The following is a 72,089-nucleotide window of genomic DNA, read 5'->3' on the forward strand; positions in this document are numbered from 1 at the left end:
GAGGGCCCCTTTGGGTCCAAAGCGAACAATATCTACACGATTGGGAGCTGGTCGTTACAATACAAGCATTTTGTTAAGACTCTACTCTATGGAGGAGATTCCTTATGCTAATATGGTGGGTTGCATTATGTATGTAATGGTTTACACAAGACTAGATATAGCCTATGTTGTTAGTGTTGTTAGTTGATTTATGGCCAACCCAGGGAAGGCACATTGGCATGCTCTTAAGTGGATCTTAAGGTACATAAGGGGTTCTCTAAGTATAGGATTGTCCTATCAAGGTGAAGCTAAAATGGGAGATATTATTACAAGATTTGTTGACTCAGATTATGCAGGAAGCATCTACGTAAGGAAATCTTTATTTTGCTATATTTTTACTATCTTTGGAAGCCTGGTTAGCTAGAAAGCAAGTTTCCAAAAGGTAGTTGCTTTGTCTACAATAGAGGTTGAGTTCATAGCAGCCATTGAAATAGTCAAGGAGGCGTTATGATTACAATTGTATTAGAATTGGGATACAAGAAAGAAATTGTGATTGTGTTTTACGACAATCAAAGTGTTATCTACCTTGTAAGGAATCCAATGTTTCATGAATGTTCAAAGCACATTGATGTTAAACTTCATTTTATAAGGAAAGTGGTCTCAACTGGAGGTGTCAAGGTTGATAAGATAGCTATAGAAGAAAATCCTACTAATGCATTGACAAAAAGCTTGCCTGTTGCCAAATTTGAGCTTTGCTTGAATTTTGTAAACATCTTTAAAAGTTGAGTTGTAGTGATGAAGCAGATCTCTTAATGCTTTCGACTACTGCAAAACCAAGGTGGAGAAATGTTAAAGTTGGTTTTGATTAGTTGGTTAGATGCTGGCATGTCAAGTTAGTTTAAAAGATTTCAGTTGGAGAACAAATCTTGGTCTATCTATCAATATTCTATTTTGATAGTTATTTCAGATCAAGGGATAGTCTTTTTTGGGAAGCTACCTGATATAAAGGACTACAACAATAGTCTCTTTGGATTTTAAGGAGAAGATATACATGAATGTTTTGGGGTTTCTTTCTATTAGAAATTTTAAGCTAATCCAACCTATGGTAATCACCCTAGAGGGGGGGGGGGGGGGGGGGTGAATAGGGTGATGGTCTCTTTTTCGCAAATTTAAACAAGTGAATTAAGAGACAATTATATGCAAGTATATAATAAGCAATATATAGACAATTGCATATAAATTAAAGAGTAGGGAAGAGAGAATGCAAACATAAGAGTTTATGGTGGTTCGGCGCAACATGGCCTACATCCACTCTCCTCTAGCTTCAATCCCGAGCTTGGGGTTCTACTAATTCAAGGCTTCCAAACCAAGCCTTCAAGCAATACAATTGGATTATGGTTTCAATTCACTCTCTTGGACTTTTGGCTCCAAGCACCCTTTACACTTCTCAAGAGATATCCCTCTCTTGAACAACTTCCTCTCAAGGATTTACAAATAAAAGATTTCACAAATCCTAGCACGAGAACTTTAAGATCAAATGATACAAGAAAAATTAGGATTGAATGGTACACTAAAGATATGCAAGTTTGAAATAATAGTGCACTCAAAAATACTCTTCCAAGGCTCAAATATAATCAAGAAAGATTTGGGAAGGTTAAGCTTTGAAAACAATGAAGATTGGAGCCTTTTTATAGAAGAGAAAAACCAAACTAGCCATTTGGGGGTTCGACCGGTCGAGCTAAGGTTCGACCGGTCGAGCTAAGGGTCGACCGGTTGACTAGCCGTCAGCATTAAATGCTTGGCAGGTGACCGTTGGCCTCAACCGGACCTCGACCGGGAAGAGAAGGCCACTAGGAGAGAGAAACTTTTTGGCCTCCCTCAACCGGTCCTCGACTGGACGAGCACAATCGGTCGACCGGTTCCTCAACCGGTTGAGCCATTTTTTGGCTCAACACCCAACCTTTTTCAACTTAAAACCTTTTAAAACAAGTTTGAGGAATATTTAACACAAGGTTTTAGTTGAAAATATGAAATCATCCAATTCTTAAGATATTTAAAACAAAATAACTCTTGGATGATTTTGGTGCATAAGTAAAGAAAGTAATGCATGAAAATCCTAGTGCACCAACAACCTTACAAAGAGATCTTATGAAGTTCGGGTCTTGAAAAACACTTCTCTTTGAGGTGGTCTTCTTCTTCATGATTTCTCCTTGGCTTGATTTGTCTTTGTGATTGTCACTTTGGAAATCATCTTACCTAATCACACTTAAAATATAGTAATTAGTTCTAAACCTTGTTTTGTTATCATCAAAATCAAGATTAACCAAACCTTGGTTTCACACTTTCATTGAGAAAGGCTTTTGTATTATAGAAAGTCAATGAAAGAAGAAAGAAAACTTGTTCAAGTTTTTGGGTTTCCAAAATTGAGTTTTTTCTTGAACTCTATTGTATTTTGTAATCTTGAAAGTATCTAATGAGAATGTCTCAACTTGAGATGTTGCTTCCATGGATGTAGGTTATAAAACCGAACCATGTAAACTTGTGTGTCGTGTTTTTTTTTTTTCTATTCAAGTTATATTTCAACAACATTGTTATTGTTGGTTTTCTCTTGTGTTTTGTTCCTGATCACTAGAATAACGTTTTAAGATTTAAATTGAGGAAATCTATGAGAAATGGTCTTTGACTACCCAATCCATTATCTAAATGATTAGTTTGTTCTTTCTTTTGTCATCTCTTCATCTTGGTAATTTATTCCCATTGTTATTTTATAGGAAAAAGAAGAAGAATTGAAAAGCTTATCCACCACCACCAAGGTCATTTAAGTAACCTATTTTGTATTATACTTTCAACTTCAATTTTTCCTTTTTAAATATTAAATTGAAATTTTTATTTCTCTTTTTTATGCACTTCAATAATTTTTTTTTCTCAAAATTTTTCCTCATAATATTATTGTTATGATTATAGAATTGTTTTAATTCATATATTTATCATGGTTTTTTTATTATTTAAAAAGTCATCTTTATTTTATTTTAAACTTTATTTATTTTTTTTTTTGTAAATTTTTTTCTATGAAAATCATATTCACTAGTAAGGATAAAAGAATTATTGTCTTATTTTGTTTATTTTTTGTTTTTTTTACCTTTCTTTTCATTTTTCTTTTGCTTTTTTAAATGGGTTTTGTACTTTTATTACTTTTTTTTTAATAAAATGATTATATGTCTATTGACTGTTTTTTTTCAAGTGATATAATGTTAAGTTTTTAGGGAAAAGTGTATTTTGACTCACTAATATGAAAATATATGAAAAAAAAATCTCAAATTTTTTAAATTAATATTATCTTCATCTATTTAAAAAACATGCATTTTTAATAAGTCATATAATTATTTCCTAAAATGCCCATTTTACTTAGTCATGTCATTAACAACCATTTACAACTAGACTCTTCCATGTAAATATTTCCCTTCATTTTAGATATGTTTTATTATTATTATTTGAGATTTTTTTTTTTCTCGGGAAACAAACACCTCATAGGAAAAGTTGAGACTTTTTTTTTTCCTCCATAAACAAACATCCAATAGTAAAAGTGAGATAGTTTGAAGAGTGTAAACATTATAAATAGTGAAACTCTAGTGGACTGTAGATGAGTTTGAATTTTGTTGAGAATAAGGTTTATAGTTTTTTCCATGTTTCTTTAGGATTTTTTGCATTTGGGCAAGTAGAGGTTAATTTCAAGGACTCTGATTATTTGAACATTTTCTTTGTTTTTGGCTTCATATTCAATTCAAGATATGGAAATAAAGATAAAATGTAATATATTATTGTTTTTAAAATTTTCTCATGTAAAATTCCTGATGTGATTATTAAGGGCCAAGAATATTCGAAAAGAAAAAGAAAATTTGAATCTTAGCATGCTATGTAACATTCCCCTTTATTTATTACCCTAATAATTTATTGTCACTCTAGCAATTTGTACAAGTTGTTTTCTGGTTCTTGTCTTGGGTTTGCACTTTTTCTATGTTGACATTTTCTCATGGTTAGTAAAAATTAAGGTAAGATATTGGTAGTCATCCTGTAATTCCATATTGATGAAAAATGAAGGTAAGATAATGATTAATGTCATCACTAATAATAATAATAATAATAATAATAATAATAATAATAAATATATTTAAAAGGAAGGGAAATATTTACATGAAGGAGTTTAGTTATCAATTGGTATTAATGACATGACAAATAAAAAAGGTATTTTAGGGAATAATTATATGGCTCATTAAAAAGTGCATTTGTTTCAAAGAATAATTATATGATTCATTAAAAAGCGCATGTATTTTAAGTTATTTTTAAATAGATGAAAATAATATTACTTTTGAAAATTTGGGATTCATTTTTTCCATATATTTTTGTTAGAAAAATTAGGCTAATCCAACCTATAGTAATCACCCTAGAAGGGGGGGGGGGGGGGGCGGTGAATAGGGTGATGGTCTCTTTTTGTAAATTTAAATTATATGAATGCAAGAGATAATTATATGCAAATATATCATAAAACAATATAAAAATAATTGCATATGAAGTAAAAGAGTAGGGAAGAGAGAATGCAAACACAATATTTTTATAGTGATTCGGTGCAACTCGACCTACATCCAATCTCCTCTAGTTTCCATCCCAAGCTTGAGATTCCACTAATTTAAGACTTTCAAACCAAGCTTTCAAGCAATATAATTGGATTATGGTTCCAATCCACTATCTTGGACTTTTGACTCCAAGCTCAAGTGATACCCCACACTTGAGAATCCCTAAGTGATTCCTCACACTTAGATTCTTCCTCTCAAAGATTTACAAATGAAGATAATAAAAGATCTCAAGAAATCCTAGTACAAAACTTTAAGGCTCAAATGATACAAGAAAACTAGGATTGAATGTTGCACTAATGATATGCAAGTTTTAGAATAATGGTGCACTCAAAACACTTTCCCAAGGCTCAAATATATTCAAGAAATGTTTAGGAAGGTTAAGTTTATGAAACAATAAGGATTGGGGCATTTTTATAAAGGAAAAAAGGTTAAACTAGCCGTTGGGGGTTCGATCAGTCGAGCTGGGGGTTGATCAATTGACTAGCTATTAGCATTTAATGCTTGGCAGGTGACTGTTGGACCTTGACCGCCCCTTGACCGGACCTCAACCGATTGAGGTGGGGGTCGACCGATTGAGATGGGGGTCGACCAATTGAGGTTCAACCTTGATTGGTTGAACAACCGTTTCGGAAGAGAGAGAATGTTTTTTTTGCATCCCTTGACCGGTTGAGTTGGGGATCGATCGGTTCCTCATCCGGTTTAACCAGTTGAGCCATTTTGCCTCAACAACTAACTTTTTCAACTTAAAACCTTTTAAACAAGTTTGGAAAACATTTGACATAAGGTTTTAGTTGAAAACATGAAATCGTCCAATTTTAAAGGATTTAAAATGAAAAAACTCTTGGATGATTTTGGTGCATAAGTAAGGAATGTAATACATGAAAATCTTAGTGCACCAACAACCTTACAAAGAGATCTTATGAAGCTTGGATTTTGAAAAACACTTTTCTCTAATGTCTTCTTCTTCTTCATGGTTTCTCTTTGGTTTGATTTGTCTTTGTGATTGTCACTTTGGAAATCGTCTTGCCTAAACACACTTGAAAATATAATCATTAGTTCTAAACCTTATTTTGTTATCATCAAAACCAAAATTAACCAAACCTTGGTTTCACAATTTTTATATTAATGAGTCAAAACCCAGTTTTTCCCAAGTTTTTATCCTTCAACTCTCAATATTTATTTTATATTTTTTTCTTCAAATTATCTTTATTATGTTATCCAAATTAAAAACAATGCTCATTTTTTTTTTGAAATTATCTTTATTTATGTTATTGAAATATGATAGTGTGGACCCTGTATTTCGGCTCATGCGTTTTCCACTCGATGGCGAGCTCGATTTTTATTTTGAAAAATTATGATTTTTATTTATTAAGAAAATGACTTGGAGTCGCCACTTATTTTTGTTTTATTTTTAAAAAGGTAAACAAAATAAGAAAGAAAACCCTAAGTGTGACTCCTTATTTGGAAAATGTGGTTTATGAAAAATCGGGTTAGGTTCGGGGGTTAAGTTATTTATCGGGAAGGTACGGTAAAGATCGTAGCACCCCTCTAAGTCCCTAAAGTCGGGTCTCTACTAATAAAATGTAGCAATCATGGCAATTGATGAGGGAATCAATGAATACTCAGAGTGATCATGCACATGTAAGAATCAAAACATGCATATAGAAAGACCAGAATGGGAATAGATGCGTACTTGGGCGATGAGCCACAATGCACTATCAAGAAGTGAGGTTAGTGCACAATTAAGGAATAATTTCGAGCATGTCATAGAGCAGAATAAAATCAATCATGCATGGCAATTAAATCAATCAATCAATCAATCAATCAATTATAAAATCACTTATGTGGGGCCCCCACCAAAGCTCGTTTGTTTTTGCATGAATTAATTCCATAAATTCCATTATTCGGAATTACGGAATTCATTCTTGCTTATATAAAATCAAGAGAGATAGAAGATTATTTGAAAACCAGAGTGGAATTAAAACTATTCGAGAGAAAATTGGAATTTTGAAATTTATTTGAAAATTGGAGTCTCGAGTATTATTTGAAAATCGGAGTCTTGCGAATTAAATTTAAGAATTGGAATCTTGGAAGTTAAATTTGAAAGGAATTGGAACTTTGGAAATTAAATTTAAGAATTGGAATTTTGGAAAATTATTTAAAAATGGAAGTTTTAAAAATAAATAAATAAATAAAATGATAATAATAGTAATAATAACGAAAATAGTAATGATTGAATAAATAAATATGAAAATTGAAATTTTGGAAATTAGAAGTTAAATTTGGAAATCAAAATTCTAAAGGGTTATTTAAATATAGAACCTTAAAAATAAATAAATAAATAATAATAATAATAATAATAATAATAATGATTAAATAAATAAATGTGAAAATTGGAATTTTGGAAATTAGAAATTAAATTTGAAAATTAGAATTTTAAAGAATTATTTAAAGATTGAATTTTAAAAATAAATAATAAGTAAAATAATAATTATAACGAAAATAATAATGATTAAATAAATAAATGTGAAAATTGAAATTTTTGAAATTGGAAATTAAATTTGGAAGTTGGGATTTTGAAAAATTGTTAAAGATGGAATTTTAAAATAAATAAATAAAATAATAATAACAAAAATAATAATGATTAAATAAATAAATGTGAAAATTAGAATTTTGGAAAATTATTGGAAAATTGGAAATTTAAAATTTTAATTTGGAAATTGGAATCTTGAAAAAAATATTTTGAAAATGGAATTTTGAAAAATTAAATTTTGAAAGTTATTTGGAGATGGAAGTTTGTTTTGGAAAATTAAACTTTGATACAACAACAACAACAACAACAACAACAATAATAATAATAATAATAATAATAAAATGAAGAATTAAAATGGGAATGTGGGGTGTACGTGCATGATTGGAAGAGTGGAGAAAATAGTGGGAGAGAGAAAGAATGAATAAAGAAATAAATAGTTGGTTTGGTGGTGAAATAGGTGGATGCTATCAAACCCATTATTTTCTTGCTTTAATAGGTGGGCAACTGGCATTGTCAACTCATCAACAGAACCCTTTTTTCATTTTTATTATACCCTGTGCTTTCGTCCTCAAAACAAGTGAACGACAATACAACAAATGCTGCATATCACCAGCTCGCGTTCTAGTCTTTGAGAAAAATGAGTAGCACCAGTCTTCATTTCCTCGCGCAAGTTGCCTCCGTTCATTCTTGCTGTTTATATCTTTGATCAACATTTTTTTTTTCTTTTCAATGATTTCTGGTTTCTGATTCTTAAAAAAAAAGATAACTTTCTCTCACTAAAGCTTCACTTCACGTCTTTCTCTCACTAAGACTCTACACAAACCCATAAAAATTTCGCCCCTTCAAAATGATCAAAGACTCAACTTTCTCCCACTAAGTCTTCTGACCCTCTAAAAAAAAACTTCTAAGCACCGAGCATCAAGTGTAAGTCCATATTCGAATTCAACATCAAATTTAAACCGAAAACAATAGGAGAACAAACCAGGTTGAAGTTTATAATCAATCTAAGATCAGTAAGATAACATATAATCTCTTATAATCACATCCAAATAACAAATGAAAACCGAAAAAATACCCAAAAAAAATGAGACGGAACTGAATATTAATTAAAAGAAATAAGATTCATGGCAACCCTATTTGGAAAAGCTTCAAGACAACCTCTCTGTAGTTTTTTTTTTCCAACTCTCCTCCCAGTGCTCTGCCCTGTCCCCCAGCCCTCTATCTCCAAAAAAGTGAAGACCCGTCCCCCAACTCCCCCCCCAGCTTTTCTTTTTATTTTCTCTCTGAAAAACCCTGTTCCAACCATCATCCATCTGCTCCCCTACTACCACCACAACAAGTCACGTCTCAACCACCACATCTATGCATGCTCGGCTCCTCCAAAAACTGGCCCCCTACTCCTCCCAGATGCTGCCAGCTCTCCCGGGTTTGAGAAAGAAAAGAAAAGAAAACTTGGTCCACCCGAGGGGTCTACAGATAGCATATGTTCATTTTTCACTATTACTTTTTTTATTTTTTTTACTTTAAATAAAAATTTTAAATTTTAATTAATTTTATCATCAATATTATTTACTAATTCAAAGTCATTTTATTAAACGTTATTTCATTATCATTTTGTAATAAACTCATATCGGAAACTTTACTCAAGATGTCGTTGAATTTAGTAAGTATTATCATTTGACCATGTTTTTTGAAATTTATTTTTAAAAACTGCTTTTTATTTTTTAACTTAAAAATAGTTTTTAAAAACAAGTTTCAAAAAACATAGTCAAACAAACCCATATTTTCATTTTATTTTAAAAAATTAGTGAAAACAACTCTGTTTGTTCTCTAAATCTTGTCATGAAAAAATAAACAGAAAGTTTAAAAACAATTTTTAAAATACAAATAAACTTACTTTGATTGGAAAAAAAAATTCAAAAACTTAAAATAAAGTTAGAGTCAGTGTTGGTAATATGATTTTAAAATAATTTTTTTTAAAAAAAATTTCTAATATTGTTTTACCATTATTTTCCGAAAACAATTTTTAAAAACAAAGTAAAATAGAAATTTTTTTTTTTTAAAAAATAAAAAATTGCAAGTTTAAAATACAAATAAACTTGTTTATTTGTTTTTAAACAACCATGTTGTTTTTTTTTAATTATTTTTAGAAGAATTTTACACATTTTAAAATTTTTATGTTTTATATTATTTTTCTTTCTTTAATTCTCATATTTTATATTTGATTAATTTTAAATTGGGAAATATAATTTTTGAATTTTAATTTTTTTTTCCTTTTGATTTCAATTTCTCTTTTCTTTTATTTTTCTTACATGGTTAAATTTTTTATTTAAATTAAAAAAAATCAATTTATTCTATAAGCTTCACCATAAATAAATAAAATAAAAATATATAGAGATCACATTATTTTCCGTTACATTTTTTTTTTTAAAATTGACATTTAAAATTGTTATTTTCAATTATATTGTTTACCCAATTGACACATAAAAGATTGTTTTGACCGTTCGTTAATTATTAATTTATGAATTTTTTTTCTTGTTTTCTCTCTATTCTTATATAAAATAATATTTTCTATATATTATGTCATTACCATTTTATTTGAGACACAGCCAACCTCTTTATTCTAGTAGGGGCAGTTTCGTCCAACCATATTACAACGGCTCATTTTTTTCATGAGCCGTTGTCGAATTGAAAAGAAAACCCTAATTTTTTTCTCTATATAAATCCTTCAAATCTTCTTAGCCCTTCATTCAAATCTCTCTCAAGCGACCATACAGCGATCTTGCGGAAATCCTCTCTCGTTCATTCATATTCATGATTTTCAGTCTATTTTCAGTCTAACAGTTCTCAATTTTGCAGGATCCGATTAGTTTCTTGTTATTCATTCTTTGTTCTTGTTTATTTCTATTTTCTGTTTTGCTCTAACAATATGGATGCAGGATCTTTGACCTCTTCGAACAAATACCAGTCTAAATGCCCGGACCAAAGAAGGACTGTCAGAGAAAATGTAAGAAAGTCGTACCATCTTTTAGAGTTTGGTTGGGTTCTTTTCCTTCAGTTCGAATTTTTATGTCCTGTTCTTGAATTGATTTCTGAAGACAGGTTTTGTTTTGATTTAAGAGCGAAATCTGGGTTCTATTTTCCCCCGAATTTAACTTCTGAATCTGGGTTTTGGTTTTAGGATAATTTCTAGTGGGTTTGCTTGGAAAACATAGATCTGTTTCTTAAATCGACATCTGAAGTGGGAGCCTTGTTTTGATTTAGATTTTTGAAATATGGGTTTTTTTTTTTTTCTGATTAAACTTGCATGGTTGGGTCATTTTTCTGATTAAAAGTTTCTTTCCTATTTCCCAGTTGGATAGATTCATACCCAACCGGTCAGCAATGGACTTCGATTACGCTCATTACATGCTAACCGAAGGAAGAAAAGGTAAAGAGAACCCAGCTGCTAGCTCTCCATCCAAGGAGGCTTACAGGAAGCAAATGGCCGAGACCTTAAACATCAACAGGACCCGGATCCTTGCCTTCAAGAACAAGCCCCCTACTCCAGTCGAATTGATTCCACAGGAGTTCTACTCTGCAAGTATTCCTCAGCAATCCAAAGCCTCAAAGCCTCGCAGACATATTCCTCAGGTTGGTATTTTTTTCAAACCCTCCATCGCTAATCTTGATGCTTGCAAGTAGGGGTAGTTTCATTTCCTAAATTTGACTGGTTGTTTTTTTGGTTTCTGTCAATTAATTTGTCTATGTTGTTTTTTGGGTGTTCTTATGATGCTATATTTTGGATTAAATGTATCAGACTTCTGAGAGAACATTGGATGCTCCTGACCTGGTGGATGACTATTACTTGAACTTACTGGACTGGGGTAGCAGCAACGTTCTGGCTATTGCTCTTGGAGGCACTGTATATCTATGGGATGCTTCAGATGGTTCTACCTCAGAACTTGTTACGCTTGAAGACGAAAGCGGCCCTGTCACAAGTGTCAGTTGGGCTCCTGATGGAAGACATATTGCCATTGGCTTGAACAACTCTGATGTTCAGCTATGGGATTCAACAGCCAACCGTCTGGTATGAATTTCAACTTTGAATTGAACTTTGAATCTTCGTTGTACTTCTGGTTTTTCCCCTGTTTCTGATGACCTTCTGTATGATTTCTTATTTCTTGGTGTTCTCATTTCTGCAGCTGAGAACTCTGAAAGGTGGCCACGCATCAAGGGTGGGCTCCCTAGCTTGGAACAATCACGTCCTTACAACTGGAGGAATGGATGGTAAAATCATAAATAACGATGTGAGAGTAAGATCACATATTGTTGAGACCTACAGAGGACACCGGCAAGAAGTATGCGGACTGAAATGGTCGGCCTCGGGGCAGCAGCTAGCCAGTGGAGGCAATGACAATTTGCTATACGTCTGGGACAGGTCCTCGGCATCGTCAAATTCGCCTACACAGTGGCTTCACAGGATGGAAGACCACACAGCTGCAGTGAAAGCACTTGCATGGTGTCCCTTCCAGGGCAATTTGCTGGCCTCTGGCGGAGGTGGTGGTGATCGGTGCATCAAGTTCTGGAACACTCACACGGGTGCCTGCCTGAACTCGGTGGACACTGGCTCACAGGTCTGTGCTCTGCTTTGGAACAAGAACGAGCGTGAGCTCCTTAGCTCTCACGGTTTTACACAGAATCAACTCACTCTGTGGAAGTACCCATCGATGGTGAAAATGGCAGAGCTTACTGGTCATACATCCCGAGTCCTTTTCATGGCTCAGGTACTAATATAAAAATTCCCTTCCATCTTCTTGTTGGTGATTTTCGTAGTAGCCAATCTGCGGGTTCTGATTTTTCCTTGTTCTCTTTTACCAGAGCCCAGATGGCTGCACAGTGGCATCTGCCGCAGGAGACGAGACACTGAGATTTTGGAATGTTTTTGGGACCCCAGAAGTGGCGGCTAAGCCTGCCCCAAAAGCACACCCTGAGCCATTTGCTCATTTGAACCGGATCCGTTAAGGTGGGGCAGTGAATGGGGAAACCCACTCAAAGGTAAAAAATAGTCTCTCATGAAGTTCTCCGAGACTTGAAGAAGAAAGACGATTCTGATATTTCCTTGAATTTGTGAATGGGAAACCCACTCAAAAGGTAAAAGGTAAAAAAAAAATAATACTATTTTCTCTCATGAAGTTCTCCAAGACTTGAAGAAGAAAGACAATTCTGATATTTCCACCATTTTTCTTGCAGACGAATGGTGGGGGATGCATTGAGAGTTTTGATTATATATGTATATACTTTTGTCGAAAAGTATGAAGGATTAATCCGGTTGTACTATTCAGATATTTTTCATAGTGAAAGCTCTCCATCATCTTCGCCCGTGGATGTAGTCACTCGGTGACGAACCACGTATATCTGTGTCTTCTTCTTCTTCGAAATCTTGTGATTATCTTGACAAAATGACCCCTGTTTGGAAGCAAAGAAAGAGATATAAATCCCAAAATAAGGAAAATCAGGAAGGAAATTTCCCCTTGATTAGGCGATTTTTTTTTTTGAAAATTTTCTTTTCATACCACCAAACTGATGCGAATTTTTTGGACCTAAAAAATTATTTTCTGTTTTAATCTTATAGACAAATTTTAAAAACACATGTACAAGTTTTTGGGCAATAAAATCGAGTTTTGGGTCAAAATAATCTTTTCATAGAAAAAAATATGAGGCACCTTATTAGAGTTTTGGACCAAAATAACCTCCAATTATTAAAAATAAATAAATAAATAACGTTTAGCCTTTTTATAAAACTTATATTTTTTATTCAAATTATCATGTATTTTTCGGTTGAATCGATTTGAGGCCATTTTTGACCTGAATCTCGGAAGGTTGGTTTGGCCCACAAAACCTAATCCCAAACATGAGGGGGCGCTCACATCCTACTTTTCACTCCACGTTAATCTGGTACGGGGCCTACGTGTTACCAAATCCGTGGGACTCATGGTCAATGAATCTAAGATCCGCCAATTACATTTATCTGCGACAAAATTTTCAAATTCATTTCCCCACTAGTAATTGGCCACGTCATCAATGTTAAAAAATCTTGGCCTTTATTAAAATGCTCTTCGTATCTGCAGCCGCAGAGAATTCCCCCCTCTATCTTCTTATCTCCTCCTACAAGGCTCGGCAAGGGAGCTTGAGGATTTCAGAATTGGCGAGGCACTGGGATTGAGGTTTTGAATAATCAATACAACGCCGTTATACCCTGGTGCAGTGGGGGCCCATCCATGGGACAGGTCTTGGACAAATTTCAAGGTATTATTTCTGTGAAGATTTGGATTTTTTCGTCTGTTTGTTACCCGAGTAACTGGAGGAAAAGAAAAGAAGGAACACACTAGTAAAACCTTGTTTGTATTTATTCATTTGCTTGGTTCCCGAGCAAATGCGGGGGGGAGTAATATTTTTGCCTTCTGGATACAGTTAGAATTTCAGTTCTGTGGAATTTGGAAAATATTGCTCTTGCTGTGGAGTTACGTTTTTTTTTGGAATTGGGATCTATTTTATTATACAAATCCGATTCGAGATCCATTAATATGTAAGGCTCTTAGCGTAACTCGGGAAAACGAGAGACAGGTAAGGAAAAGAAGGGAAAATGTTGAGAATTGCTTGAGAGAGGGGAACTCAATGTTCGAGTAATTTTCTGATTTTTTTTTTTTTTTTCTTTTCTCTCATTCTTTCAAGATCCAAAATGGGGCTAATCGTCAATTCTATGGTTCTTTTCTTTTTCTCCACTAAGTTCCTTTACTTTCTCTTCCCTTGCACCGATTTTATACGTTATCTGATAGTTGTTTGATTGTTCCTAAGTAGGTTCTTCTAAATCTGCACTTTAATGAACAATATTCCTGCCCCTTTGATCTTTACATTAGGTTGTTGTTTGGTATTTGGGAAAAATAGATCCTGGAAGCTATTGAAAATCTTTGGTACTAATATTATTGCAGCACAAGAGCATAGCCTTTTTGTTGATAAAACATCCATTGGCTTCTTCAGAGTGATGGAAAATGGCTGCCTTTTGGGACATGATTTCTTAGGAATAGGCTCAATTTTCCTGCTTTATTTACCCTGACTTATGTATAAATTTCAATTTTATCTTCCCCCAACTTCAATCACAATTATATGCAATCTATTTCAGGAGGGTGGACCCATTTCTCTTCCTGATTTCATTTTCAGTTGGAATGACCAAACTTGCAACATGTTTTGGAATTATTCATTCCTCCTTGCTAAGAATACTGACTATGCTATCGCAATATCATCGATATATTTGAAGTTTTTGAGTGCCTGCTGATACAAGCAATGTCTGGTATCCTTTTTTGATGATGAGGATAGGAATGATAGTTTGCTTGCCAAATTAATGGTAATCACAGTATTGGTTTTAGGCTCTGTTGTCTGACCCAAATCAGTCAAATATGGAGAAGTCTCTTTGATGCATTTGTACAAATCTTGGTACCATAATATTGAGATTAGCTTATCTGTGATCAAATGTTGTTTTCAAACACCTTAGTTTATATTATCCATTGGAGGATATGTTACTCATATGGTACTCTTCTGTAGGATGACTGCTAGCCAACTGGCAAGCTATGTCTTGTGGTTCTTCTAAGGGGGAAATACCTACGAACCATATTCTGAATGAGATCATGGACTGTAAAATTCTTAACCTTTCCTATTTCCCTCTACGGACATAAAGCTGCATTCATGGTCCTTTGGAATGGTTTAGTTATAGTATTCTTTGGCCCCAATGTGAAATGTCTTGGAAAATGTGAAGAATTCGTGAAAATTAAAATAAAGATAGCAAATATGCTTTAGAAATATGAAACAATTTCGATAGCATTTCTATGGTTGAGATCCAAATGGAGTAATCAGTTAGGCCCAACTCCTAAATATTGTTTTAAACAACTCAACTGTTATTTATTTATTTTTTGAACGACTTTATTGAATTATTGTCTAATGTCTTGAAGGGTGGTAGTTAACACTTCCATCAAAAATGCCTCAAAGCATCGTGCAGCTTCCTGGATATTTCAAAATTTTCCATCAGTGGGCAAGTTCCTGGGCATTTGAGGAAGTTCCATCATCTTTCTTTATTTCCTCTTAAAAATAGAGAAAAAAAAAACAGATCTTTCTGATTCCTTTTTGCTTATATGTTTTTTTAATGATATTGAGAACTAAAAATCCTTCCCCAACTATTTAGCTCAGGTTTTATGGAACTAAATATGATACATCAAGGTTTGGGATTATTTAATGACTGGATCTCAACTCTCTTTGTGCCTTGATACATTCTTGGAAGGCCTATTGTTTGCTGGGGAGTGGCTTCCTTCAACCTTAGATGATAATTTTTGGCAGTTAAGATCACTTACCTATTGGTTACATTTGAAAATCATGCTACCAGTTAGTAGCATTTCACAATTCCTTGTATGATATATGGATCAGATGAAGAGGGTAGAAGCGCATTCTGTTCTGGTTAATGCACTTATCATTTAAAAAGTTGGCCATCTAAGAAAACTAGGTTAATTTCCTAGTAAGGAGATAATAATCTCATTTAAAAATACTTGTACATAGCCGTGATATACACTGTTCCACTACCAAAGTTGGGTTCCTTTCATGCCCCTAGTATGAGGGTATCACTGATATAAAAAACACCTAAAGGCAATCTTTTACAAGTACTATGCCTAACACAGCATCCCAACAATCTCAAAAGACCAGGAAGCTGCTCCAAGTAACATGGCTAAAATTGCAGCCTGGGGTTTGTGTCATGATGCAGAACATAATGTAACCTCAGCAAAGGTTGAAAACAAAGATTGTCCCATGTCCATATCTAGTTTCTGTTATCTTTAATCTTCTTTACTTGGTTCATGTCTGATATGGAGGACATGATGATCCTGGAGTTTCTACAAGTACAGATTTTTAGGATTGGAAACAGCTAGATTTGAGCCACTTTAAATATTATACTTACATGTACATACATTATATCACATTGGTTCATTAATTTCATATCTTTGATAATCATCCACTTGTTTTAGTATTTAGCATTCTTATTCAGAAGTGCAATGCTCTGCACAGGGAAGGAATGGAGGCAAAGACAGATAAGAAAGATTACTGATAAGGTGTTTGATCATATAAAAAATGATGATGGAAGGGCTAATTTGACATTTGAAGATCTATATATTGCTGTCCTACTTGTGTACAAGTGAGAGGCTTGTCTATTCATTTACTTTGGCTCTACTTCTATTGACTTTTAGAAAGCCAAAAGCTTTTTTTTAGCTCAAGAAGAGCTTTGCTACCTGTTGAGCTTAATTTTGTTAAAAGAGCTTTTGGCTTAAAACAAGGTTAATATGAACGTGTGCATGCACAAACAAAAATTCTAAACCTGTATTTTAGCTAATGCAAGAAGCTATTTCTGTTTAATGAAGCTTCTGCAATGCTATTAGTATTTTTTAATTCTATAAAGTTTTATTCCTCATTTCTCTTATTCTTTAGCTTTTTAAAGTTGCATTATTAACCTAAAGTTAATTTTCTGGTTGTAGTGATATGAATAAGAAGTTGCCTGGGCCTCATTTTGATCCCCCCTCCAAAGAGCTTGTCAGAGAGAAAATTCAGGTACTCGATTGATAATCCTATAGACTGATGAAACCCACTAATATTTTGGCATGGCTTTTATTGCAAAGTGATGTAATTACTCTTTCTTGAAAATTTGTTTGGTTGAATATATTCTTAGGAGTATGATATCAATGGAAAAAAGTTGATTCTTGAGATTGTGAAAAGAAAAGTAATTTAGGGAGGAAGATGAGACTTGGAATATAAGAGATATGCACTTCTTGGTCTTCTCTCAGTATTCTCCAAGAGGCCTTAAGGATTCCACTTCAAGAAATAGAAGGAATCCACCTTGTAACAAAATAACGATTGTAATTGAATTTTCTTTGACTCAAAATTTCTGCCTTCATGGAAAACGAGAATAAATAAACAACAGTGCTCTTGTTCTAAGAAATTCCACTTATAAAACAACAGTTCTCTTGTTCCAATGTGAAATGTATTCAATATGCCTTCTGTAGAAAAGAGATTGAAGAATAAAAGGTTGAAAAATTCTTCTTAAAAATTGTATAGAGACATGTACACACACACACACATATATATATATATATATATACACACAAAAATCCTAGAACCCAAGTTCGGGACTTTCCCAACTCAATTACAATAAAATCCCTTTGATTATGGGATTGCTTGCCTAATTCTCTATTCAGAATCACAATTTTCCTAATTTCAATCTTCCACTCCCCCTCAAGTTGGTGAATAAATGTTTTTCATTCCCAGTTTGGATATGCTTGCTTGAAATTTTGTACCGTTTAAATCTTTTGTGAGTATATTTGCAAGTTGGCGGTCAGTAGATATATAAGGGTATAAATCAATCCACTGTCTAGTTTCTCTTTGATAAAATGCCTGTTAATTTTTGTATTTCGTTCGATCGTGTTGCACTGGATTATGTGCAATACTGATTGTAGATTTATTGTCATAGTAAAGTCCCATTGGCCTATCCCATTTTATCTTCAACCATAGTAGTTCACAGACTCCTTTGGTCATTGCTCGGAATTCTGCTTCTGTGTTGGACCTTGCTACCAAACTCTGTTTCTTGCTTCTCCATATCACCATATTCCCACCAAGAAAGGTGCAATGCCCTCATGTTGAAAGTATGGAGTTAAGACTTGATTATTATTATTATTATTTTTTGATAAGTATAATTTGATTTTAGAGTTAAGACTTGATTGAAATAGTCTTTGGCATTATCGGATCAAAACCTCTTGATAGTGACACCAAATTGGTTTTCTACCATGTTATGAAAATTTGGAAGAACAAAACTCACATAAAATTTGTGTTTAAGTACGAAAATCCAAGAGACCCTTGTGGAATCATCGATAAAAGATATGAACCAATATGCACTAGATATATTAGAGATAGGGGAAGGACCTCAAATATCACTGTGAATTAAATGAAAATGTTCTGAACTTCTTTTATTAGATGGGAAAGGGTGAACGCGTGTGTTTTAGCAAGTTCACATACATCACAATAGAAGCTCTCAACATTTAATTTATTGAATAGGGAAGGAAACAAAAGCTTAAGAGTTTGAAATGATAAATGTCCAAGCCTATGATGATGAAGCCAAATTTTTTTTTCATTTAAAAGATGGTGCTTTGAAAGGGAAAATACAGATGACTCACTTGGTATCTCAAGGTAGTATAGCCTGTTCTGTTCCTTAGCAAGTCCAATCCTCTTTCCCAAGTCTTGGTCTTGAAATACACAATAAGTAAGAAAAAATGTCACAATGCAACCCAAATCTTGTGTAAGCTTTTGTATAGAAACAAGATTAGTGGACAACTTTGGAACATGGAGCACATTTCTGAGTATGAGTGTAGGACTAATTTGGACATCTCCTATACCCGCGATAGAGATTAAGGAACCATCTGCTATGGCTATTTTCCTACTACTTGGACAAGGGTTATAGTTTTTAAATTGGTGTGACGAAATGGGTCATGTGATTTGTGGCACCTGAATCCATAACCCATGATTTGACAAAGATTTCATCCGAGACTTTTAATCCAATGGAAATAGGAAACTTACCTGAAAGTGCTAGTGAGTAGGTGCTTGAAGGTTTCTCAAGAGTTCCCAACAAAACTCTTATTTTTTCAATCTCCTCCTGATTGAATCTGCCCTGTTCCAGGGATTTTTCTTCATCTGGCTGAGTAGAGGACAAGTTTGCTTGCCCATTATTCCTCTATTGTCCTCCATTGTAACCCCACTCTTTGCTAGATGTAGTTGGGGTTTACCGTGAAGTTTCCAACATTTTTCTTGTGTATGTCTAGGTTTTTGACAGTGAGTGCACCATAAGTTGTCCTTGTTATCACGGTTTGAAGCCTTTGACTGATCAATCCTTTTGTTATTCGCAATGCTAGCCTTATGATCATTGCCTTTGTTAGCAACCATAGCTGAGCCTTCCATATTCTAAGGTTCAAGCATGCCACTCTTTGCTAGATGTAGTTGGGGCTTACCATGAAGTTTCCAACATTTTTCTTGTGTATGTCTAGGTTTTTGATAGTGAGTGCACCATAAAAAGGAGAAGAAAAAAAATTGTGAAGACAATGAAAATTAGATTTGAACTCAATAAATTCTTTCTCCAATCCTTCTACATTTTTTTTTGTTTTTATATAAGAGTGAAGAATTAGAAAATATAGATCTATCTAGGAAAATTTTCAAAATATAGTTCTCTAAAATAAGTTTGAGAATTGTTATTAAAAACAATTAACAATTGTTTTTAGGCATAAAATTTTGTTTGATATCTCAAATATGAAAAGTAATTTTTTTGACTTGTTTTTATGATAGTACTTCACACTTATGTACAGTACAAAAGTTTTTTAAAATTATTCTCTATATTTTTAATTATTACTTAAAATACTGTACAAAAAATAATTGAAATTAACTAAAATTTGTTTTAAAAAACTATCTGTTTTAAGAACAAAGTTACCAAAAATTGTTGTTAAGTTTGTTAAACATGTTCTTTTAAGAATAGTTTCCAAATACGCCCAATAGTTTTTGCTGCAGTTCATTTTTCTTCGTCTATCCACAGCAAACCAAATAAGAGAATTAGGATTCCTTAATATTTCTTCCATCATCGTTTTCCTGGGACTTTCTGAGATCTACATGGAGCCTTAGGGTGGGTAGGGAGGCATTTTTTAAAGTAAAGTGTAGCAGCCTTGTTGTGAACTGGAGCTAAACCACAGCTTTTCATTGTCTAGTGATGATGATTTTGTCACTAATGACAGCCAAGAGTGCATAATGAATACCCATGACACTACCTGTAGTGTCCGGTCTTTACACGAGTGTGAACCCCTCCTGTTTTATGATTTGATGATTCCAAATTGAAGGAAAAAACAATTGAGTGAACAGTGTTTTTTCTTCCCTTTGGCTTCTATGATTCATCAACAAAAGGATAAATAAGTAGATTGTTTTGTTTGCAGGAGTGTGATATCAACTTGGATGGAGAAATTGATCGTGTAGAATTTGGGGCATTTATTCAGAAGCTAACAGTTGACACATTCATCACGGTTAGTCAGGGGTTACTTATTACTTTGGTTGTGGCACCAACAGTTGCAGTCACGACAAAGAGGGCAACTGAGGGCGTTCCAGGAGTGGGGAAGGTGGTGCAGCGGTTACCCAATTCAGTTTATGCATCCCTCATCACTCTTGCAATTGTGCTGTTCCAGAGATCAAGCTACGAGGTGGTGTAGATTGGTTTGTTTCTTTTTAGTTGAATTGTATGTTTGTGTGTAAGATGACTGATGTTTGTTTCCAGTTAAAATTTATATTGCATACCAGATACTTGCACCCTGGTAGTTGTGTATACAAGCTTTTATAATGATGTAATTCTCTGTGGCTGTGTGCTATTCACGAATAAATGCTTCCGGTATTACTATTATTATTATTATTATTATTATTATTATTATCATATTTGGTGGAGCATAATATGGGCTCAAATGGGAAGTGCTCGCTTTTAGAAAAATGTGCAACTTAATATGTTAGCTTTGGTTATAACACCCAAGAGATACCACAGATACTGTTATTTGTGCCTCCCAAGTTCGGGTATGAGGTTGATTGAATGATGAGAAAACCTGGAAATACAAAGTCACCAGGCATTTGAGGGCAATTATTAAACTGATTTTGCTCAAAAATTGCTTGTTCATCCATATCCATCGTTTTAATAAGAAAGTCTGATAAGACATTGTATATGTTGACATTGCCAGGACAACTGAGCAGTCAGAATTAGAGAATGCACAACCAGGATTCAAATAAGCACAACCACATCAAGGGCAAGAAAGCTTCCCATACAGCAATAGACAGACTGATCCTTGGATTGGAAACTATTCTAAAACACTCAGCTCTTCCCCTGTTGATCACCCAAGTCCACCAGACCTGCAAGCTGGTAAATCGTTGTACTGGAAAATAAGAATCATTTACACTGGCTCTATTTTCATTCATCTAAACACCTGGTGAGAGTGTAGCCCACATGATATTTCCAGAGGTGAAATGGCTGGTTGGTGATATTATGGTGAATTCAGCTTTTGTAGCTTAGCTTTGGCCGAATTAAGTTGCTCTGTCCAAAGAATTAAGTGAAAAGCATCGTTATAATTTATACATGGAAAAAGAATGTAGGAGGTGCAGGTGGAGTTTCTTACTCTGTTCAGAAGCTGTAGCTTTCTGGATGGTCGTGCGGAAGAAGAGATTCCCATTTTTCTGGTACACATTCTGTGATCAACAAAAGGGAAAATAAAACAATAAATAAATAAAAAAAGAAGTTATTTTCCATGGAACAGCAATCCTCTGGATCTACACTACTATTAGAAGTCAATAGCTGTAAATTGTAAAAAGGTTGTCCAAATAAAAACACCCCCATAAAAATAATGAAAATCCTAGAAAACTAATAACCAGGGCTCATCAAACTAAAAAACTTGATAAGCATGGTCAGTCCTATAAAATTAGAATCCTTTTCCATTCAAAGCAGGATGGTAGAATTACTAATGTCCATCACCTAGGAACAAGAACATGCACAAGATCAAATAGAAAACAAAGGCATTACTCAAAATGACTCAGGAAAGCAACCCTCTATTGTTGGGTAGGGCCTAAGAGATACCCAAAATAACCATCCAAGAAAACGATGCATGGGGCTCAAGGGTGTTAAGTCCCCTCGGTTTGGGGGACTTTTCTTTATCTACTTGCTTATGATAGGTGAGATAAGAATGAATATATTAATAATGGCGCCAAGTGAAAAAGTGGTGAAAATCTATGCATACATGCTATATCCAAGTCATGCTAAAATGAGAAAAAAAATTAAAAGGAAAAACAACCAAACCCTTTTAATTACCCCCACTCCAAAGCTATCTAAAAAAGTTGATAAAAGAAAGACTAACATTCCCCACCCCTTTCTAAGCCACAAGAATAAAGCCTTTAGAAACAAGTTATGCACAACCAAAACTGACATCTCCACTCCTTCAAAAGTTCTCCTGTTGTGCTCTTTCTATATGGACCAAGATCAATGCAAAGGGTCTCAAGCTCCCAGGCAACTTGCAGTTACCACAAATGAATAAGCTACCCCAGCTAAGCAGTGTCTCTCTGACTGAGGGGAAAGAATTCAAGACACCCCAATGGGTAGAAAACCATAGACCACAAATTTAAAAACCTGCTTACAAAGAACAAGGACATGCCATACATACTACAGGGGCAACACCAAATAATCATATCCTGACCTCTCTTCATTAGCTGATTGATTCTAAAGATCTTTTGCCCAGTCACCTCCCAAACCAAAAAGAAAGACATCACCCTGGATGGCACCCAATGTTTCAAAATCTCTTTAGCTGAGAAGGTTGAGAAATCGCCAGAGTCAATGATTTGTGGCATCCACAATGCCACTTACCACAGAGTTCAGCAACTCCAACAAGCAATCACTGGAGCCACCTCCTAGTCTACAATGGCACCATATGAGCCTAGGATTCCAAAAACTACACTATGAGTCTCGTTAAGAAACCATAGAGTTAGACTAAACAATGTGTGAGGAAGATCTATTTCAGGGCTTTCAGCACACTGAGATATTGATGGTGGTGATATTTAGTTTCATTTTCCTCTTTTAAGGTGCAACTATTATACTCCCTGTTTCCTTGGGCTGCACCTCTTTTCTGGAACCTTTAGTTCTCTTGGTGTATTTCCTAAAAAATTCCTCCTAAATCTAGGAGATTAGGATTCAGAAGTACCAACTTCCACCTTGTTATTGGCCTCTGGTGTCTGTCCACTCTCTGCTATGGCAAACAACGTATGAAAAGTATTCAACCATCCAACACTTAGCTCTCTTATCACAACAGATAACATGTTTTTGCTTGTCACAGCCGCTTAATTCTGTGGGATCTATAAAGAGGTCTAGGTCATGGATATAGCAACATCCTTAATGATTAACCTAACTTTGATGTCAATTACAGGGTCTTTGGGCCTTACCACAGCTTTTTTCTTCTTAACCAAATGAAAAACCTATGAACACAGCTTAGACTTAGAAGAGAGCCCAATGCGGAAAATGCAATCAATGAAACTAGAGTCTTGCTTTTTTCCACCCACTTTGTCCTTATTGTGTCTCATGCTTTCACTTAATTACACAAAATTACACAACCTGTGCACATTATTTTTTATCAGGACTCATGAAATTCTATGCAAGCCCAAGTTAGGTTTTCAATTCAAGAATTCTATGAACAAGTCATTTGGGGATTCCTATAAATGAAATTCAAGAAAACCCAAGTTCTATTTTTTCAATTTGAAGCATTTTTAACACCCGGGTTCTGTCTTTTCCTCTTTCTTACCTATCTATTAAAAAAAGGAAAAATACAAGTCTCTTCTATTTGAAGATTTTCAACATCTTCTTGAAGAAGCAATCATAATAAGAAAAATCTTCTGGTGTTCGTCGACAACAACAAATTAAGAAAAAAAATTGAAATGGGTACTTATCAGAACTGCATAATAGGCTTACCCTGGAGGTGGGAAGATTACTGAGCTCTCCAATAGCAATCTCATGGCTTCTTATCTGAAAAATGCCGATAACAATCATCCTCATCATTTATCATCTATCTTTATATATAGAGAGATAAGATAGTAAGGAAAAATGAAAAACAGAGAGAATCATGCCTGCTTGAGGAAGTGGAGTTTGGGATCTGAAGCAGTGGGCGAGGAGACTGCGGGAGAAGGCGATGAAGCAGAAGCCGCCTCCATTGGCATAGAACGAGGATGAGAGTTGGGCTCCCAAAGCCCACGTCCCCTTCAAAATTGATGGAAAAAAATGGTAGGGGTAAAAGCGTATTTTCACTTGTCAGCAACGTTAAGGCTTATCGGGCGATACCTAACTAAAAATCCTGATACAAGGGTATATTAGACGGGATGATACTATTTGAGAGTAAATATCCACATGCTTATCATATGCTCTAACTAATAATCCTAACAAGAAACTTATATTAAAGGATTTATATGATATTGCTTTAAAAAACGTTTAGAAATTAAATTGTAATTTCCTCATTATTATTATTATTATTATTATTATATATTCATTAATTTTTTTATGTCCTTTAAATATATCAAATTATATCAACCATCATTTTCGTATTTGTTTTGGTATATATGTTATTTCTTTTAATAAAACAATTTGAATATGTGTATTATTACTTGTTTTAACATTTTCTAAAGTTTATTTTAATATATTTACAAGTTTTGATTAATTTTCGTTTCATTGAATAAATAAAAAATAATAAATACACACATACTTTTATGCTAGGCTAATTTTGTTTTGAAAAATTTTGGTATTAATTGACTTAATTTTTATATTTCAAATTATTTTTGAAATTAATAAACTCTTTAAAAAGTCAACATTGAATAAATTAATTGATAAGTATAAGGGCCATCTATAATGAAATTACATTAGTTGGAATATAAGTCGAAACATCTTCCAATTGGGTGCAACTATTAGTAAAGCAATCATACTTCCTTCAACTAATGTATTTATTACAATTTTTTCTACATAATTATTGCAATTGGAATACTATTATTACTCCAAATAAATCAATTTCCTTTTTTTTTTAAAAAAAAAAAAAGAGTCAAAGATTTTTCTTATTCCTATATAATTTTCATGTATATGAATGTTTGGAAAGTGTTTTAATTCTATTTTTAAGTCAATTGGAAAGTCATTGATAATTTCCTAATAAAAAATATTTTTATAAGGGAGTTACCTCTTATTTAAAAGGAAACATCCTATTGTGAAATATTTTGTTACAAATAGGCATCTTTGACAATTATACAATTAGTTTTATTTATGGAATCTTGTTATTTAAGAAAAAAATATAAGAAGAGATTTTGACCAAAAAAAGTGAGTCTCTTTTTTGGGTATATTGGGATTTGAGAGTTCTAGGGTTGTACTCTCCTTGAATAATAATGAAAGCTCTTCTTTATCTTTGCCTGTGGATGTAGCCTTTAGGTCAAATCACATAACTTGTGTGCTTTGTGTGTTTTTTTGTCCTTGTTCTCTTATTCTTTTGTCCCAATTATTATTCTTTGTCATGATTTTTCACAACAAATTGGTATCAAAGTACAGGTTATTAGACCTAGAATGGAAACAAAGTTTAAGGTTGAAAAGTTTGATGGAAGAAATGATTTAGGTTTATGACGTGTTAAAATGCGTGCCTCATTAGTTCAACAGGGATTGTCCAAAGCATTGAAAGGCAAAAAGGTTCAACCAACAATTATGTCTAATGAAAAGAAGGATGAACTTTATGAAGAAAGTGTAGTGTTATTCTATTGTACTTGGGTAATAAGGTACTTCATGAGGCTATAGAAGAGAATACGATTGTCAAGTTATGGTTGAAGTTGGAAAGTCTATATATAACAAGGTCTATTACAAATGGATTGTATTTGAAGAAGTGATTGTTCACTCTCTCCCACTACAAGAAATAGAATAATTAACGACAAAATTTTTAGATTGGGAAAAAAAATTGTCCCTAAATGTATCAATTAGCAACGAAATTAAAAAATTGTCTCAATATTTTTATATACATAGTTTTAGAGACGAAAAATGTATCTTTTTGTTTCCAATTATATTAATATGCAAACTTTCAAAAAAAATAAGTTGTTCATAATCAATTTTGCGACGAAAGTAGAAATTTAGGGATGATTTTTTTTTTTGTTGCAAGATATATATTTTGGCGATGAAATAATTTATTTAATGTTTTGTTACTAAAAATGTTATAGAGATTTAGAGACAAAAATATAGCTTTTGTCGCCAAATATACTGATATGAAGACATTCACATAAGTAAGTTATTCATAAAAAATTTGGCTATGAAAGTAGACATTTAAGGATGATTTTTTTTTTCAAGATATATATTTTGACGATGAAATATTTTGTTGAATTTTTTGTTAGTAAAAAATGATATAGAAATTTAGACACAAAATTTGCCACTTATGGTTATTTTGCAACAACATGATATTTTTATTTTTATATATTATTTTATATTTTTATTAGAATATATTACTAAAATTAGATTGAACAATATTATATAATATTAAAATATATTTAAATTTAATATATTACAATCCATATATGTAGTATGAATTTTCTACTCGAGTCATTAAATTGGATGAGAATTTGATATGAGATTTTAATATGTAAAATTCCTTTGCATTGATTAGTCTTCTATATAGTGAGTTTTTAAAATTTTGTTTAATTAAATATGTGTATGACATAGTTACACTTTTGTAATTGTAATATTTTGTTACATTAAATACTTTTCAATTAATGTTATATGATCCAAAAATAATATTACATTTTTAAATATTATTTTATGTTTTTATTAGGATATATTACTAAAATTAGATTGAATAATATTATATAATATTAAAATGTATTTAAATTTAATATATTTGTAGACCACCCCTTGGGCCCTCTTTCTTTTTGGGCTGTCTTTGGTGGGCTTGGCCCTTTTTTTAAAGAGAGTAGGCTCATTTGAGCATTTATTTGGGCTACTCTCCTTTTGCACCTCATGCTTGGATCTTCTTCACCATCTCTCATGGACGTGGGCCCTTTTCATGCATGGACATCCACCTATTCCATGCATGGCCTCCTCCCAAGGTGAGTTTTATTTTGCTATATTCTCTTTTCAAAATTTCCTCCTTGGAAATCTTCCATAGGCGAATAAAATTCCAGATTTAATAAAATTCATGCTGCCATATTTTCTTCTTGGCATGCATTTTTTATGATTTTTAAAATCATTTTCTCAAACACCTTGAGTTTTCAAATAACTCCTCATTTTCCAAGAGTGGGTTGGGCCCATTTGGACCTTTCTATAGTTTTAGTCAGTTGCATTTTAGGGACCTCATTGGGGGGGCCTCATTTTTAGCTCCTTTGGGCCAACAGTCAGGGAAATTTTTTTCCTCTTAGTTTTTTTTGTAGTCGTAGGGACCACCTTAGGAGGCCACACTTAGGTAGAGACAGATTTGAAAATTGAGAAATTTTGAATCATGAATAATATTGAGAAAATTATTTTAAATCAAGGAAAATGAGAAGATTTATTCATGTTTATTAATGGTAGGTGAGAGTTGGGAAAACTATTCTAAATTAAGGAAATATTGAAAATTTTTATTTAAAATTAAAAGAAGTTTTAAAAAAACTTATTAAATAATAGAAATAATGTAATACCCTAGAATTAAACTTAAACCTAAAATAATGTAATAGCCCAATAAATAATAGAAATAATATAATTCATGAAACTGAACATGTTATGGCCGCACATTATAATATAAATCCCACACGAAATGCAATGACCACCATGCATCAATAATTCCTTAAATAATCAACTTAATGTACTTTGGATGTTCGATAAAATTATAATAATCATTCATTTAAAATGTTGGCAGTCCTCTTTATGGATCAAACAAAGCCAAACTAATTCTAACTTTTCCACATTAATCAACAGATTACAACTAAAACTACAAAAGTGAAAACATGCAAAATATGGCACCAATTTAATTAAAGTTATATATATAAACAACTACAAATTAAATATTGATGCTTCAAAACTAAAATTAGCAAACTTTAAAACAAGTGTGGACCCGCATTTTTCACGTGCGCCCCCACTCGATCGGCGAGACTCGCTTTTTATTTGTGAAAAATTAATTTTTGGAAAAAGTTGGAGTCGCCACTTATTTTATTTTATTTTAAAGGGAAAATAAAACAAGAAAGAAAAACCCTAAAATGTGACTCCATAATTTTTGGAAAAAGCATGTCTTTGAAAAACCCAAGTCTAAGTCCGGGGATCAGGTTACCTATTAGGAAGGTACTTTTAAAAGGTAGCACCCCTCTAAGCCCTCTAAAGGTCTCTACTAACTAAGTTAAGGGGAATTGGCAATTAATCGGTTTAATTATGGATACCTAAGTAGGCTAGGTGGTTCCAAAAAAATAGCATGCCAAACAAGATCAAATCATAATAAAGGAAGGTTAGGATGCGTACCTGGACCGCTTCTCAAGCGCTATCATAAAACATCGATGGTTAATTTAAACAATATATCATCCAGCATGTATTTTATTAGAAATAATCAAACAATGAAACATATATATCAGAACAACCAAACATTATTAGACATAAGCATTATTTCACAATGACAAGCATATTCACAGAATTCAGAAAGTAGGTGATAGAGGACATACCTGGATAGCATAGATAATTTGTAACGTGCTTCCTCAAGTTGTAAGGGGTTAGATAACAAATAATAAAATATAGAAATCCTAGCATGCTCGTTATCTAATTAGCATAGCAAAAGTGATCAAAGTATACAGAATCATCAATTATCACATACATCTTGTATATAATTCCTAAAAAAATAGATAGACATGATTTCAACAAGTGTCAAATGTGGCAACAAAAATAAATTTTGAAAAGATTTTCTTATGTAGGGGTTTCACCAATTCCCCAATCGATATACACGAATTTAGCTTAGAATTATCCCATTTATTTGGGACCACAAGCTTTGATTCGTGTTTTATTCAAAACTGTAATTTTATTTGAAAGATGTGAACCGATCAAAACATGGTTGCACATTATTTTTAAAAAATGAGATTTTGATTCTAAGAACTCTAAATGAATTTTTGAAATGGATTTTTAAGGAAAATGAGATTTTGAGAATAGTGTTGTATTTTAAAACTAAAAAGAAATTAATTTGAAAGCAATAAAGTGTATGAATCAAAATACCAAGCAAAACAAAAGAGAACAAAATCACAAAGTAGAATTTTTGACAACCAAGAAAATTGAAGGTGAGAATGGAGGCTAATCTTCACTATTTTCCGATAGCCTCTAAAAATTGAATTTGACAAAGGATGACCAAAGTGATAAATCAAAACCATAGATCTTACAAGCATTGAAGCTTTAACAACATTTAATCTTAAGATAAACTTAATCAAACACTAAATATTATGTGATCTTTAAAATAGTACAAACGATACGTATCAACTAATATTGATGATTTGGAGCCATAAATTTAATCGACTAACTAAACAATTGAATAAAAGAAAACAAACACATAGAATAAATAAAATTAGTCAAAAACTAAAATGAACTACTTTTAAACACAAAATGACAACATGGGAATAGACTAAACTAATAGCCTACAATTCGAAAGCATAGAATTAATGGAAAAATGGAATAGAAAAAAAATAAAAAATAAAAAATCTTATCATGAACTAAACAATATGAAACCAATCAAATTAATTAAAACTCTAAAAAATATCAACTAAAACAGGATCAATCCAAACTAAAATAATTATTTATTTTTTATTTGTTTATTTAATTTTATTTTTTTATTATTATTATTTCCTAATTGAGAACAAAAATAATGCAAATCAAAATTCTAAATTTTTAACTATCATCATGAATTATCCAAACTCTAAAAAAAATCCTAACTTTTCCATTATCAACAAAAATTGCCCAAACTAATACTAATATATATATATATATATATATATAATTTGTCAAACTAAGAAAATAAATTGTAACTACATTAAACAAAAATCATAATTTTTAAGATGGAATAATAAATCAATAATAGTTAAGAAAAATTAAAAATTAACGTTTAAGCTAAACATGGATTTCCTTATTGAGAACAAAAATAATGCTAATCTAAATTTTAAATTTTTAACCATCATCATGAATTATCCAAACTCTAAAAAATCCTAACTTTTCCATCATCAACAAAAATTGCCCAAACTAATACTAAAAAAAATCTAATTTGCCAAACTAAACAAATAAATTGTAACTACGTTAAACAAAAATCATAATCTTCAAGCTAGGATAATAAATCAAAATTAATTTATTTAGTTAAGAAAAAGAAATTAAAAATTAACATTTAAACTAAATATGAATTTACAATAAAAAATAAAATAAAATTTAAAATGCATAGGCCAAATAGGAATAATTTTAAAACTAAATCATGAATATAATGTTATTGGAAATAATTAAACCTAAACAATAGATAAAATCCTAAACAAGTATGAATTGAATTGAATATTTCATGAAACGAAATTATAATAGCATGAATTAGATTACCTTAAAACGTGAAGGCCACTTTCCACCAGTAAGAGTTTTTAATTAAAAAAAACAATTCCAAAGGTGACTTGTGTGATGGATATCCATGCACAGCAAGTCCTCAAAGTGCTGCACGTTAATGGAGAGGAATTTCCTTTGACAGCGTGCACACTTGTGCTCTTGAAGATGAAGTCGTGAAGATCCGTAGAGTGGTGGAAGCCTTTCCCTTAAAATTCTGGTGCGCTTGTGGTGTTCAGGTAGCGGGATTGACAAGCTGGTGTGGATCTCCAATGGTAGTTGGGTGTTTCCGGAGATGCATGAGTATGGCACAAGGTGTTGCAGCAACACAAATAGTGGAGGATCACGTTTCGGAACCCGATCTGTAGCTGTCTGGACAGAAGACTCTCCCCTTAAAATTCTGGTGCGGCTGTGGTGTCTCTGATGAGAGAAACTGGACCAAAGATTGTCTCCGAAACCCAGCTTTCTTTTCTCCCTTCTTATTTCCAGTTTCCTTCACCTTCCTCTGGATCTCTGAATGGTGCGACTGCACCTTTTCCACTTTTCCCCAGAATCCCTTCAACTGATCCATTTTTCCTTCCTCTCTCACGTATATATATCCCCCTTTCCCTAAAACCTAAATCTCCCTAAAAAAAGGCGAAATCTCCTATTTTCTCTCTTCTTTTCTCCTTATCATTTTTTAAATCTTCCAATTCAAAAGCAATCTTCCTAATTTCAAATTCCTCTCCAAAACCTTCCAAGGAGAGTCCCACCTTCCTTAAACTCCAATAGTAAGTTTCCTTGCAAAAACATGAAATTCTTGAAGTTAAATAATTGAATGAATAGATAAGCAAGTAAATAAATTAGGAAACGGTAAAAAATAAATAAATAAATAAACAAAAATAAATAATAAATAAATAAATAAGTTAAGGAAAATAATATAAAGAGGAAGATAACCAATAAAAAGTGAATGATAATCATAAAACTAAAACTAAAAATAAAAATAAAATAAAATAAAAAAAATAAAAAAAATAAACCAATAAACAAAAGCCGAGCCCAAAAGCCATGTAACCATGCAAGTCATACAAGTCACACTAAAAATGTCCAAATGGGCCAAGTGTGCCTAAACGGGCCTATGATGAGACTAAGTGGGCCTAGAGTGGTGCCTAATGGGCCAAGTGTATCTAAAAGCTATCCTAAAAAAAACAAGAAAAGCCTAAGTCTAAGTTAGGGCTGCCAAGGGTCACAATAAGGGATCAAATAATCCCTCAACCAAAGTCTCCAAGGTGACTCAGAAAAAGGTAAGTGGTGAGTAGTACTGGGCCACCAAGGAACTACCGTGGAGCACTGAAAACGAACTTAAAGACATGTGTTAAAGGGACAAAATTGAGGGTCTACAACAAGTAAACAATAACATGAAATTAACCAAATTATATACATCTACTAAATTGATATTAAATCCTAAATTAAAATAACAAACTTGGAGTATGAAAATAATAGCATGAAACCAATTAAATTAATATAATAAATTATGAAACACACGTAATCTACATAAGATGAATGATTGAGAACACAAAAATATTAACATGGATCAACTAGAATAACAATTAATAATTTTATGGGTAATATAAACTAACATGGATATTTTAAATAGCAACTAAAATTTTAAAAAGTTATAAAAATTAACATGAATCAATAAAATAAGAACTGATAATTCCAAGGATAATATAGATAAACATGGAATTTCAAAATCCAACAACAAATAATAAAAAAAATGACATGAATATTCAAAGTTACCAACAAATAATTTTACATAAACTAGCATGGATATTATAAACCTACATTGATATTAGCTTCCAATTGTTTAATTTTAAATTTAAAACATGTCTGACCCTGTCAACTTGAAATTATATATATATATATATATATATATATATATATATATATATATAGATATATTATTCCATAAAACAAACCACTAACATGTTGAAAGTATTCCATGGCCATATAAATTATTCATATATTTTAAAACGTAAACTAAAGCCCTAAGAACTAATAACTTTCCAAAGGAAACTCTAAACAACTACAAATTAATACGAAACAATTCAAATATTCTGAGCCCCCTTTTCTAGCACCAGCCGTCGTTTTCTCTCTAAAAAATGGACCTAAGAATCAGCTCTACTCTGAGCTCCCTTTTTCACACTCTCTTCTCAAAACTCATTGAAAAACCCCCCTCAATCCCGACTCTCTCTTTCTTTCCTTCTCACCCTTCTCCCTCTCTCAAAAATGCCCCAAACCTCTCTCAGCCTTCTCCGTTTTTCCCCTTCCCCAAAAACCTCTCTACCCATACCTTCCCATTCCTCTAAGTTGGAGGTGGTCCTTTCAGCATGGTGGTGATGTGAAGCCAAGGTCAAAGTGGGAGAGCTTTATTAAGGCCCCTCATGTCTGCCCAAAACTCCCTCTCTCTCCATGGCAAAAATGTTAATGAGGCCTTAAAAAAACCAAATAAAGCAAAGCCACATTTTGGTGGTCTACAATACCACTTTACTTTTCTAAAAATATTTATAATATTAAATAAAAATATAATATATTTTAAAATAATAAAATTTCCTTTTATTTTTAACATGCTCACATTTAAATATTATACATATTTTTTTAATAAAATAATTTACTTTGATAATCTCAAATATAAAAAATAATATAATTAATTATTAATTTATTTATATATTTTAATTTTTTTATAATTATTTTTATTTTTATAATTATTTTTAATTTTAATAATATATAAATTATATATTTAATTTTAATTTTTTCATAATTATTACATTGAGAGCAAGTGCGCATATAAGGTGGGCATGGAGGTCGTGCACTAAAGGAAAGGTGGAGTATCCTGCTGATACCCAAACATCATTTAAATTAAAATATCACAATTTCATCATTTCACCTAGTCTTTCAAGAGTAGTCACTCATTCCTACAGGACTAGACACTCNCTGAAGGAGGAACTCTTGGGAAAAAAATTTCTTCTTGTTTTAGACGACGTCCGGAATGAGATTTGTGATAAATTGGATGTTTATACGCTCCCATGAGGACCAGAGCACAAGGCGGCAGGGTTATTGTCACAACTCGTAATGAAGGGGTTGTATCAACAATCGGAGCTAGTTCACCCTATGTCCTCCAGGAGTTATCAAATGATGACTGCTTATCTTTGTTTGCCCAACAAACACTAGGTACAAGAAACTTTGATACTCATCCACACCTGAAAGTAGGTAAAAAAATAGTGAAGAAGTGCAAAGGGTTACCTTTGTCTGCAAGGACCTTAGGAGGAATGCTGCGCACAAAACTAGATCATGATGCATAGGACCAACTATTAAAAAGCAAGGTATGGTACTTACCAAAAGAGAAAACAATATTCCTCCAGCTCTCAAATTGAGTCATCACCATCTTCCTTCTCATTTGAAGTGTTGTTTTGCATATTGTGCTATATTTCCAAAATATTATGAATTTGAGGTGGGTGAATTAGCCTTGCTATGGATGGGAGAGGGATTCTTGCACCAAACAAAAGGAAAGAAATCATTGGAGGACATAGGTGTTGAAAACTTTCTTGAATTATTAGTGAGGTTATTTTTACAACAATCAAATTGCAGGTCATCAAAATTTGTTATGCATGATCTCATTAATGATCTTGCTCAATTTGTTTTTGGAGATGTATGTTTTAACTTCGAGGACAAAGGGGAAAATAATCAGCAACATACTATTTATGAAAGAACTCGTCATTCATCTTTTATTTGTCAAACTTATGAGATTGCTAGAAAATTTGATACATTTGGTAAGGTGAAAAATCTCCAATCATTAGTAGCATTACCAACAAATATTCAAGGTTCATGGATAGGGGATATATATCTATGAAAGTGCTACATGGCCTTCTCAAGGGAATGAGATGCTTACGGATACTATCTTTGGCTGGCTATTACATAAGTGAGCTACCAAATTCAATTGGTGAGCTAAAACACCTATGATATCTTAATTTATCTAATTGTTTAATAAGAAGGCTACCAGATTCAATGAGTTGTCTTTATAATTTACAAACATTGATATTATGCGATTGTGGTGAACTCATTGGGTTGCCCACAGGGATTGGAAAGATAATAAACCTTTGGCATTTTGTTATCACCAGTGCAAGTAAACTAAAAGAAATGTCTTTCCAAATGGGCAACCTTACAAATTTGCAAATGTTGCCAAGGTTTATTGTGAGCAAAAATGGAGGGTCGAGAATAGGAGCATTGAAGAACCGTTCCAATCTCCAATTGTGAACCTTATCTCTTGATCACTTTCCACAGTCCACCATTGCCTCCTTGACATTTTCCCACTCTCAACCTGAAAATATGTTAAAAGTTATAGCTTCCACATTCAGTTTGGATGATAGGTTCTGAAAACATAAGATCACTATAGACCTCTCTTTACCAGTTTACCTCTTAACTCATTGTTCTCAATTAAACTCAATCTTTCTTTACCATAATAAATTTGCTAAATAATATCCATTTTCATGTCTTCTTATGGAAGCCATGTAGCTTGACATGTATAAAGTAGCAAATAGAGAGAGAAATGATTTATCTTTTTAGTTAATGGGATGTAGCGTTTGGAAATCTTCTTTGTTTTCATATATTGTTAAAATGGTTAACATGGAAAAGCTTTCTTTCTCTGTTTCCCATAAGCCATATAGCATTATTTAGGGGAAATTTTCATTATTTTTATTGTATCATCTCTTTTGGAATTAAATTAGGCTTATTAGCTCTGATAAAAAGAAGCCCTTGAGGCTTGGCCCAAGTGGTAAAGGGATGGGGAGGGTTTGTGGGAGGTGCTAGGTTCAAGTCCTAGTAGGGACAAAGATTTACCTAACAAAACAAAAAAAAAAAAAAAAAAAAGGCTCTGATAAAAAGAATAGGGTTGTAAGCATAGATACTCTCTATTTGCTTTCCTTGTCTTTGAATTGTCAGGCATCAATGTTCCTTATGCAATAGCAGTTCCAAAGTTTTGAGTTTTGTCATTAGCTTATTGGGTAGTCTTATTGTAGTTATTGTTAAGTTATTGTTGATTCTATGTTTAATCCTTTTGAAGATTGCAGAGAGACATAACTTCTTAATCTTTGAAGATCGTAAGTTTGCTGACATTGGTAACATAGTGACCATGCAGTATGAAGGGTGAGTCTCACTTTTCCTGCATATGGTATGTCTTAATTTCTTTTTCTGTTGCTTTTCTTACATTTTCTTAACAATTCTTGGCACTGCTGTTTGCAGACGGATATTGGACGGGGCAAATATAGTTAATGCTGACATAATCTCTGGTCCTGGAATTGTGGATGGTCTGAAACTGAAGGTTTGCATTAATAGTTTAACCTAATATTAGTCTGGACTTGTAGAAAAGCCTTAGAACTATTGTTTCTCTAATTTCTTATTACTCTTGCAATATTCGTAGGGTTTGCCTCGTGGTAGGGGCCTGTTGCTTGTTGCAGAAATCACTACAAGAAATAGAATAATTAGCGACAAAATTTTTAGATTGGGAAAAAAAATTGTCCCTAAATGTATCAATTAGCGACGAAATTAAAAAATTGTCTCAATATTTTTATATACATAGTTTTAGAGACGAAAAATGTATCTTTTTGTTTCCAATTATATTAATATGCAAACTTTCAAAAAAAATAAGTTGTTCATAATCAATTTTGCGACGAAAGTAGACATTTAGGGATGATTTTTTTTTTGTTGCAAGATATATATTTTGGCGATGAAATAATTTATTTAATGTTTTGTTACTAAAAATGTTATAGAGATTTAGAGACAAAAATATAGCTTTTGTCGCCAAATATACTGATATGAAGACATTCACATAAGTAAGTTATTCATAAAAAATTTGGCTATGAAAGTAGACATTTAAGGATGATTTTTTTTTTCAAGATATATATTTTGACGATGAAATATTTTGTTGAATTTTTTGTTAGTAAAAAATGATATAGAAATTTAGACACAAAATTTGCCACTTATGGTTATTTTGCAACAACATGATATTTTTATTTTATATATTATTTTATATTTTTATTAGGATATATTACTAAAATTAGATTGAACAATATTATATAATATTAAAATATATTTAAATTTAATATATTACAATCCATATATGTAGTATGAATTTTCTACTCGAGTCATTAAATTGGATGAGAATTTGATATGAGATTTTAATATGTAAAATTCCTTTGCATTGATTAGTCTTCTATATAGTGAGTTTTTAAAATTTTGTTTAATTAAATATGTGTATGACATAGTTACACTTTTGTAATTGTAATATTTTGTTACATTAAATACTTTTCAATTAATGTTATATGATCCAAAAATAATATTACATTTTTAAATATTATTTTATGTTTTTATTAGGATATATTACTAAAATTAGATTGAATAATATTATATAATATTAAAATGTATTTAAATTTAATATATTTGTAGACCACCCCTTGGGCCCTCTTTCTTTTTGGGCTGTCTTTGTTGGGCTTGGCCCTTTTTTTAAAGAGAGTAGGCCCATTTGAGCTTTTATTTGGCCTACCCAGATGAGGACAAGTGCCCTCACTTGGCCATCCATTTGAGCCTTTTTATTGCCATTTTCGGCGAGGGTTTGAGCACGCAATTCTAGGGCAAGGAGAGGACCTTCCATTTTGGGAGAAAAAGGCGGCGGTTGGGAAAGCATCTTTGGAGAAGAGAAAAACAGAGTAGAGAGGATTTGAACGAAGAGCATTTTTAGAGAGCAGGGCCTTGAGGAGGAGGAACATCTGGAAACGGATTGGAGAGGAGCAGAGCAGAGGAGCCTTAGCTTCTAGAGAGGGCTTTTGGGTCCTCCAGGTATGGTCACTGTGGGTTTCACCTTTATTTATTCATGCTGTTCTCTTCTTTTCTTCAGAGAGCTCAAAAATCACTTTGCTATTTAGATGTGAGTATCAGAGAAAGCATCTGAACCTGATTGATTTTCTTTATGGTTGTTCACGAGCTTGGTGTGGCTTATTTATCCCTTTCTCCTTTGGTCTAGCTTGAAAATAATCTGATTATCTTTTTCTTTTTAACTACATTGTGCCTTGGAAGATTACATCTCTGTTTTTCATTCATAAATCTGGGTTTAGCTTCTTCCCTCTCTATTCATAAGCACAGGAATGACTCATGACAGATACTTGGTTAAGAAGACTTCTTTGTTTGTGAGTCTGTTTTGCTGATCGTGCTTTTGATATTTTCTCTATACTATTGGAGTTTGGTTTGGGTTCATTTTGACTCCCCAAGAGGAATTCTACTGGTGCCCTCCCTGTGTTATGGGGTGAGTAATGATATTCCTAAGGATTTTAAGAGAGAAAGAACAGGGGAAGGAATGTCTCATCAACCTTGCTGATTTCCCGGACCTGTGAACTTCTCATTTGAGACTGCCATTGCTTTCTGTATTATTAACGGCATCCCTGCCATGGTGGAAATCTCGTCTTCATCCTATACAAGATGTATCTTCCGTGTAGTCACCATCTTTGGAACCCGTTGCTGAAGCTTTCACTAAGTCAAATTGTGCTCGGTTTCACTTCTTGTTGCTACTGACTTTGCATGGAACAATATATGGCCAAGAAAGCTCTCAGGATTTCCACAGCAGAAACAAGGCCAAAGTGGGGTAACCTTATTTGAGAAGTGTATTCAGTAGAGAGAGAGAGGTGGCTTTGTCAGAGAGAGAAATTTAGAAGAAAATTTGAGGAATACCCGGAATCGCGGACTGAGTTGGAGACAAAAACGCGGGTGGCGAAATTCAACTAGTTAAAAAAATCTGAAACATGAGCTCCACGTCACACAGGAAACTGTGAAGGCACCAGCGAATGAGGTTTCAAATCTGGAAATTATCTAAGATTTTTCTTGATGGTGAGATTCAATGGATTTTTTTCTGGGTTGCAAAAGAAGCCAGTGCATGGTGAGGTTAACAGTTCGTTTTCTTCTTCAAGGATGGGAACTCCAAGGACTGACCACTCGGTGGGGTTAGAAGATGTATTTTGGCGGATGTGGATATCATGAACTATCAATTTGTCAAAATAAATTTGGTGGTTCCCATGGTTATTCGAATGTCAAAGAATTGCAAATCAAGAAGACTTTCCAAGTTGGAATTTACTGGATTTTTTTAATCCTTGCGGCTATTCTGGTTTGTGGTTCAGAAGGGTTGAATTTCGAGGGGCTATGTTTTCTTTAGTTAAAGAAGAGGCTCAATGATCAGTTTAATCAATTTGTATAACTGGAATCCTAGTGATCATGATACCATGTGAGTGGATGGATGTGAATTGCACGGGAGTGGAGAAAAAGGGAATAAGTATTGGATGTGGACCCACCACACAAGTGCAATTATGGAAATTACAACACTTTCTCGCCAAGTGGAAAGCAATTGTTCATGTGGGGGGTATCAGGTATGAGTATGGAATTGATCCCAAAGGCTGAGGGTATGGCTCATTTCCAAGACTAAAAAAAGAGACTAATGGGAACAACAAGATGATTGCGCGTGGTCCCCACCAAAATTCTTTATGCAAGGCTACTCTCCTTTTGCACCTCATGCTTGGATCTTCTTCATACTTGGCATTTCATGTCCAACTTTCCCATACCATCTCTCATGGACGTGGGCCCTTTTCCTGCATGGACATCCACCTATTCCATGCATGGCCTCCTCCCAAGGTGAGTTTTATTTTGCTATATTCTCTTTTCAAAATTTCCTCCTTGGAAATCTTCCATAGGCGAATGAAATTCCAGATTTAATAAAATTCATGCTGCCATGTTTTCTTCTTGGCATGCATTTTTTATGATTTTTAAAATCATTTTCTCAAACACCTTGAGTTTTCAAATAACTCCTCATTTTCCAAGAGTGGGTTGGGCCCATTTGGACCTTTCTATAGTTTTAGTAAGTTGCATTTTAGGGACCTCATTGGGGGGGCCTCATTTTTAGCTCCTTTGGGCCAACAGTCAGGGAAATTTTTTTCCTCTTATCTTTTCTTGTTGCCGCAGGGGGACCACCTTAGGAGGCCACACCTAGCCAAAGACACTTTTGAAAATTGAGAAAATTATTTTAAATCAAGGAAAATGAGAAGATTTATTCATGTTTATTAAAAAAGGTGAGAGTTGGGAAAACTATTCTAAATCAAGGAAAATTGAAAATTTTTATTTAAAATTAAAAGAAGTTTAAAAAAAAAACTTATTAAATAATAGAAATAATGTAATAGCCCAATAAATAATAGAAATAATATAATTCATGAAACTGAACATGTTATGGCCGCACATTATAATATAAATCCCACACGAAATGCAATGACCACCATGCATCAATAATTCCTTAATCCTTAAATAATCAAATTAATGTACTTTGGATGTTCGATAAAATTATAATAATAAAGGGAAGGTCAAGCTCATTCATTTAAAATGTTGGATCAAACAAAGCCAAACTAATTCTAACTATTCCACATTAATCAACGGATTACAACTAAAACTACAAAAGTGAAAACATGCAAATATGGCACCAATTTAATTAAATCAATTAACTAAAGTTATATATATAAACAACTACAAATTAAATATTGATGCTTCAAAACTAAAATTAGCAAACTTTAAAACAAGTAAACAATAACATGAAATTAACCAAATTAATTAAATAAAATTATATACATCTACTAAATTGATATTAAATCCTAAATTAAAATAATAAACTTGGAGTATGAAACCAATTAAATTAATATAATAAATTATGAAACACACGTAATCTACATAAGTTGAATGATTGAGAACTAATTCAAAGGAGCACAAAAATATTAACATGGATCAACTATAATAACAATTAATAATTTTATGGGTAATATAAACTAACATGGATATTTTAAATAGCAACTAAAAATTTTAAAAATTAACATGAATCAATAAAATAAGAATTGATAATTCCAAGGATAATATAGATAAACATGGAATTTCAAAATCCAACAACAAATAATAAAAAAAATGACATGAATATTCAAAGTTACCAACAAATAATTTTACATAAACTAGCATGGATATTATAAACCTACATTGATATTAGCTTCCAATTGTTTAATTTTAAATTTAAAACAATACAAACCATTGACACCATGTTTGACCCTGTCAACTTGAAATTATATATATATATTTTTTATTCCATAAAACAAACCACTAACATGTTGAAAGTATTCCATGGCCGTATAAATTATTTATACTACATGAATTCATATATTTTAAAACGTAAACTAAAGCCCTAAGAACTAATAACTTTCCAAAGGAAACTCTAAACAACTACAAATTAATAAGAAACAATTCAAATTGATTTTTAAATATTCTAAAACATAAATAAATAAAACAAGAACTAATAACTTTCTAAAACAAATCCGAATGGCTTTCTTCAAACAAAAAAAAAAAAAATGAAGGTCACACACTTTTCTCAATCTCAAATTCATTTTCTTTTAATCCAAAGATGATTAACAAAAGAAATGTGGCAGCTGCCTGTACTTCCCCACTCTCATTTTTCATTAAAAAAAAAAAATAGAACATGGGCACATTAACATAAACAACCCAATGGCCAGCTGTAACCATGCATGGCCTCACCTTTTGTATCCCATTAATTTATAATTTCCATGGCAACCACAGATCAATAGTTTCATTAAGTCCAACCACAAGCATTATTTCCATTTCATTGAACAACTGACCACATACTTCAATGTCCTTATTATTGTTATTTTTTACTTTAATCAACAACACCAACACCGAACTCATTATAGGAAACAGAAAGAATCTTCCATCTATGTTCAAGCCAATCAAACTCAAGTATATGAAAATCAAAATTTGAGACTTTAGAGATATGAGATATTAAAATAAATATTCTTCCAAAAACAAACATGATTTATTAACATTCCAAACTCCCTTCAAAACACAGTGAAAATGGTGGCCTTTTAGGCCCTTAAATCCTACTAGTTTATTGACTAACCTTTCTTTGGTTAATAATCTTATTGGCTTAGCTAATTGTGACAAAGAATAAGAAAAATATCTAACTATTGTACTAAAAGTTTTATTTATAAATTTCAATTGGTCATCTTATTTGCTTAGAAGCTTAAATATTTCTTACTTCACTATTTGTGTTCTAGGAAAAGTTTATAATTGATTTTACTCAAGATCATGTGAAAAAGGCTATAGAAGGCAAAATGGCTGCAAGATACAGAGATCACAGAAACAAGTGCCACAAGCATTTCAAGAAGTACCCAACAATAGCTTTGGCAAAGCAGAATCCATATAAGCATGTTAGTGATCAAAAGCAGTGGGATTGGTTATGTGATAGATTTGCCTCAGAAAAATTCCAGGTAAAGATTTCATCAAAATCTTGTTTGGTTTGCTTTATCATGTTTAACATGATATTATATTTTAATATTGATACTTTGATCTTAACTTTTAATCATAAAGCGACGCTCAACATTGAACACTGAAAACAGAATGAAGTTACCTTTTACTCATCGAGGTGGATCACGGTCCTTTGTACAACATGTGGAAGAATTGGTAAAATTAAGAGAAATTATGTTATTTTTATTAATGCTTTTAAATTGTTGATTACTGTACTTCACAAATGATTTAACTTTATTCTTTAGTTTAATGAGATATATCAACTTTTATCTTTGGAAATAATTAGCTTATTAAATGCTTAATATTGTCTTTATTGTATTGAATCATGTGTTGGATCTAATATTTTGATTCCATCCTTTAACTAAAACTATTGTTATTATGTATAGATTTTGGTCATTAAAAGCTATGGTGCATTTCATTACAATTCCATACTCTTAAGACTTGGTATGAATGACAATATTAAATATTCTTCTACTTGCATGTTTTCGTTAGCCTTGAGTTAATGTTTCATTTGTAAAACAAATGTATGTCTATACATGATCACTATGTTAAACTTGAAGTAGGATAGTCTTTTTTATATATAAATATCGAATTCCATACTCTTAAGACTTGGTATGAATGACAATATTGAATATTCTTCTACTTGCATGTTTTCGTTAGCCTTGAGTTTAATGTTCATTTGTAAAACAAATGTATGTCTATACAATGATCACTATGTTAAACTTGAAGTAGGATAGTCTTTTTTATGATGTTAACATTACTTTATACATTAGAATAAGTCCATAGTAGCTATAATAAGGATGTATTTTTTTAATATATTTTTAGGATGAATTTAAGGCAATGAAATTGAATTGTTAAATTTATATTTTTGTTGCTTGTATATGTATGTTATTAAGAAATAAAGGAATAGTCAACAACTTAAGTAGGTGTCAATAAAACCATGACTAGAAGGCATGTATACTTGTAGCAAGAAGATTTCAACTTTTACTAGTTGTGGTAGTGATTGCTTGGGAAAAAAATATGGACCATTTGTGATTTTTCAAAAATAAAGAAAGGCATATAGCCAAGGTACTATTATATTCATAACATAGAAGGGTTCTAGATATGACATGTCATGGGCTATGAAAATAGGCCTAGTATGGTCAAGGCATGTTAAGCCTTGACCATAGGGTTCCTTTATAAAACCAATTTTTGCAGCCTTCTTTTTTCAGTAGGTGTACACATTTGTAGAGATGATTTATCCCTTCAATATTGTGGATTTGTATTATACATATAGATCATTCAAAAAGATTAAGTTACATATAAATAACACAACTTAAGACCAAAATTAAAATCAAAAGAATTAATAAATCTTTTAAATTAACAAAATTAAACAAAAAATATGGACTTTGGTGAAAACAAGTCCATCTAACCCTTATCTGATAGAGGTTTCTTTGGGTTTTTCTTTCCATCACTACTTTCATCCGGCTCCTTTCAAAAACCTTTCAACTATGTTTCACTTTTTCTATATCTCTATATGTATATATTCATAACTATTGTTTGAATTAGAGATTTTAAATTATTGGTTAATTTATGATTTTGGTGAATGATGAACCTTGACCACTTGCAGCTAAGGGTTTGAATTAGATTGTGTATTATACCATGCTTTTAATTGAACTTTGATCTTTCCATCATTCTAATTTTTAATTTTGCAGATAGTTGGTATTTGTAGTGTTAGATCTAAGGTTTAGAGTTTTTCTACGTTTAGCATTTCACGATGAACTTATTTGGCCTTTGTTGATTACTTTGATCAATTTTTATACTTATTTGCACATACCTTTCATGTCATGCAACCAAATTGTATATTTTATGTTCTATCTAATATTCTAGATATGTTTCTTGATTTGTTTTCCTTTTAGAATAGGGAGTTTGACTTGTAAATTTTTATAATATGCATTTTTTTCTTTATACAAAGCATATATATTTGTTTCTTTCTTTTTAAGTGAGTCAATTTATTATAAATATCATAATTTTGGCTAGAAAAATAATAATATAACAAAAACTAGATTATAATACAACATTCAAAAATGACTTACTTTATATTACAATAAACATAAAATAAAATCTGGTTGTTTAACTTGCATAAGAGATCTTTCTTGTGTGACTCATGAATTTTGATCACCATGGATGCAAATTTATTTGAGAGGTTCTATATAGTTTATTGTTTCTTAAAATTATATTTATATTTTTTTTTACTCATTCTTCATGTTGTTATCTAGGCACGACACACCGGACAAGCGCCAGGACAAATAGAACTTTTCAAGTTAATGCATTGGACTTCTCAAAATGGTTGGATAAACCAAGAAGCAGAGGCTTCTTATGTAAGTTTTCCTTATAGAATCTTCAGCTTGCTTATTTTTTTATTAAATATGATTTTCAATTTGTTTCTAACTTGTAGCTTAAGTAGGTCACTATACAAAATTGGTTTTTCACATTATGTAATTTTTTTATTTTCATTTGACTGAGTTTAAAAATGATAGATAAAAATGAATTAAATTGGTCTTATTAAATTTTGTGATTCTATATATAGTAGGAAAATTTTATGAAATTCTATAGAAATTCATATGAACCTTCCAAAAATTTGCCATAGTCATAAAGAACATGCTATGAAACTTAAGCAAATTGTTTTTTTTCATGAAATTCTATAGAAATTTATATGAACCTTCCAAAAATTTGCCATAGTCGTAAAGAACATGCTATGAAAAAGTTTCAATTTTTTTTTTTCATGAAATTCTATAGAAATTTATATGAACCTTCCAAAAATTTGCCATAATCATAAAGAACATGCTATGAAACTTAAGCAAATTGTTATATATATATTCTCTTTTTGCAATAAATTATAGTTGAATTAGCCAAGTTGCCTATTGAAAAGATTTTATTTAATTAGTTTGTGTTTTACATTATTTTACTTTTTTTTTTTTTTTTTTGTATTTGTAGGAAAAAATGTTAGAATTGCAAAAGCAACCAGTGCCAGAAGGTGGTCAAGCCTTGAAAGAGGCTGAAATATGTGTTCAAGTGTTAGGGTCAAGATCTGGATATATCAAGGGCTTAGGTCATGGCCCTCGACCACCCTCATCCTCATCGAAATCTACACATAAGTCACATCGAGAGATAGAATTGGAGAATGAGCTTAAAGCAACACGAGAGCTTTTACAAAGTCAAGAGACTCGAATCCAGCACCAGCAGTCCTAGATAGCTCAATTAGCTAGTTTTGTTAGTGAAATGTGCCAACACATGCATATTCCAGGATCAAGCTCAAGAAGTTCATCTCCTTAAGATGATACACCGCTTATGGATTCTTAGTCACACTTCATGGATGATGATTGACATTTTCTCCATTAACACTTGGTTTGGAGTTTTTTTGGACATTATCTTTCCTTGACATGTATATATGGTACTTTTGTTTACTGCATTATTTTTTTTTATGTTATCACATTTTGCAAATGTGTTATTTTTGTGGCCACATTTTGCACATGTGTTAGTTTTGTTATCACATTTTGCACATGTGTTAGTTTGCTTGCTACATATCAATCTTTACTATTTTTTATTTTTATTTTTTTTATGTTATCACATTTTGCACATGTGTTTGTTTGCTACTTTTCTTTTACTTTTAGAACTTATGACATTTTACAAATGTGGATGTCAGTGCTTACTATTTATTTATTTATTTTGTATATGTGAATATACCAAAACTCTTTTGCATTCAATGGAATATTATCAATTATTTATTAAAGCTTTGTTGTCACATAATTTATTTATTCATTTGGAGTTTTTAATTATCAATATGTAATAAATTAAGTTATAACAAAATTTAATTGTTTAATTAATTTTTATAATTTAAATTTAAATTTAAATATTGGAATATATCAATTGAATATATTAAAATATGATGACAAAATTATTATATACATATAGACAAAAGTTCATATGTTTAGAGCCATTTATTTATTTATTTGTTAAAATATGACCTGAACTTCCAACGGGGAAATAAAGTTTTGTTTCAAAATCCATTTGGCAACAAAATTATAATTTTGGTCATTGTATGTGTCTAATTTGGCGACAATTTAATTGATTATCGAGAATTTTTAGCAACAAAATTTTGAACATTTAACAACAAATCTTTTCGTCAAAAAATATTATTGGAGACAACAAAAAAATTATGTCTCTATAAACTATTAGAGGCGAAACATTAAATTTGTTGCAAAAACTTTTCGCGACGAGGATAAGGCGACGTTCATGAAACCAAAAAAAAATTGTCGCAAAAATGTTTTTGCGACAATATTAACTTTTTTGCGATAAAATAATTGTGTCGCTAATAATCATATATCTTGTAGTGTCCAAATTAAAGAAGGTACATCCATTAAAGGTCACCTTAATAAGTTTAATAAAATTGTTATGGATTTGAGGAATATTGATGTTAAGAATTAATGATGAAAACCAAGCCATAATTTTGATGTATTCCCTACCAAATTCTTATGAGCACTTTATGGATACCACGATGCATGCTAGAGACACTCTCTCCATAAAGGACGTTAGAGTAGCCTTGAACTCAAAGGAGTTGAAGAAGAGGATGTTTGAGAGTAGAGAAGGTTGACTCAAGTGAAGGTTTGGTGGCTAGAAGGAGAATAGGAAAGAAAAATAACAATATAAAAAGTTGATCTAGATCTAAATCAAAGTTAAGGGAAAACAACTAGTGTTTCAATTGCAACAAAGAAAGGAACTATGTGAAAAATTTTTCAAATTGTAAAGGAAAAGAAAAAGAGAAAACTTCTAATTTTGGTGATGCAGTAGTTGCATAGGTGATGAGTTCTTATTAATATTGTAGATGTCCTTTCGATTCTTGTTAATAACTCGGATGAAGATTTAACTCTTCATTTAGGGTGCTCCTATCATATGTCTCCCAATAGGGATCAATTCAATACTTACCAACTTATAGATGGTGGGAAAGGTCTCATGGGACACAATGTAACCTATAAGATTGTTGGAATAAGTACAATTCGAATTAAGATGCATGATGGCATTGTAAGGACATTAACTAATGTAAGTAATGTTCTAGAGTTGAAGAAAATTTTTCTTTCTCACTTGACTCCAATGGATGCACATATAAGGCTAGAGGTGGAGTTTTGAGGATTTCAAAGGGTGATCTTGTTGTGATGAAAGGAAAGAAAATTAATGATCTTTATACATTGCAAGGTAGTATGGTTATAGGTGTAGCCGTATTTTTAATGCCAAAATCAATTTCAAAGACTACCAAATTATAGCATATGTGGCTTGGGCATATAAGTGAGAAAGGGTTGACAATCTTGAGCAAATAAGGTTTGCTTGGTGGATAGAAAATGGGAGAACTAGGTTTTTGTAAGCATCGTGTGTTTGGGAAACAATATAAGGTTAAATTCAATGTAGGTGTTCATAGGACTAAAGGTACCTTGGATTAAATCCATCCAGATCTTTAAGGCCCTTCTCAAGTTGTATTACATGGTGGTAGTGGAAAATATATGTTGACCTTTATTGATGATTACTCTAGAAAGGTCTAGGTATATATCTTGAAACATAAGATTGATGTCTTTGGAAAGTTCAAGCTTTGAAAAACTATGATTGAGAAGCAAACAATGAAACAAATCAAGCACTTGAGAATTAACAATGATAAGGAATTCTATGAAAAAGAGTTCAATGAGTTTTGCAAGAATGAAGGTATTGTGAGATATAGCACAGTTAGACATACTTACAAGCAAAATAGTAATGTGGAATGGATGAATAGAACTCTTTTAAAGAGTGCATAGTGCATGTTTTCAAATGCAGGGTTGTCTAAGGAATTTTGAGTTAAAGTGGTAAATTTAACTTATTATCTTGTACATAAATCCCTTCAATCAATTATAAGACTCCTAAAAAGGTATAATTTAGTTCTCTTTCTAATTATAGTGATTTAAGAATTTTTTGTTGTCTTGCTTATGCTCATGTGAATTAAGGTAAATTGAAACCAAGGGCAAAGAAATGCATATTTTTCGAATATGTAGATGAAGTGAAAAGGTATAGGTTATGGTGTCTAGATTCAATATTCTCCAAATTTCTTATTAGTAAGGATGTGACTTTAATGAGTCTACATTGTTGAGTCCTAGAAATGAGAAATTTGATGTAGAAAACAACCCTGATATGAGATAAAAGGTGGAGTTTGTGCCTAAAGCTTCAAGAACCATAGAAAGAACAATTCACTAAACCCCAAGGAGGAAAAGATGTAATATCTTGATGATAAAAGAAAATGCAACATAAGAACAACAATATTATTTGATCAGAGATATAATAAGAAGGCAAATTAAACCACTTCAGAGGTATGCTTATGTAGATTTGGTTGCTTATGCATTTAATGTGGCAAAGAATATTGAAAATGAGGAACCCCATACTTATAATGAAGTCACCACTAGTAGAGAGTCCACATAGTGGATTGTTGCTATGAATGAGAAGATTGAATCACTTCAAGAGAACCATACTTGGTAATCGAGTAGCCTAAAGATTAAAAATTATAGGTTGTAAATGGGTCTTAAGAAGAAAAGAAGGAATTCATGGGGTGAAGGATGTGTTGGGAACCCTAGATTACTCTGTTCCCATGCCCTAGATCTCATAAGGTGCATGCAGCTATCCTTGGTATCTCTAAATCTATTGCAATGGAATAAAATGACAATAAAAACCATTAATAACTATAGATATAGAGATTTGAAACTCATACTTATGATCTAAATGTTCCTAGATCAAAATCTATCTTATAAAGAACATGCATGGAAAAACTAGAGTGTCTTTCCTCATGTTATTGCCCACATGCGTGTCCCATGCAATTCTCGTGCACGTAGTGATTGGAGCCAAAATATGTGCTCTAATGGCACATATTCTATATGATTTGTGCACCAAAAGACATTCAAATCACTCAACTTAACCTAAATCAATGCTAAGGCCCTAGCCATGAGTTTAATTTGTACTTTGGAGACTTATCTCGGATTCAAGGGAAGAAAATGGTGCAAGTTGAATCACTTTAGATTTTGAAAGATCAAGAAAGGGGTAAATAAGCAAATAAGTGAGTCAAGACTCATGGACCATAAGGAAAGGCAATATGAGGATATCGTGAGTTTTTAAGATGAGAAATAACCATTATGAAGTAAGAAAGAAGGCAAGAAAACATGTGAAATGAGGTATGAAGCAAGATTAAGCTACATGGAAATTTAGAACTCAAAAATCTGATGGCATTATATACTCTGAATTTGAGGACAAATTTAGAGTACTTTCTAGAGTCCATTGTATACATACTATATATCATTTCGAAGCTTGGGAAGTCAGGAGTCCAACGCTTCAAACAGTGTGCAAATCAGAGCTGAAATGAAGAAGTTATGGCCATTTGAAGACAACTGCACCAAGCTAGAGGGTCATTTCGAAATGATTTCGAAATTCAACTTATGATTTCAAAATTCAACTTATGAATTCGAAATCCACTTCGAAATGACACCAGTTTCGAATTCACCCACTGCCATTTTGATGTTCCGCCTCCTCTACCTCAGGAATTGCATCTATTCAACTTATGAATTCGAAATCCACTTCAAAATGACACTAATTTCGAATTCACCCACTGCCACTTTGATGTTTCACCTCTTCTACCTCGGGAATTGCATCTAGGGCACTTCATCCGCCCTAAGTGGATCCCACACGACTAGAAATCACCATTTTATTATTTTTTAATCATTTTTAGGAAATTATTTTGTAATAAGTGGCCAATGAGAGTGTGCCACACGTTAGGTAATTGATGATATTATATAAACTCTCTCAATTCTAGGTTATAGGGATCTTGGATTTTTTTTCCGAAGAGTTTGACATTGAAGGTGGAAGAAGACGAGAACTTTGGTTTGTTTTCTTTTTCTTCTTTATTAAATATATTGTTTTTAGTTTCTTTTAATTCAAATTATAGATTTTTACCCTATTATGGATTGTGAATGTGACATCACCCCCATGAGAGGCTAAGAGCCAACTTGGGGCTTGAAGCATGAAAACCTAAGGGCTAGGAAACCTATAGGGACAATGGGTAAATTATTATAACAATGAGATTAATTATTGGTTGGGTGATAATTTATCAAATTTTTTATCCTATCCTTGTAAGTTAGTTTAGGGAATGATACAATAGAGTTTAGGGAATGATACAGTAGGTTATTACCCGATACTAGTGATTCTTGGTAATTCTTGATCATTAGTTATCCTCATCTTCCCTATCATTATTTGCCCCAAAACAAAGCTATAAGGAGTAGGAAGGGTTAAATAGCCTATGTGCGTCTTATGCATTACTTGTGCACATGACCTATGTGTGTCCCGTGCGCTTCTCGTGCATGCGACCTATGCATGTCCAAGTGTTGTAGCCCTTCATCCAAAAAGGTCTAGTACACCTAAGATATTCCACTCAATGACTCAAACCACAATCTTGGCACTCCAAAGTGTGGGCTTTCGAAGGGAGGAGACTATAACTTTCTCTCTCTCTAGATGTGGAATACAACTCTCACCAAAACTCATTAGGAAACTCTAACCTATAAAGGGGTATTTGTAGGGTTTTTTTATTGGACTTAAGTGGCTTAAGCTCATCAAGGCTTAGGTTACTTAATCTAGCCCAAAACGGGTCCTAATCAATTAATTAACCACATAGGGTTATCTAAATAATCAATTAGCCCAAACTAGAGACCTTGTTCACTATCCCTATGCAACCTTGTGTAATTACTAAAATGACCTTATGCACAAGAATGAACCTAGAGCCAATCCAACCCTCATAAACCATGTCATCATGGTATATGAGTCCATGATAGGGACCATTGGGACCTATAAGAGTACTAGCTCCTTCATAATCCAATTCTGAAGTTAATTCAACATTTCACTAAAGAGAATCAACTATACTGCAATACCCTATGTAAATAACAACGAGATGAAGCTTGAGTCTATGATCTACCATCCACTGCATGCAAACCCTCCATGAAGTGGTATCCGTAATCTAACAAGATAGTGTCACCTATCAAGATTACCTTTCAAATCTTTGAGTTATAGATTTCACTTATTATGTGATCAATTGGCATACACTAGGTCAAATTCCACTAAAGGAATTACTGTGGTTATGGATTTCATGATCACATGTCTTTTAGATCACCCAATGGGACACACTGTCTCAATCCCATGACATATCATGATGTCTCTTTTGAGAATACTTGTTATCATTAGCCTCTATCAATAGTGACCTAATCCATAGGGATATATGATCACTTTAGGTTCTCACCCATGGGTTAAAGCCTCCTTTTGATTTCAACACATGCTCAATATCTTTTCAAGGTTGAGAGTCCATGCAGTATAGTAGCTTGGTGAATTATGACATTTGATAATCTTGCATCATGATTTACCATAGCTCCTATCCAGTGTGCATAACATACATTAGTGCACTCACCATGGGAAACCCATCCCGATGGCTAAGATAATCATCCTTCTAATAAAGAGGTGGTACACTACAGTTTCTACTAGATTGCCCAAATCCATTAACCAACTGTGAACAATTTATCTACTTACAAGGAACTCATGAATTTTATCTTTTGTGCAACTCCTAATGCACCCAAGTCATGTACAATGTAAGATACATGGGTTGAATGCTAAAAAATCAATGTCAATACACCAAAGGGATAACAAGGGGACAATTATACAATGTCAATGTAAGTAACATGGAAGACTTTTCAGTTTGTTTGAATCTTAGGAATTTGAGCCAAGGTGGAGATTGTTGGAAAGTGTCTTAGATTCTATTTTTGAGTAAATTGGAAAGTCATTGATAGTTCCCTAATAGAAAATATTCTTATACAGGAGTTTCCTATGATTATAAAGGAAATATCCTATTGTAAGATCCTTTAAGAATAGGCATCATTGACAATTATACAATTAGTTTCCTATATAAAATCTTTCTATCTAATTAGGAAAAAAAATGTAGCAAGAGATTTTGACCTAAAAAGTGAGAATATCTTTTTAGGTATAATTGGGACTTTAGGATTTATGATATCTAGGATTGTAATCTTTTTCAACATCATTGCTTGTGAAAGTAGGTTTTAGGTTGAATGTAGACCCTCCATTTTGTCCTTTTAGAACATGTCTTTAAGTGCTCTTTCAGTACTCCACAGTAGTTCCTTGGTGGCCCATTGCTACTTATACAACTTACCTTTTTTTGAGCCACCTTGGAGACTTTGGTTGAGGGATTTATCTAGCCCCTCGTTGTGACCTTAGCAACCCTTTGAGTTTAGGTGAGGCTTCGCTTGAGTGCACTTTAAGTTAGATCATTTAGTTCACTTAGGCATTTCTTGAAGCCCACTTAGGTTCACTTTGGCCCATCTAAGGCCACCTAGGCCCACTTTAGTCACCACTGGGCCCCGACCCATTTAGTTCATTCATTAAATATCCATAATTTGTACATATTACATTGCAATGACCTTTTAGTACCAAAATGAGGATCGATGTGGTTCAATGGAATTGGTAGATGAAGGAACCCCATATTGCTGTTGGAGACAAAAGTTGGGCCAAAATAGCTGTTGGAATCTCATTTTACCGTTGGAAAATAAAATTGGCCGTTGGATCAAAATCTGGGTGAAATTTGACCATTGGATCATCACATAGTTGTTGGGGTTCAATTCTAGCCGTTGGATCACATCCAACTTCAATTTGGACCATTAGATGCACATGAAATTGATCGTTAGAGCTCAAACCAAATCTAGATTGTCAGATCAACTCGAGGAAGCTGGGAGCTATCGGATCAGTAGCAGGTGGAGGGCGCCAATTTTTTTAAAAAATCGGCTAAAAAAACTGAAATATCACCGAATTTTTTCAACCGGAGGAGATTTTTTGAAAAAATCGTCAATATTTCTCCTCCAGCTGATATTTATCTGATTTTTGGCGAAATTTTTGGATATTTCTTCCGTCGACATTTCGCCCCCCTCTTTCGTTTTGCCAAGGCCTGAAGCACGAAATTTCAACGAAAAAAACTGACATTTTCAACCATGGTCGTGTGTGCATCACCAATTGATAATGCTATAGAATGGCCTCCGGATACTGCTTGGAAGAAGAGAGCAGGCTCGGTAGTGATTGATGTGATTGATGTTTCACGGAAAAAATTTACTTTACACTGATTGAGGCACGGGTTACCAGAAAAGTGGTGAATATGTGGTATGAGTTTCTTCAGCTTTAGGCCCCGCAGACACTCCATAACTGGAGTTTATTTTATGAATCTGCGTTGATCATGTGAGGTGTGTGGAAACGGGACAAGCAACCAGATGGCATGTTGAAGTTCTATGGAGAGAATACCCATTGCTTGTGAACCCTACTTAGAGTGGTTCTGTCAGAGTGATCTATGATATGCAACCTCATCAATCCCAGAAAATTGGTACAAGACCCTCAGTTGTGAAGAAGACCACTAAGACATCTAGACAGGAGTCAATATTGTCAGTGAATATTATCCAGTTGATGCAAGACGGAATATCAAGTCTAGAGATACAAATGCTCTCTTACAGTTTGACTAAAAGGGATCTCAGTCTTTAAATGTTGATGCGCCTAGTGACCATGGACAGGGAATGCTTGGATAGTTCTTGTACAGATTTGCCCATACTTCAGAAAGCTTACCTAAGGGCATTGCTTACATCTCAGAAAATACAGTCTGGTGTTCCTTATCGTGGGAGTTGACGTAGTTCTGAAACTTGGTTGATATCGGATTTTTGTCTGGCCTTCCAGTTAATTGGTAGACTTACTACAAGACGTGCAAAACGAACAAAATGGGAGAGATGAGGAAATTGCAAATCTTTGTTTGAAAATATGGAACTCGAAAGTGAGCATAACCAAAGGTGGTGCCTTCTTCATCGAGTACGCTGAAGTAGCATCGGTTCTTCGAAATGTCACACAAGATTCCCTTGTTCTTCTGGTTGGATTGGGTAGTGCTGCTGGCAAGAGTGCCTCTGGAAGCTTGGGAGGCAATCAGGGATGGAATCAATTCCATACTGTTAGTCCATTACACAGGAACTACTGTCAAATCTTGGAGAACGGCTAGCAAATGGTCCTCCCGTGTTACATGCCAGAGGTCTGGCTATTCCCTCGCGTATCTGTATTTTGTGTGACTTATATCTTGTAAAGGCTCATTTGATTCCATTCGAAATTCCTGCATACGTTAGCGAAAATATTCCTAAGTTAGTTCACCTGATAACGGCCCTAATAGACAATTTATCACCTCTGAAAGTAAGGCAGATGGACGAGTAAAGGTCAATCCTCTTAGGGGAAGTTGAGGATTACGATATTCTTGAATTTGAGTTTACTAATCTGAAAGCTGCTGTATTTGAGACTAATGCTTTCGTCCAGCTGCAAAACTCTAGTAATGAGGGTACCCCCTTTGTCGAATCAAGAAGTTGTTGAATTTGGGGCTTCCAGTGGAGGAAATTTGAGCTTTTCTGATAGGACTTCCAAGGCTGTCATGCTCGTTACATTGCAGTTCAGAATTCTGTTTTGAAGTCCTTTCTAAAGTCACTCTTCAAAAGGCTCAGATGCAATGTCACAGCTTATCAGAATTGCTGGTGTTCATGTTCTTGAAGGATAGTCTCCTAAGTCTAATCCCAAGGAGCCTTTGAGGGTTTATTGCTCTGTTCTAGAATACGGAGAAGAGGGAGTCGAGTGAGGACGCTGCCATAGCTAGGATTGAGATTAGTTTTCATTACAATCCATCCCGCGAAATGAATGTTCCAATACAGGCTGCAAATTGAGAAGGCAAATTTCAGATTTTGATTTTGATGATGATTAGCCTTTGCAAATTGTGCAACAGGATTTTACTTCCTGCATTCATTGTTCATGCTTAATCCAATTATGCCCATGATGAGAAGAGAACGGTTTTGTCACTGAAAAACTCCAATGACCCATTCGTCAAGGAAAAAATATTGGGACCACTGCAATGGAAGTAGGTTCTGAAGGCATCAATAGTGAGTAGTTCATCCCAATTTGCGTCTTTCGTGTGGTGCTTCTGATCAACAGAACATTGGGAAATTCCAAAACTTGCTGATTATTTGAGAAGTTAGGGATTGAAGCTCTACTGAAACTTCTACTATATTGCCCAGTCTTCCGAAGGAATGCCTATTGCTTTACTCAGTACCATGGTCTTCAAGGAGCTTTACTCAGCATTCACTCGGCTCTACTGCTTACAGAATTTGGAAACGATAGCAAGGATGTTTTGGAAGATATTGGACTAGTACGACATGAAATCCTTTGGCAGATTGCTCACTTTGAAGATATTGATATGGAAGGTGATGATGCTAGTTCTTTTGATGAGTCACAGCGAATCAGAATTGAACGCTAATGAAGAGCAAAGACCCAACTTCTTTAAGCAGCCTCTTGACCCATTGCTGAGAAGGAAAATGTCAGGATGGAGAACTGAATCCCAAATCTTTTATCTTCAAAACCTGTGTTATGACCTTGGCCGTGTTACAGGCTTTCAAAGACTGAATATGAAAAGTGGAGATCCTAGTATTCTCCATGTTGTAATATGATCAGATTCTCATAATCCTGTTCTGGTGAATTGTTTATATGGACATGGGATGGTTTAATCAATCTTGACTTCGTTTACAGCTACCAGAAAACTGCTTTACAATTAATCTGGCTCGTGCTTCACTTATGGAGACTGATGATTGGAATTCAAAGCAAGATGGAAAAGGCATAACTGAACATTTGTGGATTTACAGTCCCTTTGCTAGCTATAGGGGGATCGATCAATTTCGTGAGTAGGATGGGGGAAGAAAAAGCAAGATATTCAGAGAGAAAATGAAGGAAAGGGGGGTGGCTCATTTTGGGGTCTGGATAGTTTTTGGAAGAGGATACAACTTACTAGAAGCCAAGCAATATTGCTTGAGGAGAGTCTTCCAGCAGAAACATGTTCACTTGGCCCAAGGAGCATTGTACCCAGATGCGGATAAATCTTGCCCACCACTTGAAAACTGAAGAAGCTAAGGTTGAGCCAACTACAAAGGATCTAGAAAAGCAAGGCGGATGGCTTAAGGAATTAAGAAGAAAATAGATGACGAGCACCTAGAGTGGAAAATTCTGATGATGAATACCTTCCTGCCAGACTGGCCTCCCAATTACAGATGTCCTTGCTATGCACAAATACTCGCTTAGAAGAAAGTGATTTGCCGTTTACAGTTGTTGATCAAGCTCATGTTTGGGTGACCTTTGAGGAAGAGAAGAGTTTCTCCTTTTGGGCACGCAGCTTATGGATTTATATGATACCTCTCATATTGAAAACTCTTCCTTTTACTGGAGGAATGAAGCTTGATGGTGTTGTCTACAACCATTTTGACATTCAAGGAGTATTCGGAAGTGCAAATCTTTGACGAAATAATGGGATTGGGATTACAAGCATTGACAGAAAATTCAGAAACCAGATACCACTTGCTTGGGTCCTTGCCTCTTCTTCTATCGATCAAAGCATCCATAAAATGGATGGGGAATCCATGGAACTACACTTCCCAAAAAAAAGACAAAGAGCTGGAAGTGTTTGCTTCAGCGCCAACAAGGAAGGGCCACCTTTGATGCACGGTCTCGGGCAGCTTATTCCTCCATTTCCCACTTCTACATGGCTTTCACGGCCACCTTTTGGTGTACCATTTATAAGCACCCTTTCCAGATACAGTTCCTTGGTTTTGTGGAATGACACTCAAGTTGGAAATGAGTAGAGTGTCCTGGTTAATAAACATTATGATCTTGTTATCAACTTCTATGTATTTGGATGGGAAGAGTCTTTCATTCTTTGCCTAGACAGAAAGGGCAGATTGGGGGACGCACGTGAAAAATGCAAATCCACATTAAACCACATAAATCATTGTGTGCTTTATGTGTTTTTTACTTTCGTTTTCTCATTCATTTCTCCTTATTATTATTCTTTGTCATAGTTTTTCACAATAGTGAATATGACTCTATCTTCATTTTTCTCCACAATCAATATCCTCCTACAATTTTATACATAATGTCTTTTTCTTTTATCAGGGATTCCACCAATTGGTGTGTTTCAACAATAATTTAAATTCAATTTCTTGATTTATATCTTCAATTTTTGGAAACTTATAAATTTCTTTTATTAAGCCCTGATCATTAACTTGCAAAATCCTTCATATGTGTAATGTGATTTGAGTATTATATTGCTGTCTTTATTATTGATAGAAATTCTCTTGTTAAGACCCTATGAATCAATTGAAACATCATATTCATACTAAAACCGTGATTTCAATAAAACCTTCAAACTAAAAGATACCTTGAAATAACAAACTGAGTTCATGGATTTTTACCTAAGTCAATTTATGGATTAATGAAGGATTTTTATCTTTGAAAGCCACCAAAAAAGGTAGTCTACGAGAAATCAAATTATACATAAATATGATTGAATCGTCAAATGCCTTGAAAATGCTATGAGGTGGATCTATATGGTTATTGTGATATGAAATGAAATATTCAAATGATTTTTCATTGAATGACTATTCATCTATTGCATTTTAATGTGAATAGGGGGTACAAAGCTCTATAGGAAAATTGTGGTTCAGTTTAATGTTGTCTAACAAGAGTAGAATATCTTCTCTTTTTTTCCCCTAAAAATGAAAGGAAAAGATTACTTTGAATCATGCACATAGAATATTCATTATGAATTAAGATATATATATATATATATATATATCTTATAAGGTCTCTTAGAAGGCTTCAAATTTAGTTTTATTGTTTGTATAACTTTATTCAACTCAAATGAAGAATCTAACACATTAAGTCTTATTTGATTCAAAATTTGTGTGCTTTGTGAGAAAATTGAGTATGAATAAGCATATATAAATGTGTACTACCTTTAGTTTATGCATGTATCAACACTTATTTAAACATGTATCCAAACTTAGACATGTACTACTTTTGTTATTAAGCAAAAACTTTATAAATCACTCAATGAGTTTGCTAAATTTCATAAAGTTTCTCGTTAGGAAGAAGAGCTGTCAATCAAACAAGACTTGATTCATTGAATTTGTTAGTAAGTTTAGTAATTTTTAAAAATAATTTAGAATTAAAAAATTCGATCAATTAATAGAAAAAATTTTGGGATCAAAACTAGTCCAAAATGATTGTATCGATTTCTCTTCCACATGTAACAATATTTCTTTTATTTTAACTTGACAAATGAACTTAAAATCATGTAAAATTTAATGTGTTTGATTTAGTTGATGATTCTAATAGTTTTTAAAAATAATTTGGAAATAAAAAATTATATCAATTATTATAAGAAATTTAGTCCAAATGAACCAAATTAGAATATTGCAAGATGAATTAATTTATACAAGCAAAGAAAGTTGTTCACTTGCATATTTAAAAAGTGAATTTTATTTGTTTTTAATTATATTAAATAAAATATTAATATTTATCATTGATCAAAATATTGTTGTTCATTTTTAACAAATAAATATAACTTATAAATTTATTAAAATACTAATCTTCTTTATAATTTGTAGTAAAATATAATCATTTTTATTTTATAATTTTGCTTATAATTTAATTTCATTTTAAAGTAGATAAAAATTTGCATGAATTTTTAAAATATCATGATTTATTCTTAAAATTTTGTTAATATAACTATGCATTTTTAATAAAAATATAATTGTAATGTTTATCTTAAAAGTTGACAATTTTAGAAACTTTTTATGAAGAGAAAATTTAAAAATAAAAATAAAAATGAGTGTATTAAGCAAGCTGGATGAGTTTGTAAAGTAGAAAGATACAAAAATAAATGGTGTATTTAGAAAAATGTGTGAGTTTGTAATTATAAAAAAAAAAAAAATAAGAAATTAGAAAAACAAGGGCATGGTTGGGTTTGTAAAGTAAAAAAGATAGAAAGAATTAAAAACAAACACAAAACAAAAGAGTGCATAGAGTAAGATGAGATAAGAGAGAGTGGGGGACTGAAGTGAGGGTAGTTAAACAACAAGAAAAGTAGTGGAATTACTATTTTTGAGCACTTGAGAGAGGTTATTTTAGGTTCTGGGTTTTACGTTGATGGAACCAAATGCTTAAAAAAATGCACCAAAAGTTCAATTTTTTCAAATTCGAGCCTAAAAACATAACCCCTCCCCCCCAAATAAAGCTCAACTCGATGATAAAAAGATTGCAATAGGGGCCCTCTTGATCACCTGTAGATCTTTTTAGGCAGCTTTAGCATAATTATTACCGTGAGGATTGAGCTGCCAAAATAAATTATCCTCCAGCACACCAGTATCTGTCCTCGAGACCTCAAGAAATGGGACTTAAACTAGTTATGCTTGTCCTCCCAAGTGAAAATCAAATTGGGTGGAAGGTGGCCTTACTACCAATGGATCATAGTATCCCACTCATTTCAGAACTATGAGAGGCGTCGTCTTAGCCCTCCCTAAACAAGATCACTCCCACACTTGTAGCATTCATGATCGGCCTCCTCAATTGTGTATCGATCGGGCAAGGTGGCATACCATGTGGAATCCAATTCTTTTAAAATTACTTTTGGTACAACAAGTTTTTAAAAACAAATATATTTTTTAAATTGCTAACTTTTCAAAAATCCCAATCATAGATATAGTAGAGTAATTTTCATATTCTCTTTTTTCCCTTCTTTTGCAAGCATTTCCCAAATATATTGACTTATTGGGTTTTTTTAGACTTCTTATGCATAGTATTCCATGTACTCTATCACCCACATTTAACTATTCAAGTGTCTAGAATTTTTCTTCTTTTTTTTTTTTTTTTTTGAATTTTGTTGTAAATGCAAGCATTGGATGTCGCTGCTTTAGGTTCTCCCATATTACAATATTGTAAATGCAAATCATCTACTAATACTTACCATTAGGATAAGTAAATGAAGGTATTAAATATGGACTTTTATAAGGAATTAATTTGTTAAAAGGGATAAAATAATCCCTAAAATTATGAATTTAATCCTTCTCATATTTTTACTTGAAAAGTAATCCCTTTTTGACATAAATGCCCTTTACTATTACATGTAGCATTAAAAGAAAGGGTTATTTATAGGAAAACCCGGATCTCTCCGTTTCCCATGCCCAGATTAGGTTAGGAATATGCAAAAACTTCCCTAAGCTTATCTTAAACTTATGCATAGCGAAAAAATACATATAAAAACAAAACTAAGATTTGGGCATTGAAGTTAGTGTACTTACCTTGGATTCAGATGTTCCCAAATCGATTTCACATGGTGAAAATGAAGATCATTGTCACAGTTAGTCTCGTAAACTCACAATCTTCCACCCAATGGCTCTCACTTGACCCTGGCACACTTCTAGTGGGGGGAAGGAAAGGGTGGAGGCTATGACTCTCTTTCTCTCTAAAGGTGAAAGACAACTTTATGGAAATCGTAACCCCTAAGGGGGTGTTTGGTACGTCGGAATAGGGAATGGAAATAATATTTTGTTTCCTTTCCTATTTCTTAGTGGAATGGAATGAATTTGATGATTCCATTTCTAGCATTTGGATGAACTTAGGAATGCAAGATTGGAATGATTATTTGTTTCAATTCCAATGTTTGATAATAATAGGAATGGAAATGAAAAATAAATAAATTTACAATAATATCCTTACATATAATTTAAAATATTTTTTTATTTTTACTTTTATTTTAAAAAAAAATAAAATTTGAGAGGTTTTTTGTTATTAAATAATAAGACTAAAAAATATATATATACTCAATAAATAAAAAATCGTATAACCCTAATGCACAAATATTCAATTATTATTTTTATTAAAAATTTGAATAATTTGTCGTGCTTAAGTAGTTATAAAATTATATTTTTCAAAAAAAAATTATTTATTATAATATTTAAATTCTCAAAGCTAGCAAATGTTTTTCCTATTTTCAAAAGAGGAAATAAAAGAATTCAAATTTATTCAAAAAATTAACCAAAAGTTTTGTTTTTGTTTGTTTTTTTCTTTTTATTTTTTTCCTAACCATTAAAAATTTTCAATATTGTAAACACGTGAAATCGAAAAATCTTTTTCCAACCATTTCAATTTTTCTCTCCAGTTTCCATTAATACAAGATAAAGAAACATCAAAGATTCCAAACATAAATTAATAAAAAAAAATTAATCGATTTATAGAGAAGAAGAAACACATATAAAGAAGTAGAAGAAGAAAGAGAAAATAAGGTAAACCTGATCGAAGATGTAAAAGGGAGTTTTCAGAACCTAGTTGCAGCAAACAATGACGAATCCTAGATCCAACAATCAAAATGAACATCCAAAACCCTATAAATTAGAAATTGATTTTGTTTTAAAAAAATATCGTGGAAGGTTTAATTGATTCAATTTGGAAGAATCACTTGTTGCAGAGAATTGGATGATGAGTGGGTCTCTAACTTTGCAAAGAAGATAAGAAGTGGATGATGAATGGATCTCTACCTTTACAAAAAAGATAAACATCGGGTTTGAAGAACAAGATAAGAGGGTAAAATAGTAATTTAGGTTATTTTATATTATCAAATAGGTTTAATGAATCAGAATACCACCTACTTTTAATGAATGCAAATCCGACTCATAAGTTGGATTTGATTTCTGTCGGAATAATTTTTTATTTCATTTCCGCCTTCTTAACATTTATCCAAACATAGGAATGAGGGAGAAAAGGAATGAGATGTCTATTCCCACTCCCTATTCCCGTGTACCAAACACCCCCTAAGAGGATATTTATAGGATTCTCCATTAGGCTTAAGTGACTGAAACCTACTAAGGGTTTAGGTCACTTAATATAAACCAAATTGGATCCTAGTTGATTAATTAACCCAACAATGTCTACTAATTAATCAATAACCTAACACAAAAATTTTATTCACTTACCCTTATGTAATCTCATATAATTACCAAAATACCCTTATACACAAAAGTGAACCTAGGGCTAATCTAACCCTCATAGACCGTGTCATCAAGGTATATGAGCTCGATCATGGACCACTAAGACCCCTAAAATAGTTTTAGCTCTCTCAAAATCCAATTTTGAAGTGAATTCAACATCTCACAATTGAAAATCAACTACACTTTAGTACTATATGTAAATAACAAGACACTATGTGCTTAGATCTATGACCTACTATCCATTGTGTTTAGTCTCCCCATGAATTGATGTATGTAGTATAATAATGTGAAAGCTACCAACCTTTCAAGACTACCTCTACTATCATTGAGTTACAAATCCTCCTATTATGTGTATAACTAAAATATCTTAGCTCTCCAAGAGTTTATATTAAGTTCCACTTGAAGAACTACTATGGTCATAATGTACATGAACATTCCTCCTTAGGATCACCCAAGGTGACATTTTATCTCAATCACATGAGATATCATGGTGCCTCTATTGAGAATATGTACTTCTTGCTATTGACTTCCATCAATAGTGACCTAATCCATAGGGAATATATGATTAACTTATTATTTCACCAGTAAGTCAAAACCACTACTAACTTTAGCACAAGCTCAACATTCTCTCAAGGTTAAGAGACCACATAATGAAGCAATTTGGTGAAGTTATAACTACTTGATAGCCTTAAGCCATGACTCACTATAGGTCCTATCCAATGTATAACCATCCATACACATTAGTGTACTCACCATGGGAAACTCATCCCGATGGTTAAGGCCAATCATCCATCCAATTAAAAGGTAGTGCACTACAACCTCTAATGGGTTGTCTAGGCCCATGAACTGATTGTGAAGAAGTCATCTTCTTGCAAGAAACCCATGACTTAGATCTTCTATGTAACTCCTTAAGCATCTATGTCATGTACAATGCAAAAGATGTAGGTCAAAATACTTACAAGGTATAATGTATGGAAATAGGATAGAGAAAAGTGAATTGGAACTTTATTAATAAATAATAAAATTCGAAAGTTTACTACATTGTGTCATGTTTTTAAGAGTTCTATCTTAACATTATTTTTAGAAATGGTGAGGACATTTTTAGTAAAATGAGGCCAAAAAATGATGTAGCGTTAAATTTCCAAAATTGGGTTTTGGATGACCCTTTTAATCAAATAACCCTCTTCTTGTAAGCTTATAAAAGGCTTTTAGAATGAAAAGAGAAAGCCACATCCTGAGGAGAAAAATTCTTGATAGTTCTCTCAATTATCCTTTTTTTTATACATTTCTAAGATGATTTATATTTTTTTTTTTCTATTCTCCTTTATTTCTTGCATTTCATTTATTTATTATTTTCTAACAAATTTAAGTATTGGTGACAAATGGTTAAACTTTTGACTTTTCAAAATTGGGTCATGATCATCAATAACTTGCCAACTAGTACTCTCCAAGAAAATCTATTAATTCTTAATTAGGCACCTTGATCTCCTCATCTCCTTAGTTTAATACAACTCTATTATGCATTATCATGAAATTGAGTTAAAATTTAAAAATAAATGAAATATTGACCATTCAATCTATTTTCTTTGCTATTGTTTGGGATTGGTTGGGATTATTTAGGATAATGTTTAACTTTTGAATTTAAATAGTGGAATAAATAAGAAGTAATTATCAGTGGGGTGCAAAAAAATATATATTTTAAAAAATATATATATTCATTTGAAGAAAAAAAAACATTCAAAATGCATGCAAATCATACTAAGAAGCGCCCATGTGAATTTTATCTAAACACTCTTAAAAATTGTGTTTGACCTTCAAATAGTGTCTTTATTATTTGAGAAACTATTCCAAACATGACTTATATTTATTCTATAAATGGGTTTTATGATGAGTTTAATGGTATTTTTAATTTGATTTTTTAATAATTCAATATAACTCAGAAAGCTCTTATGGAATTATGAGAGTAAGTTAATTAAAATAATAAATGAGTTATATTTCATTCCATGGCAACCTTTAAGTACATTCATGGTAAGTGTGTAACCTTCACTCCTCCTATGTAGATATTGTTTATTTTAAATTAAGGTTATAAAAAAAATTACATATTTAAAAGGAGTATATTACATATATAGTACTAGTATCTTATCTTCTTAGTCGATGTGTGATATCCCGATTACCCCATGCAAGCATAATCATCATGTCCTATAAGATTGCATAATCAACTTTTATAGTAATGTTGGAGATTGACTCTGATACCATTTGTAATTATTGACTTACTTAAATAGATATTACTTAATTGAGGCCTAAGGCCCTTTACTACTTTCAAATACACACACACATGCACACACACATATATCATTCTAACTAATATGAAATGTCACAATCATCTTCTTATATACACAAACATGATGTACTTGTCCTATCATATGAGATTATGGGTTCAAATAGAAAGACACCCCCTTATGGGACCATACAAGGTCTAACACCAAAGTAAGGGAATTGAGTCCTACATAGGGTTAGAGATTGACTTTGATACTATTTTTAACTATTTACTTTCTCTTATATAAATATTGTTCATTGTAAGTCAAGACTCTTGTAGCTATAAAATTCATCTACACAATTAATAGTATCTTACTATATATTATTAAGACATTGAATCTTGTTTATATGTTAGAAATTTTGTTCCTATTAATATTTAGCCATAGAAGTCTTTTTAGATAGTGACTTGCTCTCCATTGAAGATCAAGGATTGTTGTTTATCCAACTAGGAAGTCACAAGTATATCTAAAAAGGTTTGACTTGTGGCATATAAGGCTTCTTTGAGGTATAAAAGGTTCGGTATCATTTTTTAACTTAAAATGATTTTTTAAAAGAAGCAAGGGTCACTCAAAGTGGTCATCCCACTCAAGTAGTAAGGACTACTCAAGCAGAGCGCTCAAGGGGGTCATGACAATCTTGTTGAGTTTTTAAACAAATTTTGGATGAATTTCACTCAAACTCTAATTTGGAAACTTAAGATACCGGGACTCTATTGGCTTGTGCTTATATATACCTCTCTAATAACCCCTTGAGGATTAGAAATTTGGGCAAGGAGATTTGAGATATATAGTTGAGAGATCTTTCATTCCTTGGAAAGGATCTCTTTGAAAAAACCTAAAGTGCCACATCATTCCCGATCTCTTATCTAAGGATTTGATCTTTGAATTTTAGGTTGAAAAACTTAATCCCTTCGGAGTGGTCGAAGAATCTACTAGGGAGCTACAAGGAGTTGCTACGTCATAGACTTGGATCAAGTTGTAGATGTTGGAGAGTAAATCTTTAGGGTAAAGCGACCAGATAAATTTGTGTAACTTGATTTCAAATAGTGGATTTAGATTGGTAGCGAATAGTGAATTTAGATTGGTAAGTCTTAGATCTTGTAATTTTTTTATCTCCATAGCTTGTGAGTGTTTTCCACATAAAAATCTTGTGTCTCATTGCATATTTTTTTTATTACTGTTTATATTCTAGTTGAGGATATTGATAAACCTTTTTATTGATTGGTTAGTTTGTTATTGAGGTTGTTGGATTGGTTATCTTGGAGGTTATGATTGTTATACCTATAACTAATTATTGTTTTTCTTAACACCTCTCAGGATTTATTTAAGATGTTAACAATTATATTATTTTTATCCACTACAAGGAAAAAAGAAGACAATGACAAGGGTCATCTTTGTTAATGATAACTAATTTAAAAAGAGTCATCTTTTAGGTAGTCATCAATTGGGGGTCATTTTTTTACTATTGTTTTAAGTCATTTTTTCTTAATGATGTTTATTCTTTCAAGTCATCTTTTGGTAATAATGTCAATTTTTCACTATCATTATTTCATTTATTAATTGTTTATTTCGATAATCTTTTCTTAATAATATTTATTTCTTCCCATCATCTACTCTTACTAATGTCTATTTTGACCTGTCATTATTATTCATTGATAAATATTTTCACTCTTACACAATAGTTTTTTCTCAATCATTAGAATTATATAATGACTATTTTGAAAATGTTCATCTGTGCTTATGTTTTATGCATTTGCTAATAACTATGAAAAATTATGATAAAAAAGTAAATTATAAATAAAAAAATGCTATTAGAACCTATTGCAATGCTATTGGAGACTTGTTACAATGCTATTGCGAACTTGTCTTCAATTGTGGCAGATTACTCCTCTTTTTAATTTAACTAAATATCATATGATGATGAGAAGAAAAAACAATCAATTATTGAACATTGAAAAACTTTTAAAACAAACAATATATATGAGTAAATAATAATAAATTTACAAAATTTATAACTCATGGTTTGCAGTTATAGTATTTTGAATATACAAAACATATCCACATATAACAAAAGGATTGATCTATAAACAAAATTAAAAAATCTCTTGTAGCCCATGATTTTGTTTGATAAACAATCTACTTTGCATGACATACGAAACCTATGACTTTCAATGACACCAAGAATTTGTTAGGTAATTCTTTGTATTATCAAGGAAGTAATGCAATTTAAAACAATAATAAAGGAAAAGAATAACATTATCAATTATATAAAAGAAAAAAGTTAATAGAAAACTCACTAAGTTTTTTGGAATAAGGACAAAACTTTCATTACGATCTTCAATTTGTTATATTTAACTATTTAAAACACATATTAAAATTTTGTCTTTCAATTGTTCAACACAACTTTATCATTTCCATTAAAAAAAATCTCCATAATAAAGTTTGCACTATTTTAAATATAATTAATGCAACCAATTACCCTCCAAGATTGCACCCTTAGCCATAAGCATATATTGAATTCAAATAAGACAAGTACAACTATTTAACAAAAAGAAAATGGAAAATGAAAATCTAGAAGGTGTTTGTAAAAAAATAGATAATATAAATGTAAGAAATTAGAAAGATTAATTAACATACCTCTTGAGGGTACCATTGTTAAGTATCAATTTAGTTACAAATGATACCCATTGAGATCTTATTTGATCAATCTCTCCCTGAGAATATATTTGACGACCTTTAAACTATCAAAAGTTAAAACCAAGGTTTGCAATATCAGTAAACATGGATGTATCGATACTTAGATTCTACGAATATATTATAAATATCAGAAAAATATTAGTAGATATTTTGACAAAAATATCGATAAAACATAAATAATTCAAAATTCATGAAAATGCTTAGAAAACTTTTAAAAATGATAAAAATAAGTAAGAATACACATATTAAAAATATTTTGTAGGTGTAATTAGCATAAAATAATATTTATCAAATTTTATATAAAAAAAAATAATAGCTTAAATTTCTTTAATATATTTATATTCATTTATTTTAAAATTTTAAAAATACTTTTATTAAAACATATTTTATTACATTTTAAATAAAAAATTAAATTGATCTATATAAAATATTTTATTTGAGATTTAATTTCTAAAATTTTATTACAAATATGTGGTGATAACTTTTTCTATTAATATTAATTTATTTAAATAATTAAAATTATTAATAATTTATCTTATCAAATTAATTTTAATTTATAAAATATTAGGACTTCATTATTTTTTTTTTATTGTAGCAATTTTGTAGTAAAATTGTATTTTTAATATTTTAAAATAAAAACATTTAAAATTAAAAGGATAAATGAAAAAAATTAAGAGTCAAGTGATAGTAATTTTTAAAAATAGGATTAATGAGATAAATATGAAAAGTAGTTAAAAGTAAAAGGATAATATAAAATAAAATGATTATGTAAATTTAAAATAAAAGATAAATTAAAAATGAATAATTAAAAAATAAAAAAGGATATATATGTAATTTCAAAAAATTGCAGATTTTTTTAGACCTCCCTTTACCCACACGTGCGTCGCTCCCACACCCAAAATTTTGCTGAAATTTTGCCAATATATCAACGATTTTTGGCCGATTTTTCTCTCGACTGATTATCGGTGCCCAAAATCATTTCGACCACTGTCGATAATTGATTTTTCACTGATATTTCGATGAAAAAAAAAACAATTTTTCAAACCTTGGTTAAAACACAAATTATTATTTCAATTATTTAGTATGAATTTTTAAAAAAAAAATCATTATTTTCATCAGGTACAAACCTTTGATATAATAAGGGTTGGATCATCAATAATGTCCTTTATGTACCTCATGACAAAGTACCTGCATTCTATAACACCTTCTTGCCTTGGACACTAGCATAAGTATAATAGTATGTCATTTAAATTAATGTCATGCATTTACCTAATCATGAATGTGTTAAAAAAAAACAAAAAAAAACAATCTAACTCACTAGAACAAGTCTCCGATCAAGTTCCCTCTTAGTTGGTTTTTTCCTTTGACGTGCATAGATTCTAAGTTCCCTACATTAACAAAAATTAATACTATTGGAATTTTGTAAATTGTATTTATGTATAGAAAGAAATGAACTTATTTAATAATAATCTCCTTGAGATCTTCACATGGTTCTTGCATTAGTGGGTTTAGGTAGTATGAAGTCATTGTTTTAGGTTCAACAACTACTAAGACCCAATGAAACCTTTAACATTACAAACACAGAAGTTAAAACCAATAAGAAAAATATATCATAGTCATAGTCCCCACAACATCGATATATTGAAGAACTTACTCTGGATTATATGGGATAAAAATATAATCAACTTGCTTTGATCTTATCAATATTTCTACAATAAATCGTGCTATGTTTGCATTTTGGTATGATTTTGATTCAGCTTTGGAGACTATTGGAGGATTGGAAAAAGCAATACGTTCTCTCATTCCTGAAGCTACCAATTGTCCATACAAGCTCCTAATGAAACACAACACAATATATATAAGGAAAAAAATATTGAAATTTTTCAATAAATAAAAGAAAGTAAATGTAAAAGTCTCTCACCACATAAAGAATAAGATGCAATTTGCAGACAATTCTTGAAATGATATCATACTCCCTATGTCTTCTCTCATTATGAAGGTCTTAAAACCTATCCCAAAAAGCTCTATGGGGAAGTGTACCTCAATTGTGTTACCATCCTTCAACATAAGTGAGACTAGCAAAGCAAATTTTTTTTTATATCTTGTGGGTTTTTTACAACTCTCTTCATTTTCTTCTCTTTCATTAAGTCCTACAAAATAATGGAGCAAGATAAAAATAACACTAGTTAAAAAATTAATATACATATATATTTTTATTGTTTATAAAAGGATATGAGAAAATACATACTTGGCCAAATATCACAAGATGAGTTGGCAATTGCACATGGTAGCCAATTGCCTCCCTAACAATACTCATTTGTCTAGGAATTGGGAAAGAAAGTTAGGCATTTGGTTGACAATATTTCTAAACATGTAAAGGAAGCATGGGATATTCTTCAAGTCACTCATGAAGGTACATCTTCTATAAAGATTTCTAAACTATAAATGCTTGCTACTAAGTTTGAGAATATTAGGATGCATGAAAATCAAATTTTTTTCTTCCTTTTATTTTGAATTAAGTGATATTGTTAATGCCTCGTTTAACCTTAAAGAACCTATTCCATATTCAAAGGTAGTTAGAAAAATATTGAGATCTCTTCTAGAAAGATTTAGACATAAAGTAACTATCATAGAGGAAAGCAAGAATATCAATTCCATGAGAGTTGATAAACTTATAGGCTCCATTCAAATATATGAGATGACCCTACCTAATTCCCAAAAGCCTAAAGACCTTGCCTTTAAGGATTCTGAGAATGAGGAGAAAAATATTGAAATGACATATGATATAACTAGTGATGAATTGGCCCATATGGCTAAAATGATTAAAAAGGTCATGAAATTTAGTAAAAGGTTCTACATGAACCAAGAATCTAGAAAATGGAAAAGAATTAATGAATAATCATCCAATAAGAAAAGAAAAGGTTCCTCAAAAGGTAGGAAAGTTGATTACTTTAATTGTGGAGATCTAGGACATTATGCTCAAGATTGTCCTAGCCCCAAAAATGCCAAAAAGTCTATGCAAACAACATAGAGTGATACTGATTTTGAAGGGAGTACTTCCACAACTTCTAAAGATGAAAGGTATGATTCCAATGACCTTCTATGGAATCTATGCATGATAGTGATTATGATTGTGATAGTGATGATGATGAGTTTACTGATGAACAAAGGGTTGAATTCTTTAATAATCTTATTGATGAGCATGAGAAACTAATTAAGAGTTATATGAAAAATCATGATATCCTTAATGCTCATAAGAACAAGATTGATGTGCTTAATACTGAAAAGACTAATTTACTTGAGAAAATTAGATTTCTTAAATCTAAGCATCATTCTCTCCTTGAGAAGAATAATGCCTTTACTAAAAAGATAAAAAAATAATAAGCCTTCATCTGTAAATGAAATTTCACACTCTAGAACTAAAGACCATAAAGTGAATTTTCACCAAGACTTATTCAAGGTAGTTAATAAAGAGGGAAAGGTAGTCATCGCAAGACATAGGACAATTGATAATTGTTATGTAGATCAATGAGGCCATGTTAAATAGAAATCTAACGAACTTAGTTCAAATTAACTAGATGTGTTCTTTAATTTGACCAAAGACATGATTGAATCTCTTCTTAGTGATATTCCCTTGAACATTAATGCTTATGTTTCTATGTTGACTCTCTTATACATTGATGGTTATGCATTGGGTTTTCGAATATGAGATTGTGATTAACTCTTACCTTTGATCTTGAAATCTCATTCTTGATGGATTGATGCGTACTATCTAAAGTAACTTAAGTTATTACCAATTGAGCTAATGTTGAAAGTTTATGGACTTAATTATCTGCTCACTTTGATTACTTTCTTAAAAGTTCATTCATTTTGTGTCAACCCTTGTCTCTAAGTTAGTTAATTGAGTATTCTATCCTTTATTAGAATTGAAATTAGGCTCTGGTCTCTTGAGCCTTGCATCTAGCGCTCAAGCCTCATCCAGCAACCCTACTGCTCAAGCGTTATAGGTTACATCCAGTGGTGCATCCATCGAGTGTTCCATTTGAGTGCTAATTTGCATCTAGTGGCATGTCTGAGTATAAAACCCATCTAGTGCACCTTTTGGCATTTCAAACATTTTTCTATTCTCTCAAGCACTTTGGGACTCCATCTCTTTAATTTTTAAGATTAGTTTTCTTCCATATTCATGTTTTCAACTTTATAGTATTATTCTACACTTTGTTTAGACCATTTCTAGCAATTTAGATTTTCTTCATATTTTTCTTAGTTTTTGTATCCTTTGGTATTCACTTAGTTATGGCTAAGGTGACCTCATATGAGACATTCGAACCCTTTTAAGGTTTTTTGCTTCAGGTTCCTTTCGACCCTGTGGCTCTACCAATGAAATGTTTACTTTGTCAAGTGTCCCTAGTTCGATATTATTTGTTTGTCCATTGTCATCACATTGAGTTTGTATGAACCATTCCTTCTTTGATCCTAAAACCTCATAAAATCATATTTTACAGAGATGGTGTTAGTGAAGGTCAATTTAGTTAAGTTTTGTTGCATGAGATGGATTCTATAAGAAAGGTTTGTGCATCACTTGAGGATGAGTGTTACTAGCTCTTTTCATGCGTATACTTTAGCACTGCACTATCTTGTTTTCACTTGCGAATGTTTTCTCTTGATCATATAATGGATACGCATTTCGAGTTTTACTTCATCACTATTGGATGCTTAGTTATTTTGTTTCTTCTTATGTGTACTTTTGTTGATTTGGAACTTTTTTCATTACTTATCTTATGTATCCAAAATCATATTATTGATATATACATATCTATGTGTTGTTCATTATTCTCTTTATCTCTTGTGTCTTTCTTGTGTTTATATTTCTATTACTTTCCCACTTTTGTGAAAAAAATAGGGAGAACATTGAATATTTAACAACCCTTGTAAATAAATAAAAAGAGGGAGAACATGGAACCGCTTAAATAAAGAAAAAATGGGAGATCGCTTGAATAAAGAAAAAGGGGGAGATTGCTTAAATAAAGAAAAATGTGGAGTTCATTGAATATTTAATTCATTTTAAAAGGGGGAGTTATAAATAAGGAGAGATAGGTTGATCATAGAAACTCCTTAATTTATGGTAAGTTAATATTAAGGAAATTTAGTTGAAATATTGGAGGAAATTGAACATGAGACATTGGAGTAAACTAAATCAACCTAGGGAGCATAACTTAGATAGTTTATGGAGATACATAACACAAATGTTTCTTACAAGAAATTTATGTTTGAATTGATTATCTTTTTATAACTAATCTTAGTCACAGAAACTTCTTCCCAAGGCTTTCACTACTTATTTGATGGTTGGTGAATGCCCCCTAAACTTTACTATTAAAT

At 32.2% G+C, this 72,089-nt stretch overlaps 4 protein-coding genes and 2 long non-coding RNA genes across 9 annotated transcripts; 5 read left to right on the forward strand and 1 right to left on the reverse strand.

The window, feature by feature from the left end:
• Positions 1-9,912: 9,912 nt before the first annotated feature.
• LOC117932091 (cell division cycle 20.1, cofactor of APC complex-like) lies at positions 9,913-12,563 on the forward strand. 2 transcript variants are annotated; one of them, XM_034853130.1, is made up of 6 exons: positions 9,913-10,150; positions 10,498-10,776; positions 10,943-11,212; positions 11,328-11,909; positions 12,004-12,283; positions 12,376-12,563. In XM_034853130.1, the coding sequence occupies exons 1-5, from the start codon at positions 10,073-10,075 to the stop codon at positions 12,145-12,147; spliced, it is 1,353 nt and encodes a 450-aa protein (XP_034709021.1). In that variant the 5' UTR covers positions 9,913-10,072; the 3' UTR covers positions 12,148-12,283; positions 12,376-12,563. The 2 variants fall into 2 exon arrangements, with proteins under 2 accessions (XP_034709021.1, XP_034709022.1); XM_034853131.1 differs by having other exon boundaries at positions 12,004-12,276.
• Positions 12,564-13,031: 468 nt separating this feature from the next.
• Positions 13,032-20,644, forward strand: LOC117932092. Of its 3 annotated transcripts, XM_034853132.1 has the most exons (5): positions 13,032-13,431; positions 14,306-14,814; positions 16,228-16,354; positions 16,692-16,764; positions 20,175-20,644. In XM_034853132.1, exons 2-5 carry the CDS (start codon positions 14,751-14,753, stop codon positions 20,442-20,444), a joined length of 534 nt encoding a protein of 177 aa, XP_034709023.1. In that variant the 5' UTR covers positions 13,032-13,431; positions 14,306-14,750; the 3' UTR covers positions 20,445-20,644. The 3 variants fall into 3 exon arrangements, with proteins under 3 accessions (XP_034709023.1, XP_034709024.1, XP_034709025.1); XM_034853133.1 differs by lacking the exon at positions 14,306-14,814 and having other exon boundaries at positions 13,042-13,431; XM_034853134.1 differs by lacking the exons at positions 13,032-13,431; positions 14,306-14,814 and adding an exon at positions 14,830-15,509.
• On the forward strand, positions 16,784-19,266 carry LOC117932093. The gene is made up of 2 exons (XR_004654110.1): positions 16,784-18,810; positions 18,915-19,266. It is a non-coding gene; the product is annotated as an uncharacterized LOC117932093 (long non-coding RNA).
• Positions 20,645-20,849: 205 nt separating the features above from the next.
• LOC117931999 lies at positions 20,850-30,893 on the reverse strand. Its single transcript, XM_034853056.1, has 5 exons — positions 30,670-30,893; positions 23,875-24,004; positions 23,720-23,773; positions 21,390-21,459; positions 20,850-21,307 (listed from the first exon to the last, which is right to left on the reverse strand). Exons 1-5 carry the CDS (start codon positions 30,891-30,893, stop codon positions 21,258-21,260), a joined length of 528 nt encoding a protein of 175 aa, XP_034708947.1. The 3' UTR covers positions 20,850-21,257.
• Positions 30,894-35,376: 4,483 nt separating this feature from the next.
• On the forward strand, positions 35,377-35,955 carry LOC117932820. The gene is made up of 3 exons (XR_004654233.1): positions 35,377-35,500; positions 35,597-35,675; positions 35,775-35,955. It is a non-coding gene; the product is annotated as an uncharacterized LOC117932820 (long non-coding RNA).
• Positions 35,956-41,492: 5,537 nt separating this feature from the next.
• On the forward strand, positions 41,493-44,968 carry LOC117932000. The gene is made up of 4 exons (XM_034853057.1): positions 41,493-41,700; positions 41,801-41,893; positions 43,996-44,097; positions 44,714-44,968. The coding sequence occupies exons 1-4, from the start codon at positions 41,545-41,547 to the stop codon at positions 44,966-44,968; spliced, it is 606 nt and encodes a 201-aa protein (XP_034708948.1). The 5' UTR covers positions 41,493-41,544.
• The last annotated feature ends 27,121 nt before the right edge of the window (positions 44,969-72,089 follow it).

This window comes from Vitis riparia, chromosome 15 (assembly GCF_004353265.1).
Source record: "Vitis riparia cultivar Riparia Gloire de Montpellier isolate 1030 chromosome 15, EGFV_Vit.rip_1.0, whole genome shotgun sequence".
In the NCBI taxonomy this organism is placed as follows: domain Eukaryota; kingdom Viridiplantae; phylum Streptophyta; class Magnoliopsida; order Vitales; family Vitaceae; genus Vitis; species Vitis riparia.

Excerpts from the sequence above, each read along its gene's own strand:
- LOC117931999 (XM_034853056.1), bottom strand. The coding sequence starts at position 30,893 with ATGGATCAGTTGAAGGGATTCTGGGGAAAAGTGGAAAAGGTGCAGTCG. Across the intron at positions 24,005-30,669 it reads TACAGATCGGGTTCCGAAAC|GGGACGTGGGCTTTGGGAGC; the intron begins GTGATCCTCCAC and ends TCAATTTTGAAG. Across the intron at positions 21,460-23,719 it reads GTAATCTTCCCACCTCCAGG|AATGTGTACCAGAAAAATGG; the intron begins GTAAGCCTATTA and ends TGTTGATCACAG.
- LOC117932091 (XM_034853130.1), top strand. The coding sequence starts at position 10,073 with ATGGATGCAGGATCTTTGACCTCTTCGAACAAATACCAGTCTAAATGC. Across the intron at positions 10,151-10,497 it reads GAAGGACTGTCAGAGAAAAT|TTGGATAGATTCATACCCAA; the intron begins GTAAGAAAGTCG and ends CCTATTTCCCAG. Across the intron at positions 11,213-11,327 it reads ATTCAACAGCCAACCGTCTG|CTGAGAACTCTGAAAGGTGG; the intron begins GTATGAATTTCA and ends TCATTTCTGCAG.
- LOC117932092 (XM_034853132.1), top strand. The coding sequence starts at position 14,751 with ATGTCTTGTGGTTCTTCTAAGGGGGAAATACCTACGAACCATATTCTG. Across the intron at positions 14,815-16,227 it reads TCTGAATGAGATCATGGACT|GGAAGGAATGGAGGCAAAGA; the intron begins GTAAAATTCTTA and ends TGCTCTGCACAG. Across the intron at positions 16,355-16,691 it reads GCTGTCCTACTTGTGTACAA|TGATATGAATAAGAAGTTGC; the intron begins GTGAGAGGCTTG and ends TTCTGGTTGTAG.
- LOC117932000 (XM_034853057.1), top strand. The coding sequence starts at position 41,545 with ATGGCTGCAAGATACAGAGATCACAGAAACAAGTGCCACAAGCATTTC. Across the intron at positions 41,701-41,800 it reads TTGCCTCAGAAAAATTCCAG|CGACGCTCAACATTGAACAC; the intron begins GTAAAGATTTCA and ends TTAATCATAAAG. Across the intron at positions 44,098-44,713 it reads AAGAAGCAGAGGCTTCTTAT|GAAAAAATGTTAGAATTGCA; the intron begins GTAAGTTTTCCT and ends TTGTATTTGTAG.